Source organism: Triticum aestivum, chromosome 7B (genome assembly GCF_018294505.1).
Source record: "Triticum aestivum cultivar Chinese Spring chromosome 7B, IWGSC CS RefSeq v2.1, whole genome shotgun sequence".
Taxonomy (NCBI): domain Eukaryota; kingdom Viridiplantae; phylum Streptophyta; class Magnoliopsida; order Poales; family Poaceae; genus Triticum; species Triticum aestivum.
The window spans coordinates 108,235,767-108,307,855 of record NC_057813.1 but is presented as its reverse complement, the minus strand read 5'-3'; the positions used below and the strand labels follow the sequence as shown (position 1 = coordinate 108,307,855).

The following is a 72,089-nucleotide window of genomic DNA, read 5'->3' as shown; positions in this document are numbered from 1 at the left end:
CGCAAGGAATATGGCTTAGTAAGTTGCAAACCACTTTCTTGGTACACACCAAATAGAGAGGCCATGATGAGGGTTCCATGGCCCTGGATTAAAGCCCGTCATCCGGTCAGGGGGCATGGGTGTTTCCGGTTGGGACCGAGAGGGGGGCACCCCTTAGAGCGCGCGTATAGAAATTTGATCCCATGCTATTCGAGGTTGTGACCTCCCCGTCTCAAAGTTTTTCTTGGACGTTGTCTAGGGTGATTCCTGACATCGTGAGGTGGAATGGGTGTGTACTGGTTAGATGTGTTTCTACCGAAATACCATAAACGAAACTAGTCCCTTGTGACTACGAAAATCCGTTGGCTGTGGGCAGTTAGTACAAACTCTGCAGAGTCAAAAATCCCTTGAATCATCTTGTACATGTCCAAGTACTGTCTTATAAAATGTCAGTCCCAGTGACAAACTCCGGTGAGCCACATGAGTGTTAAGTTTGGTTAAAAGTTTATTCTTGTGGATGGACTAACTTGTTATTTATTTTTTATATAAGCCCTTTCTGCGATGTCGCTCAGACGTCCGACTGTGGCACACTTGTTATTTACCTTTGATATAAGCCCTTTCTGCGATGTCGCTCAGACGTCTGACTGTGGCACACTTGTTATTTATTTTGATATAAGCCCTTTCTGTGATGTCGCTCAGACGTCCGACTGTGGCATATTTGTTATTTACTTTCGAGATAAGCCCTTTCTGTGATGTCGCTCAGACGTCCGATTGTGGCACTCTTGTTATTTACTTTTGCTTAAGCCCTTTCTGTGATGTCGCTCAGACGTCCGACTGCGGCACGCTTGTCATTTACTGTTCAATATAAGCCGTTTATGCGGTGTCTCTTAGACGCCCGACTGCGGCATGATTATTTATTTGTTTACCTTTCGAGGCGTCGCTCCAGACACCCGATCAGTTTTTCTTTTGTTTTATTGGGATTTCGGGAGGACTACCGCCCGACTTCCTTTTTACTTATCATGTCGTGCAAGTATTTATTATTTGAATGAGCATTATTATTTTGCTCATGACGCATTCATGCATTCATTTGTTATATCTTTTATCCGAACTGTCTTGCGAGTACTTTCAAAGTACTCACCTGGCTTGTTGATTTGGCTAGATGTTGATGAAGGCGATCTTATGGATGAAGAGTTCGATAGCGAGTCTGACGCCTAGAGGAGTCCCAGTCAGTCTCGTGTGATCCTGGATTTGGTCACTGTATTATATCCGCTTCCGCCACCCCAGAAATAAATTCATCGAGCCTCACCTTGACGCTCGATGAGCTGCCAGTTTAGGAGTCATGTTATCCACCACCACTTTTATATCGAGTCAGTAGCATGTCACCATACCCTTGTGCCATAACCGCCCTTATGTACAATATTGGTGTGCTTGTAATAAATTGCTGAGCAGCCTCAGCTCAACCCTGTAATATATTTGATGCTACTGGTCTTCTGTTTTCAAGTATTTATCTACCAGTAAGGATAACTCTTCCTATACTAAAATCAAGAGATCGATTTCTCAATAAGTATTTTATTGAAAAACCGGTCGTGACAAACTTGATACCAGAGCCAGGCTGACTGTAGGAAGCCACTAGGTGCAATCGCTAATCGGTTATTAGCATGATAGAGTTTATTCATGTTTTTGCAAATGTAGGCATTTTGTGACAGCCAGCATAAAATTTATGATCTGATCGTTCAGAATTTTTGCCTACTTTTGTAGATGGCTGGCAACGACTGTGAGTCACAGATGTTCGCCAACGTGCCTGAGGGGTTCGTCAAGCTCCTCTCCTTCATCGTCCAGGTCGCGATGGGGCCATCAGTGCGCCCAGTCTTCACACTTTACCCACACAGGATCGACGACAGTCTGACCATGCACCAGGCCGCGGTGCAATTCAAGGGAGGGCGTGCTGAGATACGCTGCTTCTTGTTCTTGGGGAGAGCCATGCCTACAGAGAGGCATGCTATGCAGATGGCTGCCTGTGAGGCGATAGCTCGTCTCCGGGATGTTCTTCCTTCAATGAAGACTCGTCGCTACCGCTACCTTCCATGCCACGTGCCATACACCTGTCACTACTCATTCGTTTGCCCCAGAGGAGAGCGAGACGAGGCCTTTGAGATGCTTGTCGTGTACCTCCGAGCTCTGGAGGCAGCCTTCGACAGCATGGTGGACGACCTTGTAGCTGCCCGCATGGACTCAGTCCATGGTTGTGCCGCCAACAGGAGGGAACTCCTGCACACCGCACCACCGCTGACTTTCGTCTCGTCCTCGGCATCTCATTCACCTACCATTCTCGCCACTGCTCTTCGCCTGCCTACCACCGAGGAGTTCAACCAAGTCATTGCACCCACTCCCGTTCGCTCTGCTCCACCTATTGCGCCCACTCCTATTCGTGTTACTCCACCTATTGCGCCCACTCCTATTCGTGTTACTCCACCTATTGCGCCCACTCCTATTCGTGCTACTCCGCCTATGGCACCCGCTCCATCAGCTCAGTGCAGCGCTTCACGTCTGGAACCTATTAGCGAGGAGGAGATTGAGTCCCCAGCCTCACTGCGCCTCACCCTCGGCAGGCCAAGGGAGATCCTCACCATCTCCGACTGAGTACGCTTAGCCGCCATGCGATGTATCGACTTGTACGATATGTTTATATGTACATAGGTTTGAGAAGTAGCTTGTTTGCGCATCATGTAGGGTCTGGAGAAGTGCACTAGCCTAAATAACATGTCAGGATTATGTACGCATATCCTGAGTGATGTATTGTATAATTACTGCTCGCGTGTAAGATATGTAATAGTCCTTCTCCGTGCGCAATCATGGATTTTTCTTGAAAATTCCTGGAGCTTTTAAATTTTTTCCATATGTGTGATTTTATTGGCTTTTGCGACTCTTTTTCTTGTCTTACGAGTTTCACAAAATATATCCCCAGAGTGAAAGATGTCTCGTCCTTGGACGCGCTCCATGCCAATTCCGCCAGAGGAAAGTTATGGCACACCACCAAACAACAATTTCACACAGGGACAGTCTAGTCAACAGGACAGTGAAACAGCATTCACCCAAGTATGCCACCTTTATGAACAGAGTCAACAACAACATCAGGAAAAGATGAACCAATTCATCAATATGGGAAATCACCGTGGACAGTATCAGCCGCAATCCAAGTTGTTTGAGCTACATAAGACGCGTCCTCCAACATTTTCTCATACTGACAAACCTCTTGAGGCCGACGACTGGCTTCAAGACATGGAAAGAAAATTAATTATTGCACAGTGTTCAGACCATGAGAAAGTACTGTGTGCACCACATTATCTCACTGGAGCAGCTGCATCATGGTGGGAAAATTTCCTACACATGCACCCCAACGAAAATGAAATAACCTGGGAGGAATTGCAAGAAGGTTTTCATGGGGCACACATTCCTAAAAGTGTTATGAAGATCAAGAAGAGAGAATTTGATGACCTCAAACAAAGGACCATGATAGTGTCAGAATACAACAGCCAATTTACTCTGCTGTCTCGCTACGCCAACGAAGAGCGTATGACTGAAAGCAAGAAGATGGAAAAATTCTTGGAAGGCCTGGCACCCGCGCTTAAATGCCAGCTAGTCGTGCATACTTTCCCAGATTTCAAAACACTGGTGGATAATGCTATTACCTTGGAAAATGAGCGACACAGCTTGGAAGATTTCCGCAAACGCAAAAGGGACCAGACTACTTTTGCTCGCAACCACCGAAGCAAGACGGAATTTCAGAAAGGTGGGACACACAAACCCACGACGAATAATTCACGCCCAATCAAGAATTTCCATGCAAGGGACAAGGAGTTCACATATCGCCCAGGCCTTACATGCTACACTTGTGGATAAGAAGGGCACTATGCCAAGCAGTGCCCCAAGCCAAGGAACTCAACCCCAAAGCCTAACAATAGTGGCAATAATTCAGCGCCCAAGCGAAACAATTTCAACCCCAATAACAACCACAGGAAGGGTCATCTGAACCACGTGACCAAAGAGGAAGCACAGAATGCCCCAGATATCGTACTCGGTGTTGGGGAACGTTGCAGAAAATTAAAAATTTTCCTACAGTTTCACCAAGATCCATCTATGAGTTCATCTAAGAAACGAGTCAAGGGGGTGAGTTAGCATCTACATACCACTTGTAGATCGTGTACGGAAGCGTTCGAGGGAGCGGTGATGATGAAGTCGTACTCAACGTGATTCAGATCACCGATGACCAAGTGCTGAACGGACAGCACCTCCGTGTTCAACACACGTACGGTACGGGCGACGTCTCCTCCGTCTTGATCCAGCAAGGAGGAAGGAGAGGTTGAGGAATACAGCTCCACCGGCAGCACGATGGCGTGATGATGGTGGTGCAGTAGTACTCCGACACGGCTTCGCCAAGGACGTACGGAGGAGGAGAGGTGTTGGGGAGGGGAGGGGCTGCGCCTTGGCTTGTGGTACGGCTGCCCTCCCCTCACCCTTCTATTTATAGGGGAAGGGGCAAGGGGGGCCGGCCCTCTAGGGGAAACCCTAGAGGGGGGCAGCGGCCAAAGGGAGAAGGGAAGAGGGGTGGCTTGCCCCCCAAGCTAGGGGGGCGCCCCCTTCCCTTGCCCTAGCCGCATGGGCCTAGGTGCGGAGGCGCGCCCAGCCCACTAGGGGCTGGCTCCCTCTCCCACACAGCCCATGTGGCCCCCCCGGGAGGGGTGGCCCCTCCCGGTGGACCCCCGGAAACCTTACGGTGGCCCCGGTACAATACCGGAATGCCCCCGAAACTTTCTGGTGTCTGTTTAACCACTTCCCATATATAAATCTTTACCTCCGGACTATTCCGGAACTCCTCGTGACGTCCGGGATCTCATCCGGGACTCCGAACAACTTTCGGTAATCACATACAAGTCTTCCTAATAACCCTAGCGTCACCGAACCTTAAGTGTGTAGACCCTACGGGTTCGGGAGACATGCAGACATGACCGAGATGCTCTCAGGTCAATAACCAACAGCGGGATCTGGATACCCATGTTGGCTCCCAACATGCTCCTCGATGTTGTCATCGGATGAACCACGATGCCAAGGGTTCAAGTAACCCCGTATACTATTCCCTTTGTCAGACGGTATGTTACCTGCCCGAGACTCGATCGTCGGTATCCAATACCTCGTTCAGTCTCGTTACCGGCAAGTCACTTTACTCGTACCGTAATGCATGATCCCGTGACCAGACGCTTGGCCACCTTGAGCTCATTATGATGATGCACTACCGAGTGGGCCCAGTGATACCTCTCCGAAAACACGGAGTGACAAATCCCAGTCTCGATCCATGTTAATCCAATAGACACTTTCGGAGATACCTGTAATGCACCTTTATAGTCACCCAGTTACGTTGTGACGTTTGATACACCCAAAGTACTCCTACGGTATGCAGGAGTTACATGATCTCATGGTCTAAGGAAGAGATACTTGACATTGAAAAAGCTCTAGCAAAACGAACTACACGATCTTGTGCTATGCTTAGGATTGGGTCTTGTCCATCACATCATTCTCCTAATGATGTGATCCCGTTATCAACGACATCCAATGTCCATAGCCAGGAAACCATGACTATCTATTGATCACAACGAGCCAGTCAACTAGAGGCTCACTAGGGACATATTGAGGTCTATGTATTCACACGTGTATTATGATTTACGGATAATACAGTTATAGCATGAATCAAAGACAACTATCATGAAAAAAGAAATATAATAATAATCCTTTTATTATTGCCTCTAGGGCATATTTCCAATAGTCTCCCACTTGCACTAGAGTCAATAATCCAGTTACATTGTGATGAATCGAACACCCATAGAGTTCGCTGATCATGTTTTGCTCGCGAGAGAGGTTTAGTCAACGGATCTGCGACATTCAGATCCGTATGTACTTTGCAAATTTCTATGTCTCCATCTTGAACATTTTCACGGATGGAGTTGAAACGACGCTTGATGTGCCTGGTCTTCTTGTGAAACCTGGGCTCCTTGGCAAGGGCAATAGCTCCAGTGTTGTCACAGAAGAGTTTGAACGGCCCCGACGCATTGGGTATGACTCCTAGGTCGGTGATGAACTCCTTCACCCATATAGCTTCATGATGCCTCCGAGGCTGCCATGTACTCCGCTTCACATGTAGATCCCGCCACCACGCTCTGCTTGCAGCTGCACCAGCTTACTGCTCCACCATTCAACATATACACGTATCCGGTTTGTGACTTAGAGTCATCCAGATCTGTGTCGAAGCTAGCGTCGACGTAACCCTTTACGACGAGCTCTTCGTCACCTCCATAAACGAGAAACATGTCCTTCGTCCTTTTCAGGTACTTCAGGATATTCTTGACCGCTGTCCAGTGTTCCTTGCCGGGATTACTTTGGTACCTTCCTACCAAACTTACGGCAAGGTTTACATCAAGTCTGGTACACAGCATGGCATACATAATAGATCCTATGGCTGAGGCATAGGGGATGACACTCATCTCTTCTTTATCTTTTGCCGTGGTCGGGCATTGAGCTGAGCTCAATTTCACACCTTGCAATACAGGCAAGAACCCTTTCTTGGACTGATCCATTTTGAACTTCTTCAAAATCTTATCAAGGTATGTGCTTTGTGAAAGACCTATGAGGCGTCTCGATCTATCTCTATAGATCTTGATGCCTAATATATAAGCAGCTTCTCCAAGGTCCTTCATTGAAAAACACTTATTCAAGTAGGCCTTAATGCTGTCCAAGAATTCTATATCATTTCCCATCAAAAGTATGTCATCTACATATAATATGAGAAATGCTACAGAGCTCCCACTCACTTTCTTGTAAACGCAGGCTTCTCCATAAGTCTGCATAAACCCAAACGCTTTGATCATCTCATCAAAGCGAATGTTCCAACTCCGAGATGCTTGCACCAGCCCATAAATGGATTGCTGGAGCTTGCATACTTTGCTAGCATTCTTAGGATCGACAAAACCTTCCGGCTGCATCATATATAGTTCTTCCTTAAGATAACCGTTAAGGAATGCCGTTTTGACGTCCATCTGCCATATCTCATAATCATAGTATGCGGCAATTGCTAACATGATTCGGACGGACTTAAGCTTCGCTACGGGAGAGAAAGTCTCATCGTAGTCAATCCCTTGAACTTGCCGATAACCCTTAGCGACAAGTCGAGCTTTATAGATGGTAATATTACCATTCGCGTCCGTCTTCTTCTTAAAGATCCATTTGTTTTCTATCGCTCGCCGATCATCGGGCAAGTCAGTCAAAGTCCATACTTTGTTTTCATACATGGATTCTATCTCGGATTTCATGGCTTCTAGCCATTTGTTGGAATCTGGGCCCGCCATCGCTTCTTCATAGTTCGAAGGTTCACCGTTGTCTAACAACATGATTTCCAGGACAGGGTTGCCGTACCGCTCTGGTGCGGAACGTGTCCTTGTGGACCTACGAAGTTCAGTAGCAACTTGATCCGAAGTACCTTGATCATCATCATTATTTTCCTCTTAGTTGGTGTAGGCATCACAGGAACATCTTCCTGAGCTGCACTACTATCCCGCTCAAGAGGTAGTACTTCATCGAGTTCTACTTTCCTCCCACTTACTTCTTTCGAGAGAAACTCCTTTTCCAGAAAGGATCCGTTCTTAGCGACAAAGATCTTGCCCTCGGATCTTAAGTAGAAGGTATGCCCAATGGTTTCCTTAGGGTATCCTATGAAGACGCATTTTTCCGACTTGGGTTCGAGCTTTTCAGGTTGAAGTTTCTTGACATAAGCATCGCATCCCCAAACTTTTAGAAACGACAGCTTAGGTTTCTTCCCAAACCATAATTCATACGGTGTCGTCTCAACGGATTTTAGATGGTGCCCTATTTAAAGTGAATGTAGCTGTCTCTAGAGCGTATCCCCAAAATGATAGTGGTAAATCGGTAAGAGACATCATAGACCGCACCATATCTAATAGAGTGCGATTACGACGTTCGGACACACCGTTACGCTGAGGTGTTCCAGGCGGCGTGAGTTGTGAAACGATTCCACATTTCCTTAAGTGTGTACCAAATTCGTGACTTAAGTATTCTCCTCCACGATCCGATCGTAGGAATTTTATCTTTCGGTCACGTTGATTCTCTACTTCATTCTGAAATTCCTTGAACTTTTCAAATGTCTCAGACTTGTGTTTCATCAAGTAGACATACCCATATCTACTCAAGTCATCAGTGAGAGTGAGAACATAACGATATCCTCCACGAGCCTCAACACTCATTGGACCGCACACATCGGTATGTATGATTTCCAACAAGTTGGTTGCTCGCTCCATTGTTCCGAAGAACGGAGTCTTGGTCATCTTGCCCATGAGGCATGGTTCGCATGTGTCAAATGATTCATAATCGAGAGACTCTAAAAGTCCATCAGCATGGAGCTTCTTCATGCGTTTGACACCAATGTGACCAAGGCGGCAGTGCCACAAGTATGTGGGACTATCGTTATCAACTTTACATCTTTTGGTATTCACGCTATGAATATGTGTAGTATTACACTCGAGATTCATTAAGAATAAACCATTGACCATCGGAGCATGACCATAAAACATATCTCTCATATAAATCGAACAACCATTATTCTCAGACTTAAATGAGTAGCCATCTCGTATTAAACGAGATCCAGATACAATGTTCATGCTCAAACTTGGCACTAAATAACAATTATTAAGGTTCAAAACTAATCCCGTGGGTAAATGTAGAGGTAGCGTGCCGACGGCGATCACATCGACTCTGGAACCATTCCCGACGCGCATCGTCACCTCGTCCTTCGCCAGTCTCCGCTTATTCCGCAGCCCCTGCTGTGAGTTACAAATATGAGCAACGGCACCGGTATCAAATACCCAGGAGTTACTACGAGTACTGGTAAGGTACACATCAATTACATGTATATCGAATATACCTTTAGTGTTGCCGGCCTTCTTATCCGCTAAGTATTTGGGGCAGTTCCGCTTCCAGTGACCCTTCCCCTTGCAATAAAAGCACTCAGTCTCAGGTTTGGGTCCATTCTTTGACTTCTTCCCGGTAACTGGCTTACCAGGCGCGGCAACCTCCTTGCCGTCCTTCTTGAAGTTCTTCTTACCCTTGCCCTTCTTGAACTTAGTGGTCTTATTGACCATCAACACTTGATGTTCTTTCTTGATTTCAACCTCTGCTGACTTCAGCATGGAAAATACTTCAGGAATGGTCTTTACCATCCCCTGCATATTGTAGTTCATCACAAAGCTCTTGTAGCTTGGTGGGAGCGATTGGAGAATTCTGTCAATGACCGCCTCATCAGGGAGGTTAATATTCAGCTGGGTCATACGGTTGTGCAACCCAGACATCTTGAGTATGTGCTCACTGATAAAACTATTTTCCTCCATCTTACAACTATAGAACTTGTCAGAGATGTCATATCTCTCGACCCGGGCGTGATCTTGGAAAACTAGTTTCAGCTCTTCGAACATCTCATATGCTCTGTGATGCTCAAGACGCTTTTGGAGCCCCGGTTCTAAGCTGTAAAGCATGCCGCACTGAACGAGGGAGTAATCATCAGCACGAGATTGCCAAGCATTCATAATGTCTTGGTTCTCTGGGACGGGAGCGTCACCTAGCGGTCCTTCTAGGACATATTGTTTCCTGGCAGCTATGAGGATGATCCTCAGGTTCCGGACCCAGTCCGTATAGTTGCTGCCATCATCTTTCAGCTTGGTTTTCTCTAGGAACGCGTTGAAGTTCATGTTGACATGAGCGTTGGCCATTTGATCTACAAGACATATTATGCAAAAGGTTTTAGACTAAGTTCATGATAATTAAGTTCATCCAATCAAATTATTTTTAATGAACTCCCACTCAGATTAGACATCCCTCTAGTCATCTAAGTGTTACACGATCCGAGTCGACTAGGCCGTGTCCGATCATCACGTGAGATGGACTAGTCATCGTCGGTGAACATTCTCATGTTGATCGTATCTTCCATACGACTCGTGTTCGACCTTTCGGTCTCCGTGTTCCGAGGCCATGTCTGTACATGCTAGGCTCGTCAAGTTAACCCTAAGTGTTTTTGCATGTGTAAAACTGTCTTACACCCGTTGTATGTGAACGTAAGGATCTATCACACCCGATCATCACGTGGTGCTTCGAAACGACGAACTTTAGCAACGGTGCACAGTTAGGGGGAACACTTTCTTGAAATTGTTATAAGGGATCATCTTATTTACTACCGTCGTTCTAAGTAAACAAGATGCATAAACATAATAAACATCACATGCAATTATATAAAGTAGTGACATGATATGGCCAATATCATATAGCTCCTTTGATCTTCATCTTCGGGGCTCCATGATCATCTTGTCACCGGCATGACACCATGATCTCCATCATCATGATCTCCATCATCGTGTCTTCATGAAGTTGTCACGCCAACGACTACTTCTACTTCTATGACTAACGCGTTTAGCAATAAAGTAAAGTAGTTTACATGGCGTTCTTCAATGACACGCAGGTCATACAAAATAAAGACAACTCCTATGGCTCCTGCCGGTTGTCATACTCATCGACATGCAAGTCGTGATTCCTATTACAAGAACATGATCTCATACATCACAATATATCATTCATCATTCATCACAACTTCTGGCCATATCACATCACATGACAATTGCTGCAAAAACAAGTTAGACGTCCTCTAATTGTTGTTGCATCTTTTACGTGGCTGCAATTGGGTTCTAGCAAGAACGTTTTCTTACCTACGAATAACCACAACGTGATCTTGTCAACTTCTATTTACCCTTCATAAGGACCCTTTTCATCGAATCCACTTCAACTAAAGTGGGAGAGACAGACACCCGCCAGCCACCTTATGCAACTAGTGCATGTTAGTCGGTGGAACCGGTCTCACGTAAGCGTACGTGTAAGGTTGGTCCGGGCCGCTTCATCCCACAATACCGCTGAAGCAAGATAAGACTAGTAGCGGCAAGCAAGTTGACAAGATCTACGCCCACAACAAAATTGTGTTCTACTCGTGCAAAGAGAACTACGCATAGACCTAGCTCATGATGCCACTGTTGGGGAACGTTGCAGAAAATTAAAATTTTTCCTACGGTTTCACCAAGATCCATCTATGAGTTCATCTAAGCAACGAGTCAAGGGGGTGAGTTAGCATCTACATACCACTTGTAGATCGTGTATGGAAGCGTTCGAGGGAGCGGTGATGATGAAGTCGTACTCAACGTGATTCAGATCACCGATGACCAAGTGCTGAACGGACAGCACCTCCGCGTTCAACACACGTACGGTACGGGCGACGTCTCCTCCGTCTTGATCCAGCAAGGAGGAAGGAGAGGTTGAGGAAGACAGCTCCACCGGCAGCACGACGGCATGATGATGGTGGTGCAGTAGTACTCCGACAGGGCTTCGCCAAGCATGTACGGAGGAGGAGAGGTGTTGGGGAGGGGAGGGGCTGCGCCTTGCATTGTGGTATGGCATGCCCTCCCCTCACCCCTCTATATATAGGGGAAGGGGCAAGGGGGGCCGGCCCTCTAGGGGAAACCCTAGAGGGGGGCGGCGGCCAAAGGGAGAAGGGAAGAGGGGTGGCTTGCCCCCCAAGCTAGGGGGGCGCCCCCTTCCCTTGCCCTAGCCGCATGGGCCTAGGTGGGGAGGCGCGCCCAGCCCACTAGGGGCTGGCTCCCTCTCCCACACAGCCCATGTGGCCCCCCGGGAGGGGTGGCCCCTCCCGGTGGACCCCCGGAAACCTTACGGTGGCCCCGGTACAATACCGGAATGCCCCCGAAACTTTCCGGTGTCCGTTTAACCACTTTCCATATATAAATCTTTACCTCCGGACTATTCCGGAACTCCTCGTGACGTCCGGGATCTCACCCGGGACTCCGAACAACTTTCGGTAATCACATACAAGTCTTCCTAATAACCCTAGCGTCACCGAACCTTAAGTGTGTAGACCCTACGGGTTCGGGAGACATGCAGACATGACCGAGATGCTCTCAGGTCAATAACCAACAGCGGGATTTGGATACCCATGTTGGCTCCCACATGCTCCTCGATGTTGTCATCGGATGAACCACGATGTCAAGGGTTCAAGTAACCCCGTATACTATTCCCTTTGTCAGACGGTATGTTACTTGCCCGAGACTCGATCGTCGGTATCCCAGTACCTCGTTCAGTCTCGTTACCGGCAAGTCACTTTACTCGTACCGTAATGCATGATCCCGTGACCAGACACTTGGCCACCTTGAGCTCATTATGATGATGCACTACCGAGTGGGCCCAGTGATACCTCTCCGAAACACGGAGTGACAAATCCCAGTCTCGATCCATGTCAACCCAATAGACACTTTCGGAGATACCTGTAATGCACCTTTATAGTCACCCAGTTACGTTGTGACGTTTGATACACCCAAAGTACTCCTACGGTATCCAGGAGTTACATGATCTCATGGTCTAAGGAAGAGATACTTGACATTGAAAAAGCTCTAGCAAAACGAACTACACGATCTTGTGCTATGCTTAGGATTGGGTCTTGTCCATCACATCATTCTCCTAATGATGTGATCCCATTATCAACGACATCCAATGTCCATAGCCAGGAAACCATGACTATCTATTGATCACAATGAGCCAGTCAACTAGAGGCTCACTAGGGACATATTGAGGTCTATGTATTCACACGTGTATTATGATTTCCGGATAATACAGTTATAGCATGAATCAAAGACAACTATCATGAACAAAGAAATAATAATAATAATCCTTTTATTATTGCCTCTAGGGCATATTTCCGACACTCGGTACGTTCCCTGTCAACACAATACCTGCCATGGTTTTGTTTGATTCTGGAGCTTCTCACTCATTCATTTCGAAGAGTTTTGCTTTGCAAAATAATTTTTCGATGCTTCCCTTGGAAAAATCCATGGTCATCAAGTCCCCTGGGATTAAGCAAATGACCTAGAGTTACTGTCAAGGTGTGGTTATTGAATTCGAAGGATTGAAGTTTTACGCCAACCTTATTGTATTGGGAAGTAAAGGACTGGATGTCATCCTAGGGATGGATTGGTTAACCACCAACAAAGGTTTTATTGACTACTTCAACCGGACCGTAATTCTCACACACCATCACGGGAAGACAATAAAAGTTTCAGCCAAAGAGAGACAAATATCTCGGCAACCGAGATTAAACAAGGTGGATGTTTGTGAGTTGAACAAGGTTCCAGTAGTATGTGAATTTCCAGACGTATTTCCAGAAGAACTACCAGGCATGCCACCAGACCGAGAGATAGAATTCAGCATTGAGCTAGCATCCGGAACCGCTCCCATTTACAAGAAACCATACAGAATGGCACCATCCGAGTTGATAGAATTGAAGAAGCAAATAAAAGAATTATTGGAGAAAGGATACATACGGGCCAGTTCCTCACCTTGGGGTTCTCCAATTTTATTTGCCAAGAAAAAGGATGGGACACTGAGATTGTGTATAGACTATCGAGCTCTTAACATGGTCACAATCAAGAACAAATACCCAATGCCACGGATAAATGATTTATTTGATCAGCTCGCTCAGGCCAACGTCTTCTTAAAAATTGACTTAAGATCGGGATACCACCAATTAGAAGTGCGAACAGAAGATATCCCCAAGACAGCATTCACCTCCAGATATGGACTGTATGAGTTCACAGTAATGCCATTTGGATTAGCAAACGCCCCCGCATATTTTGTTCACCTCATAAACAAAGTATTTATGAAGTATATGGACAAGTTTGTTGTGGTATTCATCGATGATATTCTGATATACTCCAAGACACCAGAAGAGCACGCCGAACATCTCAGAATTGTACTAGGAGAACTCAAGAAACATCAACTGTACGCCAAGTTCAGCAAATGTGAATTTTGGCTAAGACAGGTGGGTTTTCTGGGCCACATACTAACCCAAGAAGGTATTGCTGTAGACCCGGAAAAGGTCAAGGACGTACTTGGCTGGAAACCACCAGCTAACGTAACGGACGTACGAAGTTTCTTGGGAATGACAGGATATTACCGGAGATTTATTGAAGGATTCTCCACCATAGCAAAGCCAATGACGCAGTTACTCAAGAAAGACAAGAAGTTTGAATGGACAGAAGCCTGTGAGAAAAGCTTCCAAGAACTGAAAAGGAAATTAACAACGGCACCAGTATTAATTGTGCCAGACATACACAAGAATTTTGAGGTATATTGTGACGCATCCCGGAAGGGCCTCGGATGCGTATTGATGCAAGAAGGCAAGGTAGTTGCGTATGTCTCCAGACAACTCCGCAAGCATGAGGAAAATTATCCTACTCATGACTTGGAGTTGGCAGCAGTCATCCATGCACTCAAAGAATGGAGACACTTTCTTCTTGGAAATCGTTGTGAAATATACACAAACCATAAGAGCCTCAAGTGTATTTTCACACAGCCAGAACTCAATCTACGGCAACGATGCTTGTTGGAATTAGTGAAGGATTATGATGTTGGAATCCACTATCACCCAGGAAAAGCAAATGTAGTGGCAGATGCCCTTAGTCGGAACCCCAGCTCGGACAACGAAGGTATGCCAAATTTGAGACCAGAATTTCAACAGGAATTTGCCAAGCTCAATTTAATAATGGTCACCGAAGGCAGTATGTCAAATTTGGAAATACAGCCTACCCTGATAGAAAAGATTAAGGAGGCTCAGCATGGACACCCCAGCATTGATGGCATAAAAAGGAAAGTGAGTTTGGGCAAGGCCTCAGAATTCAACATAGACGAGCAGGGAATATTGTGGTACGGAGAAAGAATTTGCGTACCAAATATCAAGGACCTCAAATAACATATTCTAGCTGAAAGCCACACCGCTCCGTATTCAATCCATCCTGGAGGAACAAAATGTACAAATATCTTTAGGAATTTTTTTGGTGGCACGGTATGAAGAGAGACATAGCCACGTTCATTGCATGTTGTGACTCTTGTCAACGCATCAAGGCCGAGCACCAAAAACCAGCCGGGCTATTACAGCCAAACAAGATACCCGAGTGGAAGTGGGACGAGATAGGAATGGATTTCATTGTTGGACTACCACGGTCATGACACGGAAATAATGCCATATGGGTCATAACCGACAGATTAACTAAGGTGGTACATTTTATCCCGGTGAAGACAACTCACACCACTCAGAAGCTGGCCAGACTTTATCTTGCCTGTATCGTCTGCCTGCATGGAGTCCCAAAGACTATAATATCTGACAGAGGCACACAATTCGTCTCTAGATTTTGGGATCACCTACAACAGGCACTGGGAACCCAACTAGCATTCAGTACCGCATACCACCCCCAGACTGATGGGCAAACTGAACACGTAAATCAAATTCTAGAAGACATGCTGAGAGCATGTGTCCTCACCTATGGAACCAGTTGGGAAGAAAGCTTGCCATATGCAGAGTTCGCATACAACAACAGTTATCAAGCCAGCCTACAAATGGCACCATTTGAAGCTCTGTACGGGCGAAGATGCCGTACACCGCTAAATTGGTCAGAAACCGGAGACAGCCATATCTTCGGCCCAGATATGCTCAAGGAGGCCGAGGAAAAAGTTAAGATGATTAGGGATCGACTCAAGACAGCTCAAAGTCGACAAAAGAGTTATTACGATCGAAAGCATCAGGGAATCAGTTTTGAACCCGGAGAGTTTGTGTACCTAAGGGTTTCTCCTATGAGGGGTCTGCAACAATTCAAGGTTAAGGGAAAGCTAGCACCAAGATTCATCAGACCATTCTGTATAGTGGCCCGAAGAGGCACGGTAGCCTACCAGCTAGACTTACCCGAAGATTTATCCGATGTCCACGACGTGTTCCACGTCTCGCAGTTGAGGAAGTACGTAAGCAACCCAGAGAAGCAAGTATCACATGAAAACATTGACGTGCAACCAGACCTCACCTACCGGGAGCGTCCAATAAAAATATTAGAGGAGTCTGAAAGGAGGACCCGACAGAAAACCATCAAGTTTTTCATAGTTCAGTGGAGCAATCACACCGAGAATGAAGCAACTTGGGAAAGAGAGGATTTTCTTCGGACAGAGCACCCACACCTGTTTAAGGATCAGCTGAAATCTCGGGGACGAGATTTTTTCCTAAGGGGGTAGGTGCTGTGACACTCCAAAAATTTTTGTTTTTGCTTTCAGCAAAAGTCTTGCTTGGTTTGAAGAAGGTCATTTAAACCCTTCCTAAAAACCTCTCTTCTGAGTTTCCCTTCTCAAAAACATTGCTTGGATTTTATTTTCTTTTAAAAAGAAACCCTAGTGGTTTTGGAGCTAGTCCTTTTGTTTTGATCCATCCATGTTTTTACCATGCCTCTTGTGGTAAATTATCCCAAAACCCCTCCTTCCACTTTGGGGCAATCCAAACATTCTGTCCCAACAAGTTAAATCCATTTTTGGATTTTTATCCAATTATTTTTCTCCCCAAAACAATTCTGCCATATATTCTAAGCCTAGATGCTCTACAAAGGAAGTGCCTAATTTCCTTTGAATTTTGATCTCAAACCAACTCCTCTCGATAGTCCTTAGCACCCACAACCTAGAACCATCAAGATCCACTCTTCCTCTTTTCAAAATTTTCAAGTTTCTTCCTCTGCAAGTTTGGACCAGATTTGTAAAATTTGGTGAAATTCATATCTCCTCTTCCCCAAAAATTCTACCAAAATTCAGGCAGCCCTCAGATGCAATGAGAGACCACCACACCAAAGATCAGCCCCAGATAAATTCCCCACATGCCAAAACCATTTCGTCGAACACTTGGCCGGCACTGTTCCTGTGCATTTTCAGAAAGTTCAGAAGATTCAGAGTTGCAGTGTCGTTTTTCGTCAGAATGTTGTCACTAATCACCCGTGCACCCTGGCGCTTTGCACACAGCTCCTTCTCCCTAGCCAGAGCACCGCACGCCCGCTTGGACGGACGCAGGCGTCGGTGGCGGCGAGCATCCTCAACGCCGGCAGCCTCTGCGGTGGCAGAGCCACCCGTGGCGGCCAAACGGAGCCAGCATCGGCCTGTTACGCCGTTCTGCGCCGCCCAATGCTCCCTAGCCCTCCGCGTGGCCTCATGCATGCCAGCGCATCCCCGTAGCACCGTCGCCGTGGCTGGCAAGCACAGGGCGCGCCCTCTGCCGCCGACGGGCTCGCGCCGCCCCGTTCCGTCGAATCCACCCAGGACTCCTAATCCAAGCTCGTTTAGCATCAAAACGGAACCAGTGGAACTCCACGTTGACGCCCAACTCCCTAAACCTCCCCGACCAAGCTCTGCGCTGCCGTAACCATCGCCAGAGAACTCCGTTCACGGCCACCGCCTCGGATCACCTATAAAAAGGAGCCCCGAGCTCTCTCTCGAGCACGCACCACCACTGCACCTCACCAACACTCCGCCAAGCCACTAGGAGGACCACGAGGAGGTCTCCTCCCCCAACTCCGGCCGCCCCGATCCGCTTCGTCCACTAGCTCAATTCACTCTGGTGAGGCCATCCCCGACGCCCAAACCTCGTCAGTAGCCACCTCGAGCACCCAGTGAGCTAACCCAAGCTTCGATTTGACCTTCGCAGCCCTCCCCGACGAGTTCCAACTCCACCCGAGCCGCCGTCCGCCGGAGCAAGGGCCACCGTCGACGTGGTGCTCGCCGGCGACCACCACCACCACCCGCCGACGCAGAAGGACACGCTGATCACTCTGGTACCGCCCGATCCCCCTGCCTCGCCGTGGATCGCCGTCGGCGACCACCGCAGCTCTCAGGCGCCGGCAGACTCTGTTCTTCCCCGTTTAAAAATTTAAACCTGGCGTGTGGGACCCCCTCGTCGGAGTTTTCTCCTTTTCCGAATTGTTTTTTGTTTTATTCAGTTGACCCCCTGGAAACTTTCTGTTTCATTACAGATGGGTCCCTGGTTTTAAAACCTTTATAACTTTTAAACAGAAATTGATTTTTGATTGATTCTTTTTCTGTCATCTTTATTTTTCTGTCTAGTTTTTTGTCATATTTATTTGAAAAATATTTGGAACACTTTTCTGTGCACACGCGGTATTTACGATAAGTACGTATTTTTCTTATACCGTAGATATCGGAGGAGGTGACGGAGCCGCGAACTTTGCCAAGTTAGACTCCGACTACTCCGAACCAGGCAAGCATGTTTGATCTTTTGATATGATGAGTGGTTGCATGTTTGCATTTAGTAGTATCATGGCATGTTTATGAACATTTCGTTGAATGTTATATTTCATGCAAAAATGAGGCAAGTGAGTTTCGGAAATCCATATGTTGTTGGATATAAATTTGCATGGCCATGTGATGGCATGAGAATGGGTAAGATGGCAGTGTTGTGGCATGCCAGTCTATTTGACTTTAGTGTCAACGTGAATCAAATCACATTCCCATTCATTTCCCTTCCCGTACTACCACATGTTTTCCGCAAGGAATATGGCTTAGTAAGTTGCAAACCACTTTCCTGGTACACACCAAATAGAGAGGCCGTGATGAGGATTCCATGGCCCTGGATTAAAGCCCGTCATTCGGTCAGGGGGCATGGGTGTTTCCGGTTGGGACCGAGAGGGGGGCACCCCTTAGAGCGCGCGTATAGAAATTTGATCCCATGCTATTCGAGGTTGTGACCTCCCCGTCTCAAAGTTTTTCTTGGACGTTGTCTAGGGTGATTCCTGACATCGTGAGGTGGAATGGGTGTGTACTGGTTAGATGTGTTTCTACCGAAATACCATAAACGAAACTAGTCCCTTGTGACTACGAAAATCCGTTGGCTGTGGGCAGTTAGTACAAACTCTGCAGAGTCAAAAATCCCTTGAATCATCTTGTACATGTCCAAGTACTGTCTTGTAAAATGTCAGTCCCAGTGACAAACTCCGGTGAGCCACATGAGTGTTAAGTTCGGTTAAAAGTTTATTCTTGTGGATGGACTAACTTGTTATTTATTTTTGATATAAGCCCTTTCTGCGATGTCGCTCAGACGTCCGACTGTGGCACACTTGTTATTTACCTTTGATATAAGCCCTTTCTACGATGTCGCTCAGACGTCCGACTGTGGCACACTTGTTATTTATTTTGATATAAGCCCTTTCTGTGATGTCGCTCAGACGTCCAACTGTGGCATATTTGTTATTTACTTTCGAGATAAGCCCTTTCTGCGATGTCGCTCAGACATCCGATTGTGGCACTCTTGTTATTTATTTTTGATTAAGCCCTTTCTGTGATGTCGCTCAGACGTCCGACTGCGGCACGCTTGTCATTTACTGTTCAATATAAGCCCTTTATGCGGTGTCGCTTAGACGCCCGACTGCGGCATGATTATTTATTTGTTTACCTTTCGAGGCGTCGCTCCAGACACCCGATCAGTTTTTCTTTTGTTTTATTGGGATTTCGGGAGGACTACCACCCGACTTCCTTTTTACTTATCATGTCGTGCAAGTATTTATTATTTGAATGAGCATTATTATTTTGCTCATGACACATTCATGCATGCATTTGTTATATCTTTTGTTCGAACTGTCTTGCGAGTACTTTCAAAGTACTCACCTGGCTTGTTGATTTGGCCAGATGTTGATGAAGGCGATCTCATGGATGAAGAGTTCGATAGCGAGTCCGACGCCTAGAGGAGTCCCAGTCAGTCTCGTGCGATCCTGGATTTGGTCACTGTATTATATCCGCTTCCGCCATCCCAGAAATAAATTCATCAAGCTCACCTTGACGTTCGATGAGCTGCCAGTTTAGGAGTCATGTTATCCACCACCAGTTTTATATCGAGTCAGTAGCATGTCACCATACCCTTGTGCCATAACCACCCTTATGTACAATATTGGCGTGTTTATAATAAATTGCTGAGCAGCCTCAGCTCAACCCTGTAATATATTTGATACTACTCGTCTTCTGTATTCAAGTATTTGTCTACCAGTAAGGATAACTCTTCTTATACTGGAATCAAGAAATCGATTTCTCAATAAGTATTTTATTGAAAAACCGGCCGTGACATGCAAGCATCTCGGAGTTGGAATATACGCTTTGATAAGTTGATCAAATCATATAGTTTTATGCGTACTTGCAGTGAAGCATGTATTTATAATAAAGTGAGTGGGAGCACCACAGCCTTTCTGATAAGTATATGTGAGTGACATATTGTTGATCAGAAATGATGTAGAATTTTTCTGGAAAGCATAAAGAAGTGTTTGAAAGGAGTTCTTTAAAAGAAAGACCTCAGTAAAGCTACTTACATATTGAGCATCAAGATCTATTGAGATAGATCAAGACGCTTGATAAGATTTTCAATGAGTACATACCTTGACAAGATTTTGAAGTAGTTCAAAATGGAACAGTCAAAGAAAGAGTTCTTGCCTGTGTTGCAAAGGTATGAAATTGAGTAAGACTCAAATCCCGACCACGGCAGAAAATAGAAAGAGAATGAAAGTCATTTCCTATGCATCAGTCATAGGTTCTATAAAAGTATGCCATGCTATGGACCAGACCTATTGTATACTCTGCCCTGGTTTGGCAAGGGAGTACAATAGTGATCTAAGAGTAGATCACTGTACAGCGGTCAAGAATATCCTTAGTGAGGACTAAGGAAATATTTCTCGATTATGAAGATGATAAAAGAGCCCGTCGTAAATAGTTACATTGGTGCAAGCTTTTACACCGATCCAGATGACTCTAAGTCTCTATCTGGATACATATTGAAAGTGGGAGCAATTAGCTAGAGTAGCTCCGTGCAGAGCATTGTAGACATAAAATATTTGCAAAATATATACGGCTCTGAATGTGATAGACCCGTTGACTAAACTTCTCTCACTAGGAAAACATGATCATACCTTAGTACTCTTTGGGTGTTAATCACATAGCGATGTGAACTAGATTATTGACTCTAGTAAACCCTTTTGGGTGTTGATCACATGACGATGTGAACTATTGGATATTAATCACATACATATGTGAATATTGGTGTTAAATCACATGTCGATGTGAACTAGATTATTGACTCTAGTGCAAGTGGGAGACTGAAGGAAATATGCCCTAGAGGCAATAATAAAGTTATTATTTATTTCCTTATATCATGATGAATGTTTATTATTCATGCTAGAATTGTATTAACCAGAAACATGATACATGTGTGAATACATAGACAAACTAAGTGTCACTAGTATGCCTCTACTTGACTAGCTCGTTTATCAAAGATGGTTATGTTTCCTAGCCATGGATAAAGAGTTGTCATTTGATTAACGGGATCACATCATTAGGAGAAAGATGTGATTGACTTGACCCATTCTGTTAGCTTAGCACTTGATCGTTTAGTATGTTGCTATTGCTTTCTTCATGACTTATACATGTTCCTATGACTATGAGATTATGCAACTCCCGTTTACCGGAGGAACACTTTGTGTGCTACCAAACGTCACAACGTAACTGAGTGATTATAAATGTGCTCTACAGGTGTCTCCGAAGGTACTTGTTGGGTTGGTGTATTTCGAGATTAGGATTTGTCACTCCGATTGTCGGAGAGGTATCTCTGGGCCCTCTCGGTAATACACATCACTATAAGCCTTGCAAGCAATATGACTAATGAGTTAGTTGCAAGATGATGTATTACATAACGAGTAAAGAGACTTGCCGGTAACGAGATTGAACTAGGTATTGAGATACCAACGATCAAATCTCGGGCAAGTAACATACCGATGACAAAAGGGAACAACGTATGTTGTTATGCGGTTTGACCGATAAAGATCTTCGTAGAATATGTAGGAGCCAATGTGAGCATCCAGGTTCCGCTATTGGTTATTGACCGGAAACAGTTCTCAGTCATGTCTACATTGTTCTCGAACCCGTAGGGTCCGCACGCTTAAGGTTTCGATGACAGTTATATTATGAGCTTATGTGTTTTGATGTACCTAAGTTTGTTCGGAGTCCCTAATGTGATTACGGACATGACGAGGAGTCTCGAAATGGTCGAGACATAAAGATTGATATATTGGAAGCCTACATTTGGATATCGGAAGTGTTCCAGGTGAAATCGGGATTTTACCGGAGTACCGAGGGGTTACCGGAACCCCTCGGGGGCTTAATGGGCCATAGTGGGCCTTAGTGGAGAAGAGGAGAGGTGGCCAGGGCAGGGCCGCGTGCCCCTCCCCTCCTAGTCCGAATAGGACAAGGAGAGGGGGGCGGCGCCCCCCTTTCCTTCCTCTCTCTCCCTCCTCTTTCCCCCTTCTCCAAGTCCAACAAGGAAGGAGGGATTCCTACTCCCGGTGGGAGTAGGACTCCCCATGGCGCGCCTCCTCCCGGGCCGGCCGCCCCCTCCCCCTGGCTCCTTTATATATGAGGGCAGGGGTGCACCTCTAGACACAACAATTGATCATTGATCTCTTAGCTGTGTGCGGTGCCCCCCTCCACCATAGTCCTCCTCGATAATATTGTAGCGGTGCTTAGGCGAAGCCCTGCGAGGATAGAACATCAAGATCGTCACCACGCCGTCGTGCTGACGGAACTCTCCCTTGACACTCGGCTGGATCGGAGTTCGAGGGACGTCATCGAGCTGAACGTGTGCTAGAACTCGGAGGTGCTGTAGTTTCGGTGCTTGATCGGTCGGGCCGTGAAGACGTACGACTACATCAACCGCGTTGTGCTAACACTTCCGCTTTCGGTCTACGAGGGTACGTGGGCGGCGGGGAAGCCACGGGGGAGGGAGGAAGCGACAATGATGAATGGTTGACGTCGCTCAATGGCCACCTATAGAAGGAGACAGATGGTGGAGCAAGCTAGGCGCGGGGCAACATGAGCTCAGGTGTCTCGACCATAGCAGCGGTCAGAAGGGCCCATGATGAGGATTGGTGCGACCGTGAATGGAATGACGACAATGAACGTGATGGCAGTAGCCGACAACCGCGCATTATGGTCATTTGGTGGCACAAGGTGGTTGTTGCTTGTGAAACTTCATTAAGACACACAAGAAAACTAAGGTATATAGTACTCTCTCTATATATTTCTTGTGTGGACATGACCTCGCTGTGATTGACTCCCTCTTTCGTGTTTGACCACCTCCTTATGTGCGACATGGACCTAGCCCTAACACCATGAAACTCCCTCAACCTACCGCCCACCTCTCTACTCCCCATCTTGCCTTGCTCAAGGCAGGTCCAAGCTCGAGCTAGTCCACGACGACACCCGTTGTGAGTACCTCTCCCGAGCTTTGCTTCGTGCACCAGCACGCCATCGACAACCAACAGACTCACCATGAGACCCTTCTCTGGTTGATCATCGCCTAGCATGCTTGAATGCTGGCCATTGTTCTGCCACATCATCAGTAGCAACCGTATATAAAACCAGGGACCCCTCCCGAGCTCCCATCCATGCAACATCTCACCAACGATAGCCAACAAGCCCGGTCACGACGCTACCACCCACTCCTACAAAGACCCTCTAGATCGTCGACGATGCCAATTCCGACAAAATTCCCGTAACCGGTCCTATCTCCTACGACATACAGAGATAGAACAATGTGAAACCAACCTTATACGTGGCTCGGGTTGCTAACCGGCGGGGCCCACTTCTTTGTCAAACCATTATGGTTTAGACTAGACTTGATCGTACCCCGAATTGGGCCCGCTTAACAAAGCCTAGTCTGGGAAATACCATGTCTGAGTCGGGCGAGCACATAAACAACGACTTTTCCAAATCACTTTAATTTTTTGGGCATATGAAATAAACTTATAACTAAATTTTATATAAAAGCACTATATTTTAGTCCTTCCAGGCTTTTTCCATGCTTTTCGGACGAACTTGTGGCGAAAAAGCTTAACCCAAGCCCAACCCAGATGCCGAACTTTGGGTCGGGTTGGACCATGCCCATGTCTAGTTTAGATGTGTGTGTTTTTAGCACAGTACGGACGCAAGCGCTCATATAAACGTGCATACACTGATCCCTATGAATGTACACACGCCCTTCCTACCCTTAATAAGCACCTCTAAGAGACTGAGCCGGCATATCATCTTGAAATTCCAGGATAAAATGCGAACCCAGGTCTTCTTCCCCTTCCGAACAGGTTCCGAACCCTAGCTCCTCGCCAATGTGAGCGCCGCCTGAGATTCCCAAGCCGCCGGAGACTGTTCTGTTCAACTGCGGGCGACCGAATCGGGTCGCCACCCTCCCCTATCGACGACCAGGCCCTCAAGAGTCAAGAGTGAGGCCCTTTCTCCTTGCCTCCTCTATCTGCCTATGTAATTTTTACGGCTATGGTTCATTGACCAACCCTGTTTCTTTTAGTATATCTAATCTATGCTTGGTGATGTAGTATTCACCTGGTGTAAACTACAAGTTCTTAAATGGTGCTCTTTCGAAGATTGCTATTTTACCTAACAAAATTGTTTATTTTAGTGGATTTATGATTGGCACAAATGATTAGGCATATATGCTTGGTTCAGATGCGCACTTTTCACTGTTTCTGCATGTCCTTCGGGAAGAAAATGGACCAATCGATCTAAGCTTGTTCCTGGAGTTTCGGTCTGATGTGGAACCACAGATATTCAGTAATAAACGTATCTCTGATGCACAACCTAAGTTTCAGCCTGTATTCCTTGAATAAGATGGCACGACACTTCTTTTTCTACACATTTTACTTAATAGATAGAATGCCCTCTGGCCTTCCATGTAAACAAATTTTAATTAAAGTCGACGGCGTGCTATCACTAGGCGATCTATGTTTCACATGATGAACTGACAGCACAATTCCTTCACGTTTCGCATACTCATGTTGCTATGTTGGGATTTCTAGTTACAGGAAAGGAATCACATGATCCTCTTTCAGTTTTAGTCATGCGCCGCCACTTTATCCAATAAAAAGAAATATTCATACTCTAAAACAAGCATAAGCTTAGTCACAGTTGTTACTTTACCATGACAAATATGTGGCCCTGCAGCTGTTGTACTGTGTACTGCGCTGAGTACATGACTACGTGGTACTTCGAATGTAGTTGTACTAGTTATAGCCTCTTTGATTCACATAATTCTGCACATATGGAGATAGGAACAACATATGAATTGAAATTGACAGGAATACATGCACAAAACAGAGGATTGGGAAACACTGTACTTTTGTGAACTTGGGTGTTTGATTCACACTTTAACGGGGATAAAACATACAGAAACGTAATACACCAGTGAAATCATAGAAATTATAGCAAAGAGATCTGAGTGGATTGTAATATTACCGAGTTTAACTTAAAACTGGTATCAGAGGAAATTTTCCTCTATTTCTGTTTTGCTCTGTTCATTTCATCAAATGAGTGAATAGTGCCACCAAAGGAAACTGTCCTATTTCAACGGGTTCCTGCATTTTTGTTTTGCTCCATCCATTTGAATCAAATGAATGAATGCTTCCACCAAAGGAATACGTTGAACTTCCTGAGCTTTCTAATAAGTTGAGCTGATAGCCTTTGATAGAGAAATAGTGCAAACATATGTATTGCTAGTTGCATTTTTTTACTGTGTTTTTACTATGAGTCTGATGACATTTCTGTAGACTGCATCATGGAGGCTCCACAGTCTCGGCCTTGGTCAGATCTTCAGTCGGAACTCCTGGGCCTTATCCTCAAGCGCCTCCCCGTCCTGGCTGATCGTGTTCGTCTGAGAGCAGTATGTCAACCATGGCGCTCTAATAGTTTGGAGCAGCACCTTCCCCTCCCATTCCCATGGCTCACTCTCCCCGATGGCACCTTCCTCAACATTCCTGGTGGTGAAATTCACCGCATGCCTATACCAGAAGGCGCTTGTTGCCAAGGCTCCATTGACAACTGGCTATTTCTCACGCACAATGATGATGTATGCTCATTGATGAACCCTTTCTCCAATACCACGCTGGAGCTTCCTAAGCTAGCCAGAGAATGGAAGCGTGTGATAGGTCCCTGCTCCAGATTTAAGCCAATTTTCTATAAGTTGGTGGTGCCCTCACCGCTGGACTCATCACCCAATTCCTTGGTTGCTGCGCTAATCATGGATGATTCTAATTGCCGCACACTTTGCATTAGCCAGCCCCCAATCGCCACTGACTCACTCAGAGGTGACAGGTATCCAATAACTAGACTTTCAGATATTGCATTCTTTGATGGAAAGTTGTACGCGTTGAGCGGAGTTGGCCAGCTTTTGATATTTGAGCTGGACGATGACCTTGTTATTTCATCCTTCGAGAGCATAATTGACTCTTTGGGTGATTTAAGTTTAGTTCCTCAACCCTTGGCCCCAGGGGATCCATTTACTATAAGGGAGTATCTAGTTGAATGTGGTGGTAGACTGTTGATGGTGACACGATGGATTCACCGGGTGAACATTTCTGCAAGTGACGATGGCTTTGAAGATAAACGCACGGCTGCACTTGAGGTCTTTGAGGCAGATTTGCAGAGCAGCCCCCGTCGTCGATGGAGAAGGGTCCATGATTTGGGTGGCCATGCACTCTTTCTTGGCCAACATGGCTCCAAGTCCCTGCCCCCTGCAGAATGCAGTGAATACCAAGAGGATTGCATCTACTTCATGTGTGACTATCCCTTGCCGAGCTCTTCTGCAAATCCTCTTCGCGACTCCGGTGTATACAACGTCAGGAATGGGATGATCACACCATTGATGTCAGAGACAGCAGCTGTGCCGCTAGAGCGTGTTGGGCAGTGGCGTCCGGCATGGGTTTTCCCTTCGGCAGCTATGTGATCAACGAAGCAATGTTTGTTCTGCTTGGAATCCTCATGCGTACTCCCAACTTGCTCTGCTACAACTTTGGGACCAACCAATTCTGCTTATGTTTATCCCAGTGACCTGTGATCTCAGTTGGTACGTTTGTGTGTACTTAAATCCTATGTATAATCTTAATAATGGGAAATATTCGAACGTTCAAGTCTTTTATTATAGCAACTTGGTCTATTGTCTGAGTGGATATTACCTTTACATGAACAAACTTTTTTCCTCTGGTGAAAAAACTCAAGGAATCTCCTAGATCATGTTCACTGTGAGGAGAGCACCGTGTTGATGATAGGCCACGAAGATAATGATGTACCGCGTTTCTGTTCTGAAAAGTTGGAAGAATTTGGTACTGTACTGTTAGCATACAGCTACAGGAGCGATTTCTTGGCAGCACCGCCGCATCAACCTTTGCTGAAGACGACGACGGTGAGGTGAAGCTGACGCTTGGATTTCGTTCTCTGATCAGTCTTGCTACGTCTCAGTCAACTGAAAGACTTATATTCATAAAGATCCTACATCAAGATCCATACAATTTCTTCTTTGATTCTTTCGTGCATAGCCTGGTCTCAACAGAAAATCCAACGAGAAAAACGGGATCGATGGGATCCGGAATGAGTTACGAGATCTTCTTTCACATAGTAGTATGGTAGGTATATTGGGACGGACTCGCCCTCAGATCGATCGCTCTGTTTAAAGAGGACGTATCCCACGAGGCCACGACGATGGCCGCGTCGGGAGGCTCTTGCGGCGGGGAAAAAAATTCTATGAGACCAGGTCTCACGGATTAGCAGGTGAGACCCATCCTGATAAATGACACGTGACATTCATAAATCACAAAGCATTTACCCCACCCCATCTGAAATCAGGGGGGAACAGATTAGATGCTTTGTGATTTGTGAATGCCATATGTCATCCATCAAGACGGGTCTCACCTGCTTTATATGAGACCTGGTCCCATGGCCGGATCTCCAGCCGGAGATGTTGGGGGTCGTGCTCTCGCGGCTGCCGTCGCACGCCGACCGCGTCCGCCTCGCCGCCGTCTGCCGCCCATGGCGCTCCAGCGCGCGGCTGCTGCGTCCGCTACCCACGCTGCTCCCGTGGCTCGCCCTCTGCGATGGCACCTTCCTCAGCCTCCCCGACGGCGCCGTGCACCGCCTGCCCGTCGCGGACGACGCCTCGAGCCGAGTCTCCACCGGCAGCGCGCTCTTCCTCGTGCACGGCGACAACAAGTGCTGCCTGATGAACCCTTCTCCGGTAATGACGACCCCTGTCCCTGAGGCCGGCGACTGGTTCCGAGAAAACCCGACCGTCCGGAAGGTGTTAATGTCCGATCACCTCGTCGCCGCCCTGGTGGACTCCAAAAAGCTCAGCATCAACAGCTCCACGACCACGAAAGTCATCATCTCCATACGTGGGCAGCCATGGGACACCACGAGTTGCTCCACGACGGAGTGGACGGCGCCTGAAGACAGCTTCGTCAGCGACATCGCGCTCTTCAAAGGAAAGCTCTACGTCCTCCTCGACACACAAGACGAGGAATACGGACAGCAGCATGAGCTCCGTGTCCTGGACGACGGCCGCGAGCAGACAGCCATCCCCGGTACCCGATTCCACGGGCACGAATCGTTTAATGCTTACGCGACGGACATGTACGTGCAGCGGAACTATCTCGTCGTCTCCGGCGACCGGCTGCTGATGGTGGAACGAAGGATCTACCAGCCGCCGATGTTCCCGGTAGACTCAGGGATTGAGAAGCGGACTCGTCTCTTCAAGGTCTTCGCGGCAACGGAGCTGAGCAGCGGATGTGGACTCTGGACCGAGGTCGATACGTTGATGGGGCGCGCGCTTTTTGTCAGCGAAGGCTGCTCGCAGTCTCTCTCCGCCGGGGATCAATCTAGCGGTGTCGGAGCTCGAGAAGATTGCATCTACTTTGTAAACGAGGATCACACAGATACAGACATCTCTGAATCCGAAGAGGAAATCTGTGAGAACCCCTTTCTAGACTCTGGCGTGTATAACATGGCAGATCAGACAGTGACGCCGTTGCCGTCGAAGGCTGTGGCGGCGCCCGCTGCCGGCGACGGACCATGGTCTCCGACTTGGCTTTTCCTAGAGACTTGAGTTAGGCTATATAGTTAAGGCGGTACTATAATTAGGTTTTCGAATAAGATGTTTTTCTTGGACACTTCTATTATTCTTCTATAAAGCACATGGTCGAGGCTGAAGAAATCATCTTCTGTGTGGTACGGGAATATGATATTGAGTCCAAAACTACAAGCTGCAAATCTGCACAAGGAGGGTGTAGATCTTGTGCAACAAGCAGACCCACAAAAGCAAGGTATGTCAAAAATCATTTACAGATATGGGGCATTTCAGATATTTATTGGTAGTTCAGGAGGTCAACTGAAAGATTTTAGTGGGGTTTCACTCGCTGAGCTATGTCATCAAAATCCATGGAGTTCATATTGGTATGTTTGCATAGCTGGTTTATTGATGTCCAATTAATGATGGATCATGGTGAAATTTGATAGTTTCTGTCAGAAGTCAGAACTAGCGACCAATTTGAAATTTCAGCATCTCTCGGATTAAAACCTCAGTAATCAAATGCCGCATAATGTTGGTGTAATCATTGTCAAGTTTGAGGTTCCTAAGCATGAAACTTATCTTTACACATGTTACTCAAACTCGATCCGAATGTGCATAAGAACTGACTTTGCATGATTAGATTAAGTTGCCAGGATGATATCAATATTAGTTCGCAAACAAAATTTAGAACACATATTAATTTGCAACTTAGCATCATATAAGATGTGCTCATTACCAAATACGGGGGACATATAAGATCCGGAGTAGATTAATCTAACTAAACTAGTTATGCAAATTTGTTTGTTGTGGCAAATAAGCAGCATGATCGATTACAAAGTTATAGTTATAATTTAGTTGTAGATCAAAGATTATGTGGTTCATGCAACCATCGGTTTCTTTTTATAGTCATATGAAAAGAAAATACACTGTACAAATTTTCCATGATAATGTCTATAGATGATACGGCAGAATGCTTCAACCTAAACTATTGACTACCCCTTGCAACATGTGACCACGGTCCAACATCCGATGTTTATAACATGACTACCCTGGTAATTGTTTGCACAACTGGCAACGGAGAAGGTTTTGGGTCACCATCTATCGCACGCAATGCTGATGAAAGTAGTTGGTAGACAGAAGCACAATGTTCCCTACCATGAAATTTTCTATGCATATGGTGCCCGTTGAAGGATCGATGTCAGTGTCGCGTGAAAGATCTGACATGGTATGGAGATAAAGCATGTGAAGACTATGGCTTAGACAGAGCATCTTCTCCGACATGGAAGGCATCGATGCAAATTGCGCATGTTGAATACGAGCCATCAAGAACGATTTTAGTGCCCTATGTAGGATATGAAGTGGTATGGAGACATCAACGTGAGTACAATTTTAAACGAGAATGATCTTTTGGTCATGATATGATGCTATAAGATGCGTGTGTGCTGAGATGGGGTGTATCCGTTTTTATTTTCCAGGTGAATGAGACCAAATTACGTCTCATTTAGATGAGTTCTAGGTACTCCCGAAGAAAAAGAGGCTAGCCCTGATTCTTTCGTATATCGGTTCTGTTATTTCTCAGTCGACTGAGAAATAGTGAAGTGTCAGTCGACTGTTTTACCCTTCGGCCTGTGTAACGCTCTTTGTCCAGCCCGTTTGCCTTTTTTCCTTTGGCCCCACCGGCCTTGGTTCTGTAGGGCTAGGGAGTATTTGTTGGGCTTAGTACGTAGGTGGTCGATGAGTCTTTTTCTCGTTTTCTTTTTTGTTTGTTTTTGGGCACGATTCAGAGGGGAACGGGTAGATATATGTGCTCCCGTCGATGGGTGACGCTGCTGATGGAGTAATTTATCTATGTTATTATCCGCTCTATTTTTAGTCTTTTTTTTTTGTTTTTTGGTTTGAGTAGTTGCATGTCTTCTAACCGACCCGCAACTGGACTTTTTTGTTCTGTCGTAGGAGGCGGGCCAGTTGCAAGCCCAACAACAACCCCGCAACTGTAAGTGCCGCACCCGACAACAACTGCATATCCCTGAACATGGTTGCAACCAGACTTTCTTTTGTCGGAGGAGGCGGCGGAAGAGGGGGCAGACTAGTTGCATGTCCGACTCTAGGCATGCAATTGCAAGTGTCGCACCCGACCGCAACTGCATGTCTTCTACCCCGACCGCAACTAGACTTCTTTGTTCTGTCGGAGGGGGTGCTGATAAAGGGGGCGGGCGAGTTGCAAGCCCGACAACAACCCCGCAACTGCAAGTGCCGCACCCGATCACAACTGCATGTCCCCAAACATGGTTGCAACTAGACTTTCTTTTGTCGGAGGGGGCGGCGGAAGAGAGGGCGGGCCAGTTGCATGTCCGACTCTAGGCATGCAACTGTAAGTGTAGCAGCCGACCGCAACTGCATGTCTTCTAACCAACCCCAACTGGACTCTTTTGTTGTGTCGGAGGGGGTTGGCCAGTTGCAAGCCTGACAACAGCCCCGCAACTGCAAGTGCCACACCCGACCGAAACTGCATGCCCCTCAACATGCTTGCAACTGAGCTTTTGTTTTGTCGGAGGGGGCGGCGGGAGAGAGGGCGGACCAGTTTAACTGCAAGTGTCACCCTCGACCACAACTGCATGTCTTCTTACCCGACCACAATTGGACTCTTTTTCTGTCGAAGGGGGCGCCGGTAGAGAGGGTGGGCCAGTTGCAAGCCCGACAACAGCCCCGCAACTGCAAGTGCCGCACCCGACCGCAACTGCATGTCCCCCAACATGCTTGCAACTGGACTATTGTTTTGTCGGAGGGGGCGAAGGGAGAGGGGGTAAGCCAGTCACTACTAGGAAAAGGCCTACTAGTGCGCACCAGTTTTGCCTACTAATGGCGCACTACTGGTGCGCCACTAGTACCACGCCACTAGTATTATATACTAATGGCGCACCATGTAGTGCGCCATTAGTATACCATTCGGTGCTCCACTGGTATTCCCTCCAAGTGCGCCACTAATAGCCTTATAGGTGCGCCACTAGTAATAAAGGAAGGTGCGCCACTAGTAAGGGCTTAAATGCGCCGCTAGTAATGTATTTGGAAAACAAAAAAAATCCAAATTTACAGAAAACAACCTATAAGGAAAAATAATTTAAAAACAAAAAATGAAATAGAATCACAATTTTTATTATAGTAAGAATATTACAATGTCTTTACAAGTATCCAATAAAAGGAAAATTGCAAGGAAATAAAAGAAAATCCTAAAACTAATCTTCTAGTAATCTTTTCTTCTTTTTCTTCACTTTATCCCTGGCAAATGTAACAAAATAAATAGAAAGACAAACAAACTATTTATAACATGTCAATACTGTCATTTTTTATGCAGAACTAGATATGAGCATATATTTCCAGAATTACATGGTGTGAATATTGTATGAGTAAGATTCTAATGAAAATGAATTTTGATAGGAGCCCACTTTCGACGAGTATTTATCTGACAGGGCTAAATAATCAGGGCATTTACCTTTTGATAATGTTATTATACTATACTACCAGTATACTACTCCACTTGGATTTTTTAGATGAGCAGATCTGAGATAGACATCTGTTCAAGTGGCTATAGGTAGGCTTGAAGAATTCTCATCGGTTCAAGTGGCTACAGGTAGTCGCACAGCTGGAATATAGACTACTAGTACTATTTGAAAAGAAAACAAGAGCAAATCTGAACGTACTAGTCAGATCCGATCACATTGAGCTAGAAAGAAAATTCATCAGGAAACAGATGGCCGGCGACTTACTTCCAGACGTTGAGGATCTCGTTGTGCCCGACGAAGACGCTGCGGAGCGCATCGCGGACGGACTGCTACTGAGAGAGCTGCCGCAGATGAACACGTTGTCCTGCAGGTAGTCCAGCAGCCAGGAATTAAAGATAGAAGGGCTAGAACTGAAAGAACTAACATCTTAGAAAGCAACAGGAGATGATTCATATATGCAAAATACATATGAAGTGGTCTTCACCAAAATTGTTGAAACATGAACGAAATGTTTTAGCAGTACCAATGATACATGTCAAATTAATTGTTCCTGTCATGACAATGTAAAAGTAGTACTTGCATGCCAATGAAGACTTGCTCATATCTAGTTCAGGACATGTGTAATTCTGCCAAGTTCACTTGTAATGCCATTATTCATGATCTGAACTTTATCCTCCACAAAATAAAATAATAGTTGATCCATGGGAATGATACTTAATTTTGAAGCTACTGTTAATTTATAAACTGAATATAAAGTGAGTTTATAAATTCAGAAACAGAAAATTCAGTTAGGCTACGTTAACTGAATTTTGGAGTGTATACTTAACAAAGGCTTCATTTGAATGTACAATCAAATTAAAAAAATGTGTTCATGGGGCAGCAGCACTAAGAACTGAAAGAGAAAGGTGCAGAAAAAAGCTACTGAAAAACAATATCAGAAGTAGTGCAGATGTTGTTGAGGCGCTGACTGAACCATTGATAGTACTACCACTCTTCTTTTTTGCGTCCATTAGCGTGACAGTGAGGTTACAACCTTTAATTAATCATGCAGTATGTGTATAAACTATAAAAAATAACTACACTGCCTGGTTTTCATCCAAATAAGAAAACAGAGCACAGACGATTTTTTTCACATATTCACATCATTGATACATGATGACATTTGATTGAGTGATGCAATGGTGGAAAAATAGAGTAATTGTTGTCCATCAGCTTATGAATGATTAATTATTACCTGCTTGAGGATAGGGGTGGTACACTTTCCTCTTAGAGCGAAAGCATCAGAGTAGGTTATTACCTGCTTGAAATACGCCCCAAATCCATACCTGAGATAACAAAAATACATGAGAAAAGCATTCTGGATCTCTCCGATTTGCACAACATACAGGATGTGCGATATCTGAACTTACGACAGGAGGGAGCCACGTATCAATCTTGGGGCTTCCTCGCTCGCCATGGCCGGGCACCATCATCCTCTGCTACTTCACCATCATCCTCTCCTCCAACGATGACCTGCGCAGGACTCGTACAGAGATATTTTTTAACACATCATACACAGATATAAATCATCTGAATCAAAAGCAAGCTGCATCTAGTTCATCAAATGTTAGATGTACAGATTTTGATCGTACACTGCAATGCAAACCATTCAACCACGAAGTAGCTAGAGCTAGTGATTTCAATTCTCTACCATGATGCATGCATGTATGCGTGCAACAAACCGCCAGACTAATTAAGCATTGAGGTAGGCCACATAATCCAATCCGGCTAGCTCGTAATCATATCCATACTAGGTAGCCGCTACGTAGTTAAGTCTGGACAGAGTCAGAGACTGGGATGAACACGTACATAGGAAGGAGCAGGAGACGCAGGGCCTTATCTGCCCATCCTCCGACCAGATCGGTGGTGTTTAAGGCCGCCTTAGAGCTCCAGCGGTACCTCCCCTGCAGGCAAACAGAGCAATAGGCAAAAATCAGCTGTGCAGATCGATTCAGAAGCAAGATTAATGCGGGAGAGGCACAGTACCTTCCGGGATGAGCGCCATGGATGCAGAGGAGGAGGAGGACGGCCGCGCGTCCCCCCTTGCCGAACTTGGTGCAGAACAACGCGGAGGCTGCTTCCTCTCCCGGCGCGTGGACGTGGAGAAGAAACCACCCTCCAACGGCGCCATCGCCTGCGACACCTTGGCCTTGCCGCCGGATCCGCCGCCGTTCATCAATCATGGGCCAGCTCAACGACGACGAGGATCTGGAAGCCTGGCTATGGCTGTGGCGGCTGGATCTGGGGCCTTGGGGTGGCGGGGAGCTCCTCCTCCTGCAGCTCGGCGGCCTCCACACCCCGGAGCAACGCCGTCGCCGGAGGACGTGGTCACCAGCTCTCCTCTGGATCCGGTGAGGAGGGTTGGGGAAGGAGCTCACCACGGCTCCATGCCCTGGATCTGGTGTGAGGGAGGGGGAAGGGGGCTCGTCGTGGTCGGGAGGGAGAGGAAGAGGCGGGCGGCCGGGGCTTCCCGATCTAGATCGAAGTCGAGGGAGGTGGGTGGGTGTGTCAGGAGGAAGGTGAGGGGAGAGAACGTGACGAGAGGGAGGGGATAAGGGGTGACAACAATGGCGTACTGGTAGGGGTGCGCCATACGTATAGATAGCAATGGCGCATCTCTCACTAGTGCGCCATTACTAGTTAAAACTAGTAATGACGCATTATCTCCTGATGCGCCATTAGTATTTTTGAAAAAAAAAATTTACTAGTGGCGCATCGTGGATGTGATGCGCCATTAGTATTTGGACACTAATGGCGCACCAACACATGGTGCGTCATTAGTATATTGTAGTGGCGCACCACATGTGTGTGGTGCGCCATTAGTCCATATTATCTATAGCCCTTTTCCTAGTAGTGAGTTTGCATGTATGACACTAGGCATGCAACTACAAGTGTCACCCCCCGACCGCAACTGCATGTCTTCTAACCCGACCGTAATTGTACTTTTTTTGTTCTGTCGGAGGGGGCACCGGTAGAGGGGCGGGCCAGTTGGAAGTCCGACAACAGCCCCTCAACTGCAAGTATCGCACCCGACCGCAACTGCATGTCCCCCAACATGATTGCAACTGGACTTTTGTTTTGTCAGAGGGGGTGCTGGGAAAGGGGCCGGGCTAGTGTGCATGTGTGGCACTAGGCATGCAACTGCAAGTGTCACCCCGACCGCAACTGTATGTCTTCTAACCCGGCCGCAACTGAACTTTTTTGTTCTGTCGGAGGGGGCACCAGTAGAGGGGGCGGGCGCGTGGTGTGGGTTTGATTTTTACTAAAGAACTAAAACTGTGTCATGATTTTTGAATTAGAGTTTCTATCATGTACCCCTTACTCATTTTTTTTCATTATCTTTTTTGTTCTACCACTTTGACTGTTCCCCAGAAAAAACCCAACATTTACCCCTTTCGCATTTTATTTTATTTTAGCAAAATCACTTCCACCACTTCTAGCATTCTATCACTTCTAGTTATTTTGGGGATTTCTTAGCTTTGTGTGTCTACTGGTGTGTAATACTAATACGGTAGCAAACCATTTCTCTTTCTTTCTTGGTCACGTGGGAGCGCATTTTCCTTTTCCAACCTGGGATATTTGTCTGGCCATTCGTTTCTGGGAGCAACTAATTAATGAGCGCTTCTTCGGGAGCCTCGCAATGATCAGCGTCACTTGGCATGCTCACAGCCATTCGCCACATGTCGTGTTCTGGGCAGTGGCGGACCCAGAAGTAAAATGAAGGGTGTGTAAACTTCAAGAAAATTGAGGTCTATTTTCCTTGTCTTGGATGAGCCTTAAAAATAAGTTTATTATTACATGGTAAAAAAGCGTTTTTTAAAATTCTGGGTGTGCCCGGGCACACCTGGCACACCCCCTAGTTACGCCACTGGTTTTGGGTACTCCCTCCGGATTTTATTTTTTTATTTTTACGCACACGTTTTCGGCTTTTTAAAAGTTTTTTTTCGGTTTTTTTTACGTTTTGGTTTTCTACCGGTCTTCCCTAACTTTTCAACAAAAAAAATCGAAAAAAATAATTTTTTTGCGCAAAAAAATGCAATTTTTTTCATGAGTCACGATTTTGTTTTCGCGAGAGGCACGGGCATGCCTCTTTCAGAAAGGAAAAAAACGCGTTTTTTTTTCTTCCGCGAGAGGCACGGTTTTGCTTCCGCCAGAGGCACGGTTGTGCTTTCGCGAGAGGCACGGACGTGCCTCTTTCGGAAAGTATAAAAACACGTTTTCTGTTTAGTTTTTTCTTTCGCGAGAGGCACGGTTTTGCTTCCTCCAGAGGCATGGTTGTGCTTTCGTGAGAGGCACGGGCGTGCCTCTTTCGGAAAGGATAAAAAATGCGTTTTTTGTTTTTTTTCTTTCGCGAGAGGCATGGTTTTGCTTCCGCCAGAGGCACGGGGCGTGCCTTTTTCGGAAAGAAAAAAAACCCATGTTCCCGGTTCGGTTTTTTCGTCGGTTTTTTCATATGGTTTTTTTCGTGAAAAAAAAGTTTGTCAAAACCTATCAACATGGGATCTAGTTTTGAAGATCTCGACACGAGGAATCCAATGGCGAAAGCGGTTCGAGATTTAGGTGCGTCTAAGAGATAAAACATTTTGAATAAACGGATCTACGAAAAAGGGAAAACTCCCAGGTTGCGACAAGTGGCGCACAACGCGCCACTTGTTGCAACCTGGGAAAGTTGGAGTGATCTCCGCAAGGAGTACTCCTTAATTAGTGATTTCGTTCGAAAGTTGGAATGATCTCTGCAAGGAGTACTCCTTAATTAGTGATTTCGTTCGTTTCCTCTGTTGTTTTTAAATGTTTCTACGAAAACACACACACACGAGCCAGCCCAAAGCAATCAAGCCCACAGAAAGCAATAAACAAAAGACAACCGAGCCCACAAACAAGCCCAGCAAGCGAACGACACAAAACCAGCGATCAAAGAGGCCAATCACCAACCATGTGGTGACGTCATTCGACTGAGACTTAGCGACTGAGACCTAGACGGACCCTTCGTATATAGCCTGGACTCAACAGAAAAGCCACCGGAAAAACGGAATCGATCGGATCCGGAACGAAAGATATCTTTCCATATCATATATTGGAACGGACTCGTCCTCAGATCGATCGCTCTGTTCAAAGAGGACGCAGCCGCACGTATCACACGACGATGGCCGCGTCATCAAGCTCGTCCGGCGGGTGCACATGGCCGGACCTCCAGCCGGAGATGTTGGGCGTCGTGCTCTCGCGGCTGCCGTCGCACGCCGACCGCGTCCGCCTCGCCGCCGTCTGCCGCCCATGGCGCTCCAGGGCGCGGCTGCTGCGTCCGCTACCCCCGCTACTCCCGTGGCTTGCCCTCTGCGATGGCACCTTCCTCAGCATCCCCGACGGCGTCGTGCACCGCCTGCCCGCGGCGGGACACGACGTCTCCGTCCGAGTCTCCACCGGCAGCACGCTCTTCCTCGTGCACGTCGACGACCACAATTGCTCCCTGATGAACCCTTCCCCGGTAGCGACGACCCCTGTCCCTGAGGCCGCCGGCTGGTTCCGAGAAAACCCGACCGTCCGGAAGGTGTTAATGTCCGATCACCTCGTCGCCGCCTTGGTGAAGTCCAAAGACATCTACGGTTCCAAGACCACGAAGGTCATCATCTCCACTCGTGGGCAGCCATGGGACATCACGAGGTGCTCCACCACGGAGTGGGCGGAGCCTGAAGACAGCCACGTCAACGACATTGCGCTCTTCCAAGGGAAGCTCTACGTCCTCCTCACCACAGAAGTGGAGGAATGTCGTCAACAGGAGCTTCGTATCCTGGACGACGGCCGCGAGCAGACAGCCATCGGCGGTACGGCTGACACGCATATCGACGGGGACGCATGGTACAATCCTTACTCGACAGACATGTACGTGCTGCGGAACTACCTCGTTGCCTCCGGCGATCGGCTGCTGATGGTGGAACGAAGGATTTACCAGCCGCCAATGTTTCCGGCAGACTCGGGGATTGAGGAGCAAACTCGACTCTTCAAGGTCTTCGAAGCAACAGGCCTGAGCAGCGGCTGTGGACACTGGACCGAGGTCGATACGTTGCTGGGGCGCGCGCTCTTTGTCAGCGAAGGCTGCTCAGAGTCTCTCCCAGCTGGGGGTCAATCTAGCGGCGTCGGAGTTCGAGAAGATTGCATCTACTTCATGAACGGCGAAACTTGTGAGAATCCCTTTCCAGACTCCGGCGTGTACAACATGAGAGACCAGACAGTAGCGCCGTTGCTGCCGGCGACGGTGGCGGTGCCCGCAGCCGGCTACGGTCCATGGTCTCCAACTTGGCTTTTCCCAGAGACTTGAGTTAAGCTACTAGGTACGCGGTACTACCAGATAGGATTACGTTAGATGTTGCAGTATGTATTGGTCACATTTTTTCCTTTTTCACAATACCCATTAGACACTTCTAAAGCCTATGCTCAAGACTGAACAAATAATCTTCTGTGTGGTATGGGGATATGGAATTGAATCCAAAACTAGTATCTACAGATCTGCACAGGCAGGGCGGAGAGCTTGTGCACAAGCAGACCCACAGAAGCAAGGTATGCCAAAACTCCTGTGAAGATATTGGGTATTGCAGTTTTTTAGGAAAAATACTCCCTCCCTCCCTCCCAAAATAAGTGTCGTTCAAAGTTGTACCAAGTCAGCGACACTTATTTTGGGACGGAGGGAGTATAAACTAGAAAGAATTTGCTTCAGAGCATAATTGGTTTGATGCCAAAAGTTGGCATGCCAAATAGTGATTGGTTGGCTGCCAATTTTTTTTGTCAATCTCACAAAATATTGTCAAATATTGGCAACTTCTGATTTTGCCAAATGTTGGCTTGCCAAATATTGGCAATGCCGAATGTTGGCATCAAACCAATTATGCTTAATTATAGCAAGAAACAGTCTCCCCTACTACATGTGATATATCATCGGAAAAGGTAACAAATTCAAAGCTATCAAATGATTTGACTGCGAAATAGTGAGGTAAATATAGAAACCGATAGGGAACTCCAGATATTTATTGGTAGTTTAGGAGGTCAACTGAAGGATGTTAGTGGGTTTTACTTGTTGAGCTGTGTAATCAAATCCATTGAGTTCATATTTCATATGTTTGCATAGCTGGTTAATTGCAATGTCCAATCTATGACGGATCATGATGAAATGTAGATTCAGACAGAAGTCAGAACCAGCGGCCAATTTGAAATTCCAGCATCTATCAGATCAGCCTCCGTAATCAAATGCCATAAAAACAAACAATAATCATTGTCGAGTTTGAGATTCCTAATCTTATGCACTTCTATAATTCCTAACCATAAAACTTATCTTACACATGTTACTCAAACTGAATCCTTTAATGTGCACTCTGGTGAAGACCCGAGTTAAGCTAATAAGATTGAGGGCAGCCGTGCAGGTACAAAAACTGACTTTGTATGATTAGATTAAATAAATTGCCAGGATGATGTCATATTAGTTTGCAAACAAAATTTAGAACACATATTAATTTGCAACTTTTGCATCATTTAAGACGTGCTCATTAGCAAAAACAGGGCCCAGAGCAACAAGCAATTAACATCGACCATAACTTCTGATGAAACAGACTACTGCAAAAGCGTGTTGCGAAACATTTGCATGTCATGCTGGAAATGTGATGAGATTCTAAAAGGTTTTCTGCTCAAACATGAGCTACTAGAAGATGTTAATCTAATTTCCAGGTAAGAAGATTAATGATTAGATTAATTCACATGCTACTTTTGTGAATTTTTATTTACAATGACCAAAAGGAATACCTCAGTTACACAAAAGAACCAAGGAATTCTGATTAGCAATCAATTCTACTTGATTTTTGCTTACAGAAATGTGGTCTATGACCCTGTTGATCTTTTCTTTCGGTAATAAAAAAAAGTAGGCAGATTATACAATTATAGTGTAGACTGTTCGTTAACCTATTAAAAAAGGAAGAACAAGGTGAACTTGTTCTTAACCTTAATGTAACATCACAAACAACAACCGAAACTACATTGATAGAGGTGAACAAGAACAGAATCAAATTTGAGATTTCTTACATGTTTAGTCTTGTTCCTCTGCTCAGCGGTTACCTGATATTGCCCCAGAAGCACTATCCCACACCTCAATAGACCGCTGATCAACTCTAGCCAATGCCATCCTGCTGCCTCCGAAGGCCCAGCTCACAATCTTGGCCTTCTCCTCGCCGTCTGCAGTGACCATCGATGGCCCATTCCCTACCCAGTTTTTCCTCATCACCTTCTTCTCCCCAGCCTCTGATGTAATTTCCACCTGTGTCCACACCTCAACATATGCGTCCCGTGCCACAAACACCCAATTACGGTAGCACTCAATTCTACAGTTATTTCCATCCTTCCTGCGAGATGCTGTGGCAGCTCCCGCCCTTTGTCGGTCTCCGATGCACACCCAAGGATCAACACTGGTGCCATTACCACTAAGTCTCCTCAAGTCAGCCATGAAAACCTCACCTGAGGCAGCCCCCACCTTAAACAATGCTGACAGCGAGTCTGATGCAGTAACATCTGCAAAGCAGTCCTCCTTCTCTCTCACCTCCCACACCGGCACCGTCGAGCTTGCCCGGACGTCCCACAGGCGTATGTCACCCACCATTCCAGCCGGCCCGGAGTGTGACCCAGCGGCAAGCAAGAGACTGTGCCCAGCAAGCCAAGCGAGCTTGGTCGGTGGTATTGCTGCCTCAACGTCCGCACCAAACACCTCCTTCCGCCCAATTTCCACCACAGGTGACAGAGAATTCAGATCGAACGCCACCACGGCGCTCGAATTCCGTCTCGCTGACTCGAAGCTGGCAAAGAGCCAGTGTGATGCCGCTTCTGAGGCCGCCATAGAGAGCACAGAAGAAGAAGGCGAGTCTGGCCAATATAGAGCCTCCGAAGCTGTGGCAGGGGCGTCGGCCAGGAACCGGCAGAGCTGGACGCCAGGAAAGTCGCGGGCGCCAGCGAGGGCGAGAGCGGGGGACACCGCGACGAGCGAGTCGATGGTGGGGAGCGGCGTTAGGACGCTGGTGCGGGAGGCGAGCGCGGCGTCAAAGCTGGTGACGACCCCGCCGTGCGCGGCGACGAGGGAGGCCGGGTGCGGGGAGGGGACTATGGCCACTGCGGAGGGAGCGACGCGGCCGGTGAGGGGGAGGAGGGCGGTGGGGCGCAGAGAGAGGGGGGAGAAGGCGGACGCGGGGGAGAGGGAGGCGAGGAGGAGGCCGTCGAGTGAGAGGTGCCGAGCCTCGGCGAGGAGAGCGGCGGAGGGAGGAGGGGACGGGAGGCGGCCACTGCGGAGGAAGGAGAGGATGGCGGCGAAGAGGCGAGGGTCGCGGTCAAGGAAGTGTGGCGCGTCGGGGGACGAGGGGCCAAGGGAGGCGAGAGGGGAGGAAGCGCCCGCGCGGGAGAGGGTGGCTGCGGTGGTCTGGAAGAGCTCACCGCCGACGTTGAGGGTGACGACGGAGGAGGACGTGGAGGTGGACGCCATGGGTGGGGATGGGGAATTCTCGGTGGATGCCATTGGCGTTGACTAGAGTGACATGTTTTTCTCTAGGGGGCCGACGGGTTATTTTGGTTGGGCCGAAACATCTAATGGGCCCGATAGTCGGCCGACGAAAGAGTTCGGTTTTTTCCCCGGGATTTTCATACACGCATGCACGAATTCCTTATATCTAATGTTGAGGCACCCCTCAAAAAAAAAAAATCTAATGTTGAGGCTCACAATCTCGTAAAGCATGGTCTTACACTAGGAGTTGATCGTCATGTTTGTTTAGGCCAACCCGATAACTTTCTCTTCTCCTTGTAAACGTTGTGACGACATAATAAAGCTTGCGAGTTTATCTAAAAAAAAACATTTCCTTGCCCTAAAAAGAGCAATGCACATTTCCATTTTTTTTCTTTTGGTCTTTGGCATCCATACAATTTCCAATATGATATACATTTTCCCGGTTTAGACTTCACTGCAACCACCGATATATATTATTATACCATTTGATTTTTTTTAAAGGTTCGTTGGTTACAGAGTTAGTAAATGTACAAGACACAAATCTAAAATTATTTTAATTATAAAATTGATGATTTCACTCCGTAGGATATTTTCCTACAAAATAACAGTTTGAATCAAAGGGATAAGACCATCAAAAATTCATCTACGCGAACTTAGCATAGCTCGGATGATTAGCTTCCCTGTGGTGGAACCAACACACTTGGATTTAAGTCTTAGGTTTGGCACGAGTGCTTGTATTTTCCTTCATTATTTCAGATTTCTTGTGATGTTCAGTCAGTGAAGACGTCATGGTCACTTTTCAATCTCAAAATTTATTTGCTCAATTTCTTGGAGGTGTCCTATAGCTATCTTCCTAACGACATCTTCCCTCCACTCCTAGCAAAGTGTTAATTGCTGATAAAATGGGGAAAAATGGAAGACACCCTACATCACTACTCATCTTAATTTTCTTCGCAAAGTGCGGCCCCACCCCCACCCACCCATCCAATCACAACTCAGTGGATTGGGCCCTTTTGTGGTGCTTTCCCACAACTCTTTCTCATTATCATTCCTTGTGCTTGTCCTCTCATCTTGTTCTAAGAAAACAAATGTCCTCTCATCTTATAAAGTTCCAAGCATCACACGAAAAAATCACCATATCACCTCTTGTGGTAAGCCATGTGCCGTACATGTTTGTCTTGCGCTCATGACGCACTAGTTTCGGGCGTCGTCACTCCTCACAACGTAGCGCGTGGAGGTCCCCTTTTATCTTCCCTTAAATTTTCTTCGCAACTCCCTAGACAAGGATGAGGTACCACTATGCGCGCCCGCCAGGATCTCCGCCATGGTCACCCACCTCCACAACAAGGCGACACTAGAAGTTCTTTTTACCATTGCTTTTAACGTGTGTTTCACAACAGGGGTTCAACTTCATGTGATTCGTGAATCTATTTTTTCTAAAAGTTGAAAAGCTCATTAGTTCTAGCTTGGAGGCTATGACCACTCACCATTCCACCTCCACTACAAGGTGACACTATGAGTTCTTTTTACTACTTTAAACGTGTGTTTCACAACAGGGGTTCAAAACTTCATGTGATTCATGAAACGATTTTTTTCTAAAAGTTGAAAAGTTCACTAGTTCTAGCTTGGAGGCTATGACCACTCACCATTCCGGAGGGTTAGAACTATACATGGACTCTAGGATTACTTTCGGTTTCTTAGTAATTTATCTAAGTGTCTAACTTGACAACTTGGAGGTTTTGAACATGTGTTCACTCAGAGGAACCAGTGAGAGCAAATATTCTAGACACCTGATGTAATTTTTATTATGTTTGACGTTTAGTAATAGATCTGGATTGACTGAGGTAGCATTTTGTGTTTTTTAAGGATCAAAAGTATTTATATCGGGCAACCGGATCCTTGAACCCGCAACCTCACGCCTTTTTTTTTGACACTAACAAAAAAAGGACTTAGAGATGGAACCAAATATGGTAAGCAATCCAATTATTTGAAAACCCAGAAATGGAAGGCACGTAAAAAATTAAGAAACAAGACGTGGTCGGCAGGATTCGAACCTGCGCGGGCAAAGCCCACATGACTTCTAGTCATGTCCCACAAGACAAATATTATTTTATCTCATATCTCGCTAATTTGTAGTCATTGTCATACATTTGAGATGTCTTACAATGCAAATAAGCTTTCATCTCATCTTTTGCTTATTTGTAGCCCTCGTGTACACCTAATTTTTCAATTGTGTTGCCTTGGCCCACACAGACTGTAAAAATATTTGGTGATGAATATAATATTTATACCATATAGAAGATTTTAAACTATTTATTACAGTTTATTCCTTTTTGTATTACACATGGATTAAAAAGGAATATTTTTATTACAAAGTATTGATCTTGGTTATACTTTCAATGTAGGACCATCGCTCACCTTTTTTTTGAGACAACCTCGCGAAGTTTTTATTAATTCGTCACAATATTTACGGGGACGGATGGAAGATCTCCTGGGTGCCCCAACCACACATGGCGGCCAGCCCCAAGGGATAAAGCATAGTTCGCTACGTTGTGCGCTTCGACATTCGAGCTCCTAAATTCATGACTAAATTTACAAAAAGCAAACTCTAAAGAGTGATGTAAGATCTCATGTATGATAGCGCCATAAGCTGACCACGAAGCCTTGTTGGATGACATCCTGAACCCTAGTCCGATGAAACCGATCGGACCCTTCTGATGGAACCCTAACCCTCCGCCGTCCTAGCCTCTCAAGTGCGGGCGCACGGGCCAGGGTAGGCGCTACGGAGGTAGGGGAAGACGATCTCGACAGCGGCGCGGCGAGTCGCCCCGGGAGAAACACAAAACCCTAACGAGAGGGAAACATGCGCTCAAGGGAAACAGCTTGCTTTGGATTTTCGGACCATCGCTCACCTACTCACATTGGTAATGACCCTTGAGAAATGGTTCCCCGGACTCAACAACAGGCCCAAACAGACCCATGCATGCCTTCCTTCTGGGAGCTCCCATTTGCCGCATTCTGCGGCAAATAGTCGCCCGTTCGCACAGACCGCGCCGATTGGGCCGGCCATTGGGGTCCAACCCTTAGCGTATGGTCGGATGCAAAAAAATAACAAAGAACATGTGGGAAACCCAAGAATCGATCCGGTGAGCTACTATTAAGGAGAGAACAACCCTGCCAGTCGCACTGAATCACTTGTCATGAAATATGTGTAGCGCGAATTGTAAAGAACCAAACAGAAGCAGCGTAACTCAACATTACTCAAAGAAATTAAGAAATACATATAAATTATTAAATTCTAATTTCTTTTGAAAATGCGAGTAATTTTTTGAAAAATCGAAACAATCTATGAAAAAAATGAAACAAATTTCAAAAACGGGAACAAAAAATGAAATTCTGAACAAATTTCAGAAAAACATGAAATTTGAACCTCCATTTTTTTGTTGAGAAAAGGAACAAGTTTATAAATTAAGATTTTTTTTGGAAAAATGAAAAAAATCTAAAATTGTAAACTTTTTTCAAAACACAAACAAAATTTAAAAGTCAGAATTTTTTTGAAAGTGCGAACAAAATTTTGAAACTCCAAACATTCTCCAACATGATTTTTTTTGGAAATTGCGAACATTTTTTAAAAAGGCAAACAGTTTTTGAAAATGTGAACAAAATTGGAAATTTCGAACATGAACAAAATTCCAAAAACATTTTTTGAAGAGATGAACAAAAAAAAAAATTGAAATTCCAAACATTTTTGTAAATTGAGATTTTTTTGAAAATGTGAACAAAATTTGGAATTTTGAGCATATTTTTGAATTGTAACCAAAAATGTGTAAACGGGAACATTTTTTGAAATTGCGAACTAAATTTTGGCAATATGAACATTTTAAAAAAAATGTGAACAAAATTTGACAACAAGATTTGTTTTGAAAACTCTGAACAATATTTTAACTTAAAAGGAAAAGAAGAAACAAAGAAAACAAAAGAATAAAAAAAGACAGTGAAGAAAACTCGAAAAAACTAGTAGAAGGAACAAAAGTTTTTTGGAATTCCTAAACTGGTTTTAAGTTTCGTAGCTGCTGTGTGTTTCTTTAAGTTTTGCGTTGCTATTCATTCAGTTGCACGAGCTAGTTGTGGTGGCTAGCGCGGCGTGTACATCTACAGTAGGTGCTGGGTTCGATCCCTAGCTCAAACTTTTTTCTCGGTTTTTTATCTCACGAGAAGCGAAACTGCCGCAAATGGGCCGGCCCAGGGTGAGCTGTGTCATGTGCGAAGGCGCGAGTAGTTGCCGCAAGAAGCGGCGTATAGGGAATTCCCTTCCTTCCTCCCTCCTCAAGTCTCCAGCCCAATATCATCGCCCTCCCCCGTGTTCCACACCCAATTCTAGCGCACCGAGTGTCGCCGCCACCGCTTCTCCCGGAAGGTCCAAACACCTGAGGATAGCACAGCCGTGGCAGAAGGCCCCCGCCCCCTACCGGCACCGGTAATTCATCCCCATGGCTCATATGTTTGAAAAATCCCCATTCCTCAGTTGTTATCCTTTCGTTGCTCTTCTCTCGAATATTTCGGTAGTGGTCATGCTTTTGTTTATTGGCGTTAAGGTGGTGGTGAGGGCAATCACTAACAATGATCTCTTTCAAGCTAAGGCTATAGGTTCCCTATCCTTGACAACGCCCATAAGTGGTACATGGCTCCTTGTCATTTACTCCACAACCAAGATGTGCTATATTCTCTTAATTGAAAAAAAGTCATTTGTGATCAACCTTCCGAGGTTGTTTTTAATTAATTTTAGGTGTGAAGTGCAAGTTAAATAATGAATGAATTAGTTATTTTTTAATTACACTTACCAAAATTAGTGACATAATAATGTTGCTAATATTTTTCCGATAATATGTTGAATATTAATATACTTTTTGGTAATAATTCTAATGTCTTTCATTGTAATGATTGTGCTAATTTTAAGTTTGAATCCCCAACCAACATGGAAGTTATGCTGGTGTTTTTTTTTATCCTACTTTGAGACATTGCGTGTTCAGAAAATCACTCATTTAATTTAATCCCTAGTTATGATAAGTAAAATAGAAGGACGAAACAACTAGTTAATTTTGTCCACTTAGATGAATTTAGTGTATTTGTACATATTTATACCTATTTTGATATTTCGAAGTATCTTTGGAGAGCTCCAGAGCATAAATACCCAACAAAAAGATCTTAACATTTGTTCTGAGACTACAACTATCTCTCTTTGATGCAAAATGTTGATGAACATAGTATAACCATAAAATAATAGTGTATGCCTTCAAGAACTTCTTGATGGGTGGCCTATCCGCCCAATATGGAAGAGACTCAAAGAGACATGGGAAGCACTATGCATTGGGTAGCTGGCATCCCACCAAGTAAAGAATATTGCTGAGCCAATTACACCAGTGGCGCTAGAACTTGGTGTAAACGATCATTTTAGTGCTAGAACTTTCGGCATACATTGAAGTGGTGCAAAAACTTGGCTTTGGCGTGCAAATACGGTGCAAATCTTATTTGTATGTGGTCGTGTCGCTGACAAGGCATGACAGCGTGGCGTGGGGCCGCTGTCATTGACCACACCATGGAGAGGAGGTGGGTGGCATGCTCATTTTGCAACAAAAAAACCTTGGATTTATTTATTTTCCCCTTTTTTCATGCAAAAGCCCATGGCAAATGCACAATAACTAAATGTGTGTCATCGGGTGGGTCCCACCTGTCTGTCAGGTATCATCACAAAAATAGGCTGCCGGATTCAAACTTCGAACCACGGGCTATCACACATGCGCGGCTTGCCACCCCGCCAAATTACGTTTGATGCCCTATATAAGAATAGGTTTTCTTTATATCTTGGGCTCAGTAACAGAAAGTAAGAATCTACTCACTCCGTTCCTAAATATTTGTCTTTTTAGAGTTTTAAATGAACTATCACATACGGATGTACATAGACATATTTTAAAGTATAGATTCATTCATTTTGCTCTGTATGTAGTTACTTGTTGAAATATCTAAAAAGACAAATATTTAGGAACGAAAGGAGTAATTCAGAATGAGGTACAACCGTCGGTTTTAGTAAACATGCCTTCACTAGGGCCTACCAATCCAACGAACGACATATCGTGTCTAGAAACGAATGCTATTCTTTATTTCTATATAATAGAATTCCTGCTGGGCTAAAAAAGACTGCAGTTAGTGCAGCCAATTTTAAACATGTTAGTTTTTTATTTTTATTTTTCATAATTTATAAAAAGATGTAAATTATAATTATACGTATAATTGGGAAATATGTATTTATTTGAGGATTTGCACGAGCACGTGTTGTTATAATAAAAATCATACAAATTCAAAATACACGCTAGGGTGCACTGACAGTGGCGCGTTCTTTTATTGGACTCCCTCGGGTCCCTGGTTCGAAACCCCAAGGGCCTATCTTTTTCCTTGTATTAAAATTCTTATTTTATACTTCCTTCGTCCCAAAATAAGTGACTCAACTTTGTACTAACGAGTATAATTTAGTCAAAAGATATAAAAGTTGCATACGCTTTAATGTCACCGAGTGTACTTTGGGAGGTTTGCTAACTGTGTTCTCTTGTTAGCACGAGGTCCTTGCGTGATTGACGTGTTTTTCTTTCCAATAAATTTCCAATGTTTCACTGACATATGGGACCCACCGGAAGCCACACATGCAGATGACTGTTTGTTTTAAACAAAACATCCCACTTTATTACGGTGTTACAAGAGTTACATCGCTGAGTAAAAGCGGGATAAGTTCACTAGGAGTCTTATCGAAGAAACTACTACATAAAGGCCCCTTTGCCAAATTTGCCAGTTCATGGGCGACCATATTTGCCTCTTTGGGGCAATGCACAAAGGAAGTATAAAGAAAATCACATGCCATGTGATAACAGTCGTCGAAGATTGTTGCTGCTGGTCCTGCCGATCTTCCTCCCTCATTCATAGTATTCACCACTTCCAAATTATCAGAGTTAGTGACGACCTTATTACAACCTACAGTCTGTGCTAAAGATAAACCATATCACAATGCAGTTCCTTCGGCTGAAAGAACATCATAACAGAAATTTCCAGTTACTCACGCTGATAAAATTACCTCTGTCATCTCTGATGATTGCACCTGCCATCCCTACAAGCAGATCATCGTCAAAGGAGGCATCCACATTCAATTTCATATATCCTCTAGGAGGGAGTTTCCATCCTCATGTTTTCCTCTTAGCATTAGGGGCAGCCGCAGCAGTGTAGTTAGCTATAAGGACTCTAACAGAAGTAGCAATCTGGTTAGTAGTTTGAACCTTTTCTCCATGGCGTAGCTTTCTCCTTTCCCACCATAGGTACCAGCAGGTTATTGCTATCATTTCATGCATCTTTTCCTGTTTCTGGCCCATCATTTCATGTTGCGGCATCTCCAATAGGAATCCAAATATACTTTCTCCCGCCCTATCAATGAGACAAGCCTTTTGAATTAGTTTCTCCAGAGCAAGCTCTTTCCAAACGTTCCTTGCGGTAGGGCACACAAGTCGTAGTGTCAACCCCTTTCTTGCAACAGGGGCATTGCGGCGACACCTTGATATGTCTCTGGGCCAAATTGACAGCACATGCTAGGGTACCATGCAACGCTTTCCAAGTGAAAATTCTGACTTTTGCCCAGCAGTCTAGATCCCAAACTTTCTTCCACACACGCACATTTTGTGGTGCACCTTGGCCATTTGACCAACGGAGATTGTTCCCAAACTTGTGATCCCATTCCACATAGTACGCCGATTTGACAGAGAATTGAAAATTCTTTGACATTCCATGAAGGAAATATGCCCTAGAGGCAATAATAAAGTTATTATTTATTTCCTTATTTCATGATAAATGTTTATTATTCATGCTAGAATTGTAGTACATGTGTGAATACATAGATACACATAATGTAGTACATGTGTGAATACATAGATAAACATAATGTCACTAGTATGCCTCTACTTGACTAGCTCGTTGAATCAAAGATGGTTGTGTTTCCTAACCATATACATGAGTTGTCATTTGATTAACGGGATCACATCATTAGAGAATGATGTGATTGACTTGACCCATTCCGTTAGCTTAGAACTTGATCGTTTAGTTTGTTGCTATTGCTTTCTGACTTATACATGTTCCTATGACTATGAGATTATGCAACTCCCAAATACCGGAGGAACACTTTGTGTGCTACCAAACGTCACAATGTAACTGGGTGATTATAAAGGTGCTCTACAGGTGTCTCCGATGGTACTTGTTGAGTTGGCATAGATCGAGATTAGGATTTGTCACTCCGATTGTCGGAGAGGTATCTCTGGGCCCTCTCGGTAATGCACATCACTATAAGCCTTGCAAGCAATGTGACTAATGAGTTAGTTGCGGGATGATGCATTACAAAACGAGTAAAGAGACTTGCCAGTAACGAGATTGAACTAGGTATTGAGATACCGACGATCGAATCTCGGGAAAGTAACATACCGATGACAAAGGGAACAACGTATGTTATTATGCGGTTCGACCAATAAAGATCTTTGTAGAATATGTAGGAGCCAATATGGGCATCCAGGTTCCGCTATTGGTTATATTGACCAGAGAGGTGTCTCGGTCATGTCTACATAGTTCTCAAACCCGTAGGGTCCGCACGCTTAACGTTCATTGATGATATAGTATTATATGAGTTATGTATGTTGGTGACCGTATGTTGTTCGGAGTCCCGTATATGATCACAGACATGACGAGGAACTCCGGAATGGTCCGGAGATAAAGATTGATATATGGGATAATAGTGTTTGTTCTTCGGAAGGGTTCTGGAAATCACCGGAAGGGGTTCCGGATGTTTCCCGAAATGTTTGAGTACGAGAACACTTTATTTGGGCCAAAGGGGAAAGCTCACAAGGTTTTTGGAAAGCGCAAAAGGAAGTTTTGCGGAGTCCCTGGCGTCTGGGTCCATACGCCGGAAACCCTGGCGTTTAGCCCTGGAGTCCGAGAAGGACTCTTGCCTTTTGGGTGAAACCGACTTTGTGGAGGCTTTTACTCCAAGTTTCGACCTCGGGGCTCAACATATAAATGAAGGGGCAGGGCTAGCACCAAAGACACATCAAGAAACACCAAGCCATGTGCCGGCAACCCCGTCCCCTCTAGTTTATCCTCCGTCATAGTTTTTGTAGTGCTTAGGCAAAGCCCTGCAGAGATTGTTCTTTACCAACACCGTCACCACGCCGTCGTGCTGCCGAAACTCATCTACTACTTCGCCCCTCTTGCTGGATCAAGAAGGCGAGGACGTCATCGAGCTGAATGTGTGTTGAACGCGGAGGTGCCGTAGTTTCGGTACTTGTTCGGGATGGACGTGAAGGTGTACGACTACATCAACCGCGTTGATAAACGCTTCCGCTTATGGTCTACGAGGGCATGTGGACTACACTCTCTCTCGTTGCTATGCATCACCATGATCTTGTGTCTGCGTAGGAATTTTTTTGAAATTACCATGTTCCCCAACAGTGGCATCCGAGCCAAGTCTATGCGTAGATGTTATATGCATGAGTAGAACACAAGTGAGATGTGGGCGATACAATTCATACTGGTTACCAGCATGTCATACTTTGATTCGGCGGTATTGTTGGATGATGCGGCCCAGACTGACATTAAGTGTACGCTTACGCGAGACTGGTTCTACCGACGTGCTTTGCACATAGGTGGCTGGCGGGTGTCAGTTTCTCCAACTTTAGTTGAATTGAGTGTGGCTACGCCCGGTTCTTGTTGAAGGTTAAAACAGCACTAACTTGACGAAATATCGTTGTGGTTTTGATGCGTAGGTAAGAACGGTTCTTGCTCAGCCCGTAGCAGCCACATAAAACTTGCAACAACAAAGTAGAGGACGTCTAACTTGTTTTTGCAGGGCATGTTGTGATGTGATATGGTCAAGACATGATGCTAAATTTTATTGTATGAGATGATCATGTTTTGTAACAGAGTTATTGGCAACTAGCATGAGCCATATGGTTGTTGCTTTATTGTATGCAATGCAATCGCCCTGTAATTGCTTTACTTTATCACTAAGCGGTAGCGATAGTCGAAGCAATAGTTGGCGACACAACGATGCTATGATGGAGATCAAGGTGTCGCGCCAGTGATGATGGTGATCATGACGATGCTTTGGAGATGGAGATTAAAGACACAAGATGATGATGGCCATATCATATCACTTATATTGATTGCATGTGATGTTTATCTTTTATGCATCTTATTTTGCTTTGATTGATGGTAGCATTATAAGATGATCTCTCACTAAATTTCAAGGTATAAGTGTTCTCCCTGAGTATACACCGTTGCCAAAGTTCGTTGCGCCAAGACACCACGTGATGATCGGGTGTGATAAGCTCTACGTTCACATACAACGGGTGCAAGCCAGTTTTGCACACGCAGAAATACTCGGGTTAAACTTGATGAGCCTAGCATATGCAGATATGGCCTCGGAACACTGAGACTGAAAGGTCGAGCGTGAATCATATAGTAGATATGATCAACATAGTGATGTTCACCATTGAAAACTACTCCATTTCACGTGATGATCGGAACTGGTTTAGTTGATTTGGATCACGTGATCACTTAGATGATTAGAGGGATGTCTGTCTAAGTGGGAGTTCTTAAGTAATTTGATTAATTGAACTTTAATTTATCATGAACTTAGTCATGATAGTATTTTGCAAATTATGTTGTAGATCAATAGCTCGCGTTGTTGCTTCCCTATGTTTTATATGTGTTCCTAGAGAAAACTAAGTTGAACGATGATAGTAGCAATGATGCGGACTGGGTCCATGATTTGAGGTTTATCCTCATTGCTGCACAGAAGAATTATGTCCTTGATGCACCGCTAGGTGACTGACCTATTGCAGGAGCAGATGCAGACGTTATGAACATTTGGCTAGCTAAATATGATGACTACTTGATAGTTTAGTGCACCATGCTTTACGGCTTAGAACCGGGACTTCAAAAACGTTTTTGAAATGTCATGGAGCATATGAGATGTTCCAAGAGCTAAAATTGGTATTTCAGACTCATGTCCGTGTCAAGAGGTATGAGACTTCTGACAAGTACTTTGCCTAAAAGATGGAGGAGAATTGCTCAACTAGTGAGCATGTGCTCAGAATGTCTCGGTACTACAATCACTTGAATCAAGTGGGAGTTAATCTTCTAGATAAGATAGTGATTGAAGATACGTATCCAACGTATCTATAATTTTTTATTGTTCCATGCTATTATATTTACCCGTTTTGGATGTTTATGGGCTTTACTTTACACATTTATATCATTTTTGGGACTAACCTACTAACCGAAGGCCCATCCCAAATTGTTGTTTTCTTGCCTATTTCAGTGTTTCGAAGAAAAGGAATATCAAACGGAGTCCAAACGGAATGAAACCTTCGGGAGCGTGATTTTTGGAACGAACATGATCCGGGAGACTTGGAGTACAAGCCAGGGAAGCTTCGAGGAGGCCAGGAGATAGGAGGGCGCGCCCCCTGTCTCGTGGGCCCCTCGTGGCTCCTCCGACCGACTTCTTTCGCTTATATATTCCCATATACCCTAAAACCATCGAATACGAAGATAGATCGGAAGTTCCGCCGCTGCAAGCCTCTGTAGCCACCAAAAACCTCTCGGGAGCCCGTTCCAGCACCCTGTCGGAGGGGGGGATCCCTCACCGGTGGCCATCTTCATCATCCCGGCGCTCTCCATGACGAGGAGGGAGTAGTTCACCCTCGGGGCTGAGGGTATGTACCAGTAGCTATGTGTTTGATCTCTCTCTCGTGTTCTCTCTATGGCACGATCTTGATGTATCGTGAGCTTTGCTATTATAGTTGGATCTTATGATGTTTCTCCCCCTCTAGTCTCTTGTGATGAATTGAGTTTTCCCTTTGAAGTTATCTTATCGGATTGAGTCTTTAAGGATTTGAGAACACTTGATGTATGTCTTGCCATGATTATTTGTGCTGACAATGGGATATCACGTGATCCACTTGATGTATGTTTTGGTGATCAACTTGCGGGTTTCGCCCATGAACCTATGCATAGGGGTTGGCACGTGTTTTCGTCTTGACTCTCCAGTAGAAACTTTGGGGCACTCTTTGAAGTACTTTATGTTGGTTGAATAGATGAATCTGAGATTGTGTGATGCATATCGTATAATCATGCCCACGGATAATTGAGGTGACAATGGAGTATCTAGGTGACATTAGGGTTTTGGTTGATTTGTGTCTTAAGGTGTTATTCTAGTGTGAACTCTATGATAGATTTAACGGAAAGAATAGCTTCATGTTATTTTACTACGGACTCTTGAATAGATAGAACAGAAAGGATAACTTTGAGGTGGTTTCGTACCCTACCGTAATCTCTTCGTTTGTTCTCCGCTATTAGTGGCATTGGAGTGACTATTTGTTGCATGTTGAGGGATTGTTATATGATCTATTATGTTATTATTGTTGAGAGAACTTGCACTAGTGAAAGTATGAACCTTAGGCCTTGTTTCCTACCATTGCAATACCGTTTACGCTCACTTTTATCATTAGTTACCTTGCTGTTTTTATATTTTCAGATTACAAAAACCTATATCTACCATCCATATTGCACTTGTATCACCATCTCTTCGCCGAACTAGTGCACCTATACAATTTTCCATTGTATTGGGTGTGTTGGGGACACAAGAGACTCTTTGTTATTTGGTTGCAGGGTTGCTTGAGAGAGACCATCTTCATCCTACGCCTCCCACAGATTGATAAACCTTAGGTCATCCACTTGAGGGAAAATTGCTACTGTCCTACAAACCTCTGCACTTGGAGGCCCAACAACGTCTACAAGAAGAAGGTTGCGTAGTAGACATCAAGCTCTTTTCTGGCGCCGTTGCCGGGGAGGTGAGTGCTTGAAGGTATATCTTTAGATCTTGCAATCGAATCTTTTTGTTTCTTGTTTTATCACTAGTTTAGTTTATAAAAGAAAACTACAAAAAAATGGAGTTAAGCTTGTCTCATACGCTTCATCTTTTTAATATCTTTCGTGAGTATGATGGAAAGGAAAATTGTGCTCAAGTGCTAGAAGAAGAATGCATTAAAATGCTTGGTACTAAATCTTTGAATGATGAGCATGATTGCAGTGTTGTTAGTATGAACTCTTTGAATATCCATAGTACTAATGATGATTGCACTAGTTATGATGAAAATATCTATTATAAGCATGTCGATTTTTGTGGAGTAGATTGGGTTTGCAAGTACACACCAAATAGGGAAAATAGATATTGCAAGAGGCATAAGTATTTAGAAACTAAAGGGTTGCAAGAAAGTCTTGATGTTTGTGCTGAAAAATTCAATATTTTTCGTGCTCCTTGTGAACTTTGCAATGAACGTGGTCATTTAAATCTCCAATGCGAATTGTTTCATGACCGAATCGTGTCCAAAAATTGTGATAACTTGATTACCCTTGAGAATCATAAAGAGCTTAGTCTTCTTTTGGGGTATGAGGAAATGAAACGTATAACTGATAGTATTCCAAAATTTAATCTTGATAGATTTCTTGATTTTGATCTAGAGAATATTTATATGTTTTGTGCGGTGAATTGCATTGAAAACCCTTATATTGCCAATTACATAAAGAAAAAGAAATCAAATAGAAGATGATGAGAATACTAATGAAAGGGAAGAGACTTCCCAATCTCCTCCTATTATTTCTTATGATGAATCAGGTAACGAGGAGGAGCTTTCTATTCAACCAATCTCATCAATAAGGAGCTCAAAGAAGAAGGTTGAACCCACACATAATGTGAAGAAGAAAAAGAAAAAAAGGAGCAACAAAGGTAAAAAGGTATCCCTCCGAAATGATGTTGCTCCTACTACTCATTGTGATGATGATAATTGCTATACTATTGGTGCTATCCATACTATTAATGATGAGAGTGATTATGCTTATGATATGAAAAGGCCCAAGCTTGGGGAAGCTATGTTTGATGAGGGTGAAATTTTTGAGAATATATTTGCTGAAATTAATGTTTGTCCCAAGCTTGGGGATGCTACATTTAATGAAGATGATATTTTTAGCCTCCCAAGTTTTGATATGCAAAGTTGTTATGATGATAGCATGCCTCTTACCTATGATGATTATATTGATGAAAGTGGGTTTGGAAGAGTGTCAACTTTAGGAAGTAGTGATCCCACTATTTTGGAGGATGTTGAATCTTATTGTGATGAATATGAAAGTGGATTTGTAAGAGTGTCAACTTTATTTAGTTATGATTCCACTATCTTGGGAGAGGTTTCAATCGATTATGATGAGAACGAAGTTGCTACTTATGATGATTATTGTGATGAAACTTATGCTATAAAAAGTAGTGATGATTATATTTATAAAACTTGTCATGATTATGATTACCCTTTTTTTGAACATTACTCTTTTAATGTGGAAACAATTTATAGTATTCAAGTCTTTTATGATACTCCCACTATTTCGAATAAGAAGAATTTTGCTTATATGGAAAGTAGTAAATTTTCTATGCTTGTAGATCATGAAAAGAATGCTTCAGGTGATGGTTTTATTGTTGAATTCATTCATGATGCTACTCAAAATTATTATGAGAGAGGAACATGTGTTCTTACATATTGCAATAATATCAACTTTCCTGTCTACGTGCTTAAAATCTTGAAGTTATGCTTGTTTTGCCTTCCTATGCTAGTTGATTATTGTTCCCATAAGTTGTTTGCTCACAGAATCCCTATGCATAGGAAGTGGGTTAGGCTTAATGTGCTAGTCATATGCTTCATGATGCTCCCGTAATGTTTTAATTCTTATCTTTTATGTGAGCATCATTGTCATCATCATGCCTAGCTAGAAAGGCATTAAAGAAAAGCGCTTGTTGGGAGACAACCCAATTTTTATCCCTACTGTTCATGTGTGCTCACATGATTATGCTACTGTAGTAATCATGTTTTATAGCTTTTGTTTCAATAAAGTGCCAAGTAAGACCTTTAGGATAGCTTACGGTGATAGTTGTGTTGATCCTCCTGAAAATCAGAAACTTCTGCACCCAGTAAATTAGTTTTGATAATTCACATAAATGTGCTTCTGATCTGATTCTTTTTGCTCTGGATTGGTACACAAATTGCTTAGTACTTAATAATTTGGTAGGATTGCTGGATTTCCAGAAGTATACGTTTGATACAGATTACTGCAGACTGTTCTGTTTTTGACAGATTCTGTTTTCTATGTGTTGTTTGCTTATTTTGATGAATCTATGAGTAGTATCGGAGGGTATGAACCATATATAAGTTGAAGTACAGTAGATATTACACCAATATGAATTTAGAATGAGTTCATTACAGTACCTAAGTGGTGGTTTTATTTTCTTATACTAACGGAGCTTACGAGTTTTCTGTTGAGTTTTGTGTTGTGAAGTTTTCAAGTTTTGGGTAAAGATTCGATGGACTATGGAATAAGGAGTGGCAAGAGCCTAAGCTTGGGGATTCCCAAGGCACACCAAGGTAATATTCAAGGACAACCAAGAGCCTAAGCTTGGGGATGCCCCGGAAGGCATCCCCTCTTTCGTCTTCGTTCATCGGTAACTTTACTTGGAGCTATATTTTTATTCACCACATGATATATGTTTTGCTTGGAGCGTCATTTTATTTTGTTTTGTCTTGCTTGCCGCTTGAATAATTTACCAAGATCTGAAATTCTTAAATATTAGAGAGTCTTCACATAGTTGCACAATTATTCGACTACTCATTGATCTTCACTTATATCTTTCGGAGTAGTTTGTCATTTGCTCTAGTGCTTCACTTATATCTTTTAGAGCACGGCGGTGGTTATATTTTGTGGAAATTGTAGATCTCTCATGCTTCACTTATATTATTTTGAGAGTCTCTTAGAACAGCATGGTATTTGCTATGGTTATAAAATTGGTCCTAGAATGGTGGGCATCCAAGTTAGGTATAATAAAAACTATCATAGGAAGTGAATTGGATGCTATAATCTATTTGATACTTGATAATTGTTTTGAGATATGGATGTAGTGATGTTAAAGTCATGCTAGTTGGGTGATTATGAATTTAAAGAATGTTTGTGTTGAAGTTGGCAAGTCCCGTAGCATGCACGTATGGTAAAAGTTGTGTAACAAATTTATTGCATAGGGTGCTCTTTTGATTGCCTTCCCTTGAGTGTAGGTCGGGCGAGCGCGATGGTTAACTCCTACCAACCTCCCCCCTAGGAGCATGCATAATAGTGCTTTGCTTCGAGGGCTAATAAAACTTTTGCAATAAGTATATGAGTTCTTTATGACTAATGTTGAGTCCATGGATTATACACACTTTTACCTTTCCATTATTGCTAGCCTCTTCGGTACCGTGCATTGCCCTTTCTCACCTTGAGAGTTGGTGCAAACTTCGCCGGTGCATCCAAACCCCGTGATACGATACGCTCTATCACACATAAACCTCCTTATATCTTCCTCAAAACAGCCACCATACCTACCTATTATGGCATTTACATAGCCATTCCAAGACATATTGCCACGCAACTTTTCACCGTTCCGTTCATCATCATGACACACATTATCATTGTCATATTGCCTTGCATGATCATGTAGTTGACATCGTATTTGTGGCAAAGCCACCATGCATAAATTTTCATACATGTCACTCTTGATTCATTGCCCATCCCAGTACACCGCCGGAGGTATTCATATAGAGTCATATCTTGTTCTAGTTTTGAGTTGTAATTCATGAGTTGTAAATCAATAAAAGTGTGATGATCATCATTATTAGAGCATTGTCCCCAAAAAGAAAAAGAAAGGGAAGGCCAAAAAAAGAAAGGCAAAAAAAAGGCTAAAAAGAAAAAAAAAGAAAGGCCCCAAGAAAGAAAATAAATAAAAAGGGGGCAATGTTACTATCTCTTTTTCCACACTTGTGCTTCAAAGTAGCACCATGTTCTTCATGTAGCGAGTCTCATATGTTGTCACTTTCATATACTAGTGGGAATTTTTCATTATAGAACTTGGCTTGTATATTCCTACGATGGGCTTCCTCAAAATTCCCTAGGTCTTCGTGAGCAAGCAAGTTGGATGCACACCCTCTTAGTTTCTTTTGTTGAGCTTTCATACATTTATAGCTCTAGTGCATCCGTTGCATGGCAATCCCTACTCCTCATGTTGACATCAATTGATGGGCATCTCCATAGCCCGTTGATTAGCCTCGTCAATGTGAGACTTTCTCCTTTTTTGTCTTCTCCACACAATCTCCATCATCATATTCTATTCCACCCATAGTGCTATATCCATGGCTCACGCTCATGTATTGCGTGAGAGTTGAAAAAGGCTGAAGCACGTTAAAACTATGAACCAATTGCTTGGCTTAAACCGGGGTTGTTCTTGATGGGAGTATTTTGTGTGATGAAAATGAAACATAGCCTAACTATATGATTTTATAGGGATGAACTTTCTTTAGCCATGTTATTTTGAGAAGACATGATTGCTTTAATTAGTATGCTTGAAGTATTACTATTTCTTATGTCAATATGAACTTTTATTTTGAATCATTTGGATCTGAACATTCATGCCACAATAAAGAAAATTACATTGAGAATTATGCTAGGTAGCATTCCACATCAAAAATTCCGTTTTTATCATTTACCTACTCGAGGACGAGCAGAAATTAAGCTTGGGGATGCTTGATACGTCTCCAACGTATCTATATTTTTTGATTGTTCCATGCTATTATATTACCCGTTTTGGATGTTTATGGGCTTTACTTTACACATTTATATCATTTTTGGGACTAACCTACTAACCGGAGGCCCAACCCATATTGTTGTTTTCTTGTCTATTTCAGTGTTTTGAAGAAAAGGAATATCAAACGGAGTCCAAACGGAATCAAACCTTCGGGAGCGTGATTTTTTGAACGAACATGATCCGGGAGACTTGGAGTACAAGCGAGGGAAACTTCGAGGAGGCCAGGAGATAGGAGGGTGCCCCCCTGGGCACACCCCCTGTCTCGTGGGCCCCTTGTGGCTCCCCCGACCGACTTCTTTCGCCTATATATTCCCATATACCCTAAAACCATCAAATACGAAGATAGATCGGGAGTTCCGCTACCACAAGCCTCTGTAGCCACCAAAAACCTCTCGGGAGCCCGTTCCGGCACCCTACCGGAGGGGGGATCCCTCACCGGTGGCCATCTTCATCATCCCGGCGCTCTTCATGATGAGGAGGGAGTAGTTCACCCTCGGGGCTGAGGGTATGTACCAGTAGCTATGTGTTTGATCTCTCTCTCGTGTTCTCTCTATGGCACGATCTTGATGTATCGCGAGCTTTGCTATTATAGTTGGATCTTATGATGTTTGTCCCCTCTACTCTCTTGTGATGAATTGAGTTTCCCTTTGAAGTTATCTTATCGGATTGAGACTTTAAGGATTTGAGAACACTTGATGTATGTCTTGCCGTGATTATCTGTGGTGACAATGGGATATCACGTGATCCACTTGATGTATGTTTTGGTGATCAACTTGCGGGTTCCGCCCATGAACCTATGCATAGGGGTTGGCACACGTTTTCGTCTTGACTCTCCGGTAGAAACTTTGGGGCACTCTTTGAAGTACTTTGTGTTGGTTGAATAGATGAATCTGAGATTGTGTGATGCATATCGTATAATAATGCCCACAGATACTTGAGGTGACAATGGAGTATCTAGGTGACATTAGGGTTTTGGTTGATTTGTTTCTTAAGGTGTTATTCTAGTATGAACTCTATGGTAGATTGAACGGAAAGAATAGCTTCATGTTATTTTACTACGGACTCTTGAATAGATAGAACAGAAAGGATAACTTTTAGGTGGTTTCGTACCCTACCATAATCTCTTTGTTTGTTCTCCACTATTAGTGGCTTTGGAGTGACTCTTTGTTGCATGTCGAGGGATTGTTATATGATCTACTTATGTTATTATTGTTGAGAGAACTTGCACTAGTGAAAGTATGAACCTTAGGCCTTGTTTCCTACCATCGCAATACCGTTTACACTCACTTTTATCATTAGTTACCTTGCTGTTTTTATATTTTCAGATTACAAAAACCTATATCTACCATCCATATTGCACTTGTATCACCATCTCTTCGCCGAACTAGTGCACCTATACAATTTGCCATTGTATTGGGTGTGTTGGGGACACAAGAGACTCTTTGTTATTTGGTTGCAGGGTTGCTTGAGAGAGACCATCTTCATCCTATGCCTCCCACGGATTGATAAACCTTAGGTCATCCACTCGAGGGGAAATTGCTACTGTCCTATAAACCTCTGCACTTGGAGGCCCAACAACATCTACAAGAAGAAGGTTGCGTAGTAGACATCAATTGACAAAGTTCTCTAGTCACCATCACCAAGTTATTGGAACTTCGTGATGAACTATAGTATGCAAGGGATGACGAAAACGATTCCCGAGCTCTTCCTGATGTTGAAATCGATGAAGGTAGAAATCAATAAAGAGCATCAAGTGTTGATGATTGACAAGACCACTAGTTTCAAGAACATGGCAAAGGGAAAGAAAGGGAACTTCAAGTAGAATGGCAAGCAAGTTGTCACTCCCGTGAAGAAACCCAAAGCTGGACCAAAGCCTGAAACTGAGTGATTCTAGTGCAAAGGAAATGGTCACTGAAAGCGGAAATGCCCTGAATATTTGGTGGATAAGAAGGATGGCAAAGTGAACAAGGGTATATTTGATATACAGGTTATTGATGTGTACCTTACTAGTGTTTATAGTAGCCCCTGAGTATTTGATACTTGTTTGGTTGCTAAAAATTAGTAACTCGAAACAAGAGTTACAGAATAAACAGAGACTAGTTGAGGGTGAAGTGACGATGTGTGTTGGAAGTGGTTCGAAGATAGATATGATCATCATCGCACACTCCCTATACTTTCAGGATTAGTGTTAAACCTAAATAAATGTTATTTGGCATTTGCGTTGAGCATGAATATGATTAGATCATGTTTATTGTGATACGGTTATTCATTTAAAGTCAAAGAATAATTGTTGTTCTATTTACATGAATAAAACCTTCTATGGTCATACACCCAATGTTGATGGTCTGCTAAATCTTGATCGTAGTGATACACATATTCATAATATTGATGCCACAAGATGCAAAGTTGATAATAATAGTGCCACATATTTGTGGCGCTGTCGTTTGGGTCATATCGGTGTAAAGCACATGAAGAAACTCCATAAAGATGGAGTTTTGGAATCACTTGATTATGAATCATTTGATGCTTGCGAATCGTGCCTTATGGGCAAGATAACTAAAACTCCATTCTCCGGATCAATGGAACGATCTACTGACTTATTGGAAATAATACATACCGATGTATGTGGTCCAATGAGTGTTGAGGCTCGTGGCGGGTATCATTATTTTCTGACCTTCACAGATGATTTGAGCAGATATGAGTATATCTACTTAATGTAACACAAGTCTGAAACATTTGAAAAGTTTAAAGAATTCCAGAGTGAAGTGAAGAATCATCGTGACAAGAAAATAAAAGTTTCTACGATCTAATCGTGGAGGAGAATATTTGAGTTACGAGTTTGGCCTTTATTTAAAACAATGTGGAATAGTTTCACAGCTCACGCTACCTGGAACACCACAGCGTATTGGTGTGTCCGAACGTCGTAATCACACTTTATTGGATATGGTGCGATCTATGATGTCTCTTACCGATTTACCACTATCGTTTTGGGGTTATGCATTAGAGACAACTACATTCACTTTAAATAGGGCACCATCAAAATCCGTTGAGATGACGCCTTATGAACTGTGGTTTGGCAAGAAACCAAAGTTGTCGTTTCTTAAAGTTTGGGGCTGCAATGCTTATGTGATTTTTTTTCAACCTGATAAGCTCGAATCCAAATCAGAGAAGTGCGTCTTCATAGAATACCCAAAGGAAACTGTTGGGTACACCTTCTATCACAGATCTGAAGGCAAGATATTCGTTGCTAAGATGGATCCTTTCTAGAGAAGGAGTTTCTCTCGAAAGAAGTGAGTGGGAGGAAAGTAGAGCTTGATAAGGTAATTGTACCTTCTCCCGAATTGGAAAGTAGTTCATCACAAAAATCAGTTCTAGTGATTCCTGCACCAATTAGTGAGGAAGCTAATGATGATGATCATGAAACTTCAAATTAAGTTACTAAAGAACCTCGTAGGTCTTCCAAAGTATAGTCCGCACCAGAGTGGTACGATAATCCTGTTCTGGAAGTCATGTTAATAGACCATGATGAACCTACGAACTATGAGGAAGCGATGATGGGCCAGATTCCGTGAAATGGCTTGAAGGCCATGGAATCTGAGATTGGATCCATGTATGAGAACAAAGTGTGGACTTTGGTGGACTTGCCCGATGATCGGCAAGCCATAGAAAATAAATGGATCTTCAAGAGGAAGACGGACATTGATAGTACTGTTACTATCTACAAAGCTAGAATTGTCGCAAAAGATTTTTGACAAGTTCAATGTGTTGACTACGATGAGAGTTTCTCACTCGTATCTATGCTTAAGTCTGTCTGAATCATGTTAGCAAATTGCCGCATTTTATGAAATCTGGCAAATGGATGTCAAAACTACATTCCTTAATGGATTTCTTAAAGAAGAGATGTATATGATGCAACTAGAAGGTTTTATCGATCCTAAAGGTGCTAACAAAATATGCAAGCTCCAGCGATCCATCTATGGACTGGTGCAAGCATCTCGGAGTTGGAATATACGCTTTGATGAATTGATCAAAGTATATAGTTTTATACAGACTTACGGTGAAGTCTGTATTTACAAGAAAGTGAGTGGGAGAACTACAACATTTCTGATAAGTATATGTGAATGACATATTGTTGATCGGAAATAATGTAGAATTGTCTGGAAATCATAAAAGAGTGTCTTAAAGGAGTTTTTCAAAGAAAGACCTCGGTGAAGCTGCTTGCACATTGAGCATCAATATCTATAGAGATAGATCAAGACGCTTGATAAGATTTTTCAATGAGTACATACCTTGATAAGATTTTGAAGTAGTTCAAAATGGAACAGTCAAGAAGGAGTTCTTGCTTGTGTTGCAAGGTGTGAAGTTGAGTAAGACTCAAAACCCGACCATGGCAGAAAATATAAAGAGAATGAAAAGTCATTCCTTATGCCTCAGTCATAGGTTCTATAAAGTATGCTATACTGTGTACCAGACCTATTGTATACCTTGCTCTGAGTTTGGCAAGGGAGCACAATTTTGATCTAGGAGTAGATCACTGGACAACAGTCAAGAATATCCTTAGTGAGGACTAAGGAAATGTTTCTCGATGATGGGGGTGATAAAGAGTTTGTCGTAAAGAGGTGCGTCGATGCAAGCTTTTATACCGATCCAGATGACTCTTAAGTCTCAATCTGGATGCATATTTAAAGTGGGAGCAATGAGCTAGAGTAGCTCCATGCAAAGCATTATAAACATAGAATATTTGCAAAATACATACGACTCTGAATGTGGCAGACCCGTTGACTAAACTTCTTTCACAAGAAAAACATGATCACTCTTTTGCGTGTTAATCACATAAGCGATGTGAACTAGATTATTGACTCTAGTAAACCCTTTGGGTGTTAGTCACATAGAGATGTGAACTAATCACATAAAGATGTGAACTATTGATGTTAAATCACATGACGATGTGAACTAGATTATTGACACTAGTACAAGTGGGAGACTAAAGGAAATATGCCCTAGAGGCAATAATAAAGTTATTATTTATTTCCTTATTTCATGATAAATGTTTATTATTCATGCTAGAATTGTAGTACATGTGTGAATACATAGATACACATAATGTCACTAGTATGCCTCTACTTGACTAGCTCGTTGAATCAAAGATGGTTGTGTTTCCTAACCATAGACATGAGTTGTCATTTGATTAACGGGGTCACATCATTAGATAATGATGTGATTGACTTGACCCATTCCGTTAGCTTAGCACTTGATCATTTAGTTTGTTGCTATTGCTTTCTGACTTATACATGTTCCTATGACTATGAGATTATGCAACTCCCGAATATTGGAGGAACACTTTGTGTGCTACCAAACGTCACAACGTAACTGGGTGATTATAAAGGTGCTCTACATGTGTCTCCGATGGTACTTGTTGAGTTGGCATAGATCGAGATTAGGATTTGTCACTCCGATTGTCGGAGAGGTATCTCTAGGCCCTCTCGGTAATGCACATCACTATAAGCCTTGCAAGCAATGTGATTAATGAGTTAGTTGCGGGATGATGCATTACAAAACGAGTAAAGAGACTTGTCGGTAATGAGATTGAACTAGGTATTGAGATACCGATGATCGAATCTCGGGCAAGTAACATACTGATGACAAAGGGAACAACATATGTTGTTATGCGGTTCGACCAATAAAGATCTTCGTAGAATATGTAGGAGCCAATATGGGCATCCAGGTTCTGCTATTGGTTATTGACCAAAGAGGTGTCTCGGTCATGTCTACATAATTCTCAAACCCGTAGGGTCCGCACGCTTAATGTTCGTTGACGATATAGTATTATATGAGTTATGTATGTTGGTGACCGAATGTTATTCGGAGTCCCGGATATGATCACGGACATGACGAGGAACTCCGGAATGGTCCGGAGATAAATATTGATATATGGGATAATAGTGTTTGGTCTCCCGAAGGGTTCCAGAAATCACTGGAAGGGGTTCCGGATGTTTCCCGAAATGTTTGGGTACGAAAACACTTTATTTGGGCCAAAGGGAAAAGCCCACAAGGTTTTTGGAAAGCGCAGAATGAAATTTTGTGGAGTCCAGGGGCCAGACGCCAGGGTCCCTGGCGTCTGGGTCCAGACGTCGGGAACCCTGGCGTCTGGCCATGGAGTCCGAGAAGGACTCTTGCCTTTTGGGTGAAACCGACTTTCTGGAGGCTTTTACTCCAAGTTTTGACCCCAAGGCTCAACATATTAATAGAGGGGCAGGGCTAGCACCAAAGACACATCAAGAAACACCAAGCCTTGTGCCAGCAACCCTGTCCCCTCTAGTTTATCCTCCGTCATAGTTTTCGTAGTGCTTAGGCGAAGCCCTGCGGAGATTGTTCTTCACCAACACCGTCACCATGCCGTCGTGCTGCCGGAACTCATCTACTGCTTCACCCCTCTTGCTGGATCAAGAAGGCGAGGACGTCATCGAGCTGAACGTGTGCTGAACGCGGAGGTGCCTTAGTTTCGGTACTTGATCGGGACGGATCGTGAAGGTGTACGACTACATCAACCGCGTTGATAAACGCTTCCGCTTACGGTCTACGAGGGTACGTGGACTACACTCTCCCCTCTTGTTGCTATGCATCACCATGATCTTTGTGTGCGTAGGAATTTTTTTGAAATTACGACGTTCCCCAACATTCCCCATGCTAGGAAATCCTCCATGTCGTAGGTTGGTAATGGTATAGCTAATATTCGGTTGCAATCAACATGCCAGAACGTTTGTCTTACGAGTTCCTCATCCCATTGACCTGTACCGGGATCGATTAAATCATGAACTTTAGATATGATCTGGTTGCCCCGTGGGGTTATTATGACCTTCCTATTCCGAGTTCCTTGTGGCCATGCATCATTCCGGATATTTATTTTCCGTCCATCCCCTACTCTCCAAATGCATCCCTGCTTTAGAGTATTCAAGCCTGCCATTATACTTTGCCATGTAAAAGATGAACCTTTCTTCAGTTTGGCATTGATCAACTCACCATCTATAAAATATTTAGCCTTAAGAACCGTTGCACACAAAGAGTCTGGGTTATCAATAAGCCTCCATGCTTGCTTACCCAGGAGTGCCAAGTTAAAACTATGCATATCCCTAAAGCCCAATCGTCCTTTACTCTTTGGCACACATAGTTTCCACCAAGCCATCCAATGCATTCTCTTCTGGTTGTCGCTGTCTCCCCACCAGTAATGCAATACTGCATCAGATATTCCTTTACATGTTTGTTTAGGAATTTTAAAGACCGACATTGCATACGATGGTATAGCCTGTGCAACTGATTTAAGAAGAACTTCCTTACCGCCCAAGGATAGCTGTCTTTCTTCCCATCCATTAACTCTGCTCAAAGCCCGATCCACCAAATACTGAAAACAATCTGTTTTATCCATCCCTACCTTGGCCGGGAGACCTAGGTATTTGTCATTGAGTGCTTCTATCATAATATTTAATAAAGAACACATATTTGCCTTCACGGCAACATCAGTATTGGGACTGAAAAATATGCTTTATTTATCCATACTAACCAGTTGCCCAGACGCTGCACAATATGAATCAAGAACTCTCTTCAAGGCATGTGCATTTTTCAAATTTGCTTTCATGAGGATCAAAGAATCATCTGCAAACAGAAGGTTAGATATAGATGGCGCTTCCCGACAAACCTTCAAACCAGAAAGATGTCCGCTCTCTTCTTCGTATGCCAACAAAGAAGTTAGACCCTTAGTACACATGCAGATGACTGTTCATATGGTAAGAAGTCCAAATATTTGAAAATCCACAGATGGAAGGCACGTAAAAAAAGACGCAGATGGAAGGCACGTAAGAAAAAGAGACATGGTCAGCAGGATGCGAACCTGCGCGCATGCTCTATACACTCGGACAGAGGTAGTCACAGATGTGGATTGATTTTCGCAAAAGTTAACCGGTATGCTTTTGCTTTTCTTATAGGATAAAAAGTACTGATATCGGGCAACTGGATCCTTGAACCCGCAGCCTCATGCCTTTTCTTTTTTGACACTACCAAAAAAAAATTAACTCAGAGATGGAACTAAATATGGTAAGCAATCCAAATATTTGAAAACTCACAGATGGAAGAGGCACGTAAAAAAAAAGGAGACGTGGTCGGCAGGATTCGAACCTGCGCGCATGCTCTATACACTCGGACAGAGGTAGTCACAGATGTGGATTGATTTTCGCAAAAGTTAACCGGTATGCTTTTGCTTTTCTTATAGGATAAAAAGTACTGATATCGGGCAACTGGATCCTTGAACCCGCAGCCTCATGCCTTTTCTTTTTTGACACTACCAAAAAAAAATTAACTCAGAGATGGAACTAAATATGGTAAGCAATCCAAATATTTGAAAACTCACAGATGGAAGAGGCACGTAAAAAAAAAGGAGACGTGGTCGGCAGGATTCGAACCTGCGCGGGCAAAGCCCACATGATTTCTAGTCATGCCCGATAACCACTCCGGCACGACCACCTTTTGCTTCTGTAAACAAATATTATGTACATAAAACAAGTACGACGCAGCAACAATACGACGTCCACCAATCAGGTCAGGCCCATGCACGAACTTATTGATGGACCACAAGTTAAGGTGGCCGTACCCAGCTCTTTCCAGGGGCTACTACGGTGACCGCAAAGCAGCCAGTCCTAACGGCCCAAGTTTGTATCTTTTCTCAAAAAACAAAAAAAAAAACTTGTATTCATTGCCCGTGTTCAGCCCCCGGCTGAAGAGCTACGGAGCGGAACGGATTGGCTCAAGGAATCAGCGAACGAGATGCCACATGATCCGGCCGGTCGTCTGACCCGGGAACCTCCTGTCAAAAATGGACGTCCCTGTCGTACGCTGGCGGTGGTCGGTCGATGACGGCCTCCGATCCGATCCGACCGACGGCGACGTCCCGTGATCGCGACAATGACCGGCGATTCATCATTGTTCAGCTTGTCACGGGCATGCGTGCTCAAATTTGGCCCGGGTACCCCCTCCATCGTTTTTACACTGCTGTGTGAGCTAGCTTAGCTCCCCTGTTTACTCTTGCCCTCTCGCGCGATGCTGCTTAATCATTTCCCCTTCTCAAGGAACTAAGTGTCTGTTCAGTTCATTTCAGCTCCCTCAACATTTTCACGAAGCGGCTCAAACCGAGCTCCACAGCTCCTCGGAGTGGAGAGATTTCGAACATGGCCTAAATCACTCGTTCGATAAGAGTAATCCGAAGGGAGTATACCGTCCAGTAGCTAGTTCTGGCGTCCGTTTCTCTGCTTATGTGGTTTTCGAAATTACCATTCGATCCACCCCGTGCACAGCCTACAGCCCTACACCGCGAGTTCCTTTCCTGGCCAAGGACGGGTGCTTACGTAACCAAATGATACTCCTCCGCCTAACTTATATTCTAACTAAATTCCTGCTGTGTCATTGTCGCTAGGCCGCAATAATCTAAGTACATATGATCATCGCTCGCTAAACATCAAAAATGGCGTGGACCACCCGAATCTAATTTAAAACGATTAGAGCCTTCTAAATCCAGTTACAGCGCGCCTAGGAAGAATATTGGTTAGCACAGACACGCTACCGGCGACACTAGACTAATCTAGCACGTACTGCTCGCATATGCATGGTGGTACGACGATCTCGCCTACCGGCTCCGATCGAGATGATTCCTTTCGGATACAAGCCACCAAAAACGCACTAAAATCCATGGCGCTTGAGCTCTTTTTATTAAATAAAATGTTGACAAACCAACCAACGTTATCTGCTTGTGAAAATCTACTACTCGAGCAGGCGGACGGAACATGCGTGATTAGAACGTACGTACATTTCGACGACGTCAGGATGACCGGCAAGCAGGGTAGGAGTATATGCCTGTCACCGGTGCATCAACGGCAAATCATGATCAAGAGCGAGCTAGGCGGCAAAATTTCGTGTTTTGACCCTTTTGTGAAACAAAATCGAGATTTGACCCCAGTCTGAAAACATTTCGAAATCTGACCCTTTTGCTACCGCCAGAACCTCAGGCGGTAGGGTTGCACAGCCTACCGCCGCAGGTTCCGGCGGTAGGTGTGCCTGACGGCCGTCAATCCGTTAACGGCTGCTGACGTACCTACCGCCAAAGACCACGGCGGTAGCCCGCACAAACCTACCGCCGAGTTTCCTGGCGGTAGGTTGGCACTAAACTTAACTACTTTGTTTTTGTCTTCAATTTTTTTTGCCATAAGACATAACAGAAGAAACATAACATAGACATAAGAAACATAATATAAGCACAATTTTATAGACATAACATAGTTTGATCACATCCACAAAATTTTGCCATTACGGACTAAGAAACAAGTATCAAATAACATAGTTTGATCACATAACATAGTATGAAGGCAACATAAGAAGTTTAACGAGTTCAACGGTCATCGACCACATAAAAGGTTTCATCCATGGGTAGAAATCAAACATGACGATCATCAGCAGCCACACACATATATAGTTCAGATGATATCGATGACGACCATCATCTTCAAGCCTTGACGGGTGGTCTTCCTGATAGTAATAAGGATGGTCTGTCCAACATGAAGATTCTTGTCAACGAGGAAGCTCTTCCACCCATGTGTGCTTAAATTTGTGTGGTCGTCCGTGTCCACGCCGTACGCACAAGTAGTGACGGGGCCCGTTGCGGTAAGGCGTATTCCAGCATAGCCTTCTTCATCAGCCTCGATGCCACAACTCTCAGATAGGCTCTTTGGCAATTTCTGAATAAAAAACATATCAATTAATAAGTATGGATTATCTAAACTATTAACAATTACTTGGATTCTACACTAAAAACATACCAGTCTGAGGCGTCATCGAACAGGTCTTCGGCATCTGCTGTCGTCCACTGGGGCCTCAGACGCAGACAATGCTTGATGCCATCATCGTACCACAACATGTGATCCTCGTACGCGTCCCAGTCAATCACTCTCCTCTCCGTGTCTTTGCGTGTTTTCCACTCGTTCCATTCCTTCACGTATCTCGCATGTTCGGCTTCCCAATCTGTGATTGATTGATTCTTCTGCCTACTCATCCTGCAATGCGTAAGAAAGAATGTAAAACACCCTTCTTTTATGAATGTAAAGCATCTTAGAATCGATGAGGACGGCTTGTGGTACTCACAGGTGTAGGTCGTAGCCACCGGTGTCGCGGACGATGCCGGCTGGTGGTGTGTGTTGCGTCTTACCAAATTGTGCGGCAACGCGCTGTGGCAAGTGGTACTCCACGGCATAGACACAAATCATGGGCACGATGCACCGGAAGAGCAGCCGGTCCTGCTTGCACATGCTGTTCAGCTCGAACCCCCACTGTCGATCATCACTATACGACCGCCAAGTAACCTATAACCAAACAATGGTAAGCTCAAGTGAAAGTGGTCTCGAAACAATGGTAAGCTCAAGTGAAAATGTAGTTCTTATACCTGGAAAGGCGTGAGAGAATCAAGCTCGTTGCTGAAGACCTTGTACAAGGCCTTCGATTCGCCCGTGTAGACACGCACCACGTCCCAAGCGTATGCGACGGTCGGGTTCCGATCATCTTCGTCATCTCCTCCATAGTCCGTCCATGCACGCGAGCACATCTTCTCCGGACGGCCCACCGGGATTCGCTCACACATCCAAATGGAGAGGCCCCACACACATCCACACATACCGGACGAAACTTCCCCTCTCTGGGTCGCGTCGTCAAGCTACCAACCAAGTATAGATGATAAGATGTCAAAATATAAATCAACACACGTTTGATATTTGAAAGAAAGTGATATTCACTTACCGAACGGTATAGGTAGCCAAGTCCGGCGGCCCCCCAGCTATACCCCGCATCCCAGTCCTTCAGGAAGTCGAGATAGATCCATAGGGCAGAGTTCCCAGAGCAGTCCGGAAACACTACCTCCGTGAGAATGTACCACAGGTAGGCCCTGGTGTACTGCTCCACCACCCGGGGCTCGGCATCTTCCGGGCACTTCCTCCGGTGCTCGAGGAGCCATGGCAGCGGTATACCGGAAGTCCGGTTGCTCTTAGCGGCGGGGCAGTCGCCGATGAGGCTGACAACCCTCTCGAGCCAGTTTGCCCTCTCCACTCTTCCCGTGAGAGGACGACCCTCCAGCGGTAGTGCCGTAATCATCGCCCAATCCTCGAGGGTCACGGTCATCTCCCCGCATGGAAGATGAAAGCTGTGCGTCTCTGGCCGCCACCGGTCGATCAAAGCCGTGAGAGCTGAGTGAACGAGCGTTGGCGGCTTACGCTTGAACTGCAGGACGAAACCCAATAGTCGGGCTCTCCTGAAGAACGGTGCGTACCG

The 72,089-nt window shown here is 44.5% G+C and overlaps 4 protein-coding genes and 1 non-coding gene across 5 annotated transcripts; 3 read left to right on the top strand and 2 right to left on the bottom strand.

The window, feature by feature from the left end:
• The first annotated feature begins 24,057 nt into the window (after positions 1–24,057).
• On the top strand, positions 24,058–26,944 carry LOC123161305 (uncharacterized). Its single transcript, XM_044579145.1, has 2 exons — positions 24,058–24,260; positions 25,599–26,944. The coding sequence occupies exon 2, from the start codon at positions 25,607–25,609 to the stop codon at positions 26,771–26,773; it is 1,167 nt and encodes a 388-aa protein (XP_044435080.1). The 5' UTR covers positions 24,058–24,260; positions 25,599–25,606; the 3' UTR covers positions 26,774–26,944.
• A 581-nt stretch (positions 26,945–27,525) lies between these two features.
• Positions 27,526–29,195, top strand: LOC123157729 (uncharacterized). The gene is made up of 2 exons (XM_044575959.1): positions 27,526–27,577; positions 27,750–29,195. The coding sequence occupies exons 1-2, from the start codon at positions 27,526–27,528 to the stop codon at positions 28,922–28,924; spliced, it is 1,227 nt and encodes a 408-aa protein (XP_044431894.1). The 3' UTR covers positions 28,925–29,195.
• An 8,224-nt stretch (positions 29,196–37,419) lies between these two features.
• LOC123160693 (uncharacterized) lies at positions 37,420–38,910 on the top strand. The gene has a single exon (XM_044578540.1). The coding sequence runs from the start codon at positions 37,571–37,573 to the stop codon at positions 38,738–38,740; it is 1,170 nt and encodes a 389-aa protein (XP_044434475.1). The 5' UTR covers positions 37,420–37,570; the 3' UTR covers positions 38,741–38,910.
• A 1,307-nt stretch (positions 38,911–40,217) lies between these two features.
• On the bottom strand, positions 40,218–41,976 carry LOC123160692 (BTB/POZ domain-containing protein At5g41330). The gene has a single exon (XM_044578539.1). It carries the CDS (start codon positions 41,960–41,962, stop codon positions 40,511–40,513), a length of 1,452 nt encoding a protein of 483 aa, XP_044434474.1. The 5' UTR covers positions 41,963–41,976; the 3' UTR covers positions 40,218–40,510.
• A 26,191-nt stretch (positions 41,977–68,167) lies between these two features.
• Positions 68,168–68,249, bottom strand: TRNAS-AGA (transfer RNA serine (anticodon AGA)). The gene has a single exon. It is a non-coding gene; the product is annotated as a tRNA-Ser (tRNA).
• Positions 68,250–72,089: the final 3,840 nt, after the last annotated feature.

Bases quoted from the DNA above. Each gene is read 5' to 3' on its own strand.
- LOC123161305 (XM_044579145.1), top strand. From the start codon at position 25,607: ATGGAGGCTCCACAGTCTCGGCCTTGGTCAGATCTTCAGTCGGAACTC.
- LOC123157729 (XM_044575959.1), top strand. From the start codon at position 27,526: ATGGCCGCGTCGGGAGGCTCTTGCGGCGGGGAAAAAAATTCTATGAGA. The intron at 27,578-27,749 runs GTCTCACGGATT...GCTTTATATGAG, and splicing joins AAAAAATTCTATGAGACCAG to ACCTGGTCCCATGGCCGGAT.
- LOC123160693 (XM_044578540.1), top strand. From the start codon at position 37,571: ATGGCCGCGTCATCAAGCTCGTCCGGCGGGTGCACATGGCCGGACCTC.
- LOC123160692 (XM_044578539.1), bottom strand. From the start codon at position 41,962: ATGGCATCCACCGAGAATTCCCCATCCCCACCCATGGCGTCCACCTCC.